Raw genomic sequence first — 72,089 nt, 5'->3', positions numbered from 1 at the left:
CATACCACTTCTGTGATCTAGATCATTTGATGGGGGAAACAATCTGGAATGTTGGGTTGACAGTGGTTCAGGGAGGTTTGAGGGGACCCATGTTTCGAGTCTTACTACCTGGTGGCACAGCTTGATTGGGTGGCTCGATGGCTGGTGGGCAAAAACACATTCAAGATCACCACTGATGATGCCCTGCTCCTTTCCTGGATGGTTGCCGTGGAAATGTCTAACCAGAAACTTTCGCCTAACAAACAAACCAGATTGCTCCATATGCCCCTAACATTGCAATACAGGGCCTCACCAGCGTGTAGGGCTCATTGACAAGAGAGCAGCTACCAGACTGGCAGGCACACTCATTTGACACAGTGGAAGACCTCTTCCAGGACGGCCAGCTTTTGACCAGGACTATGCCATCTCCCAGGACAATTCACATACTGATGCCTGCTGCCTCAATGGACTCCCTATGGTAAATCCTTACAGAAAAAACTAGACACAAAGTTGTTTGTACAATATATCAAATGGTACATGGGTGACATCTTATCATTTGGCTTTGTAAAGCCATTGGAACACTTCGACATACCCCTGATGCAACTTAGGCAGTTCTGTACGGAGAACCACAGGAGGCATTTTCATGATCATCAATGTGCCAGGGCCCTGGAATCACATAAGATGGTAAGACATAAAGCATGCTACAAGAATAACCAATAAGTGCTTCTACATAAGGGCTACCTCAACCCCTCCCCCCCTTAACAGAATATTCCTAGTGGCACACCTCACCTGCCTGAGATGCTCTTTCCCAGTGGTGCACCTTCAACACATGCTCTAGTCCTGCTCCACATTGGCACACTTTTGGGACAAGCTGCATAGCACTTTGGCCACAGTCCCATAACTTAATGCACTGAAAAAATGGGACGCCACCGCACTAGGATTATTCCCATTGATGGAACCAACACAAAGTACAAGCCAAATTTGCTAAGCTGGCCCTCTTATTGGCCAAATGCCTCCTCTCTTTGTATTGAAAGGCCCCGCAACCGCGTCGCAGGCCCATGGCAATTGGCAGTGTCCTGCTAGGATGAGGCAGATAGGCTTGCACTACACTGTTTGTAGGCCGGCTGTATCAGACAGTGCCCCATCGCAGCAGCATGGGATGTGATGTTGCTACAATATAAGGCCCTTACAGCAGGTGCTTCCCCTTGAAAAACCCATAACTCACTAAACCACAGCCTTACCCAATGACAAAGTGGAACCTTACCCATGCCAACTGGAGGCCCCATATTGATGAAGGCATCACGATTTCATCAGTTTACCCACACAACACCTCTCAATTCCCCAGTCAGATGAGAACTTCTCTTGCAATCCCCCTATGCAGGTGTACACATCACAAAGGAGAACCGCCACCTTTCTCCTCAATCCACCCATCCCCTCCTGTTAAAGCAACCTCTCATGTAACTACCCTTTATGTGCTCACTGTCACCAGGTACTTCATACAATTAAGAAGCAACCGACACATGGCCAAAGTTTGCCTTTCTGCTCCCAATTAGAGAGTTCAGCTCTTTTCCAAATAATTATTTCTGTTTTATTTCCCAACACAGCACTTATTACATACAGCGTAACTCTGAGTGCTCCTGAATTCCTTGACCAGCAGACTTCCACCATAGTTAGCCGCCCTCAAATTGCAAATCGTACCAGGCAATTTCCACTGCCCCAACCAGACAGCCCTCACAATGCAGTGCACATGATACCCCAAGCTGGAGTACAGCCACCCTCGAGTGACGTTCCCATGCACACGAGATTGCAAGGTACCTACATAGCTGATAGCTATGTATTGCATGATGTAATTCACTGCCAAATTTCCTTTTCCACTGTATAAACTATGTGTAATGTGTTGTTTGTCGCTGTACTGGCATATTGTCTGTGATGGCCCAGAGTATTTCCACGGTGGCCCAGCAAGCGCCCGTATGCCAAGAAATGACCTGCTGGAAGGGCATGTTCCTCCTGTAAGCATTTATAAGAAAATAATGTACCCCCCTGAAACTAAGAAACTAGTGTACTTATGCCTGCCTCTACCCAGGCCCTCGTGCCCACGCTACCAAACATTTTGCTGAATGAGGTTATGTAGCTCAGTGGTATCTCAAGCAAAGAATCTGCGTGATGTATCGCAAGCTCTGATTAAAACTCTCATGTGATCAGCAATAATCCATTAGCATCATGTGAAAGCCTGTCCTGGGGGAGGAAGATCCGCTAGACCACAAAGTGTGCTCGGGCTGCTGTGGGAGATTCAAGTTCTGTGTGATGGCCTGACAAACAACTTGCCGACCAATGCACCTGGGCCGCCAACTAGTAATGTTCAAAATCTGGAGCACCAAATACCCCTTAGTCTAGGGACAACTGTAGTTTACGGAGTGCAATGTGGCAACTCCCCTTGTTTTGAATGAAACTCCTTATGGCCAAGTGTAATGGATGGGATGTGCCTCTGGGTGACACAGACCAGGAGGTTATAGGAAAAGTGAAGTAGCAGAGGGAGCATTACCATCTTAGATAGGGACACTCTACCTTGCAATGTGCTCCAAAAAGCCATGTGGGGATGCGGGTTGCTATGCTTCTTATAAGGTTGTCATCTATTAGATACTTTGTCTCGTGATAGATGTTTATGCCAAGGTATCAAAACGTGCGGGGCTCCTAACACAAAGGATTGGAATCCACTATGAAATGCTGCTGGGGACAGTTCGGGTGCAGCATGAACAGGCATGATTTGGCACAGGTCACTCCCAGGCCAGAAGCAACATGAAACTCCAGGGGTATGTCTTGGATATCAGCTATGCCCTACTGTATGTTTCAGATGTAGAATAATGCATCATCTGCATATAACAAGACTACATGGATCTCCCCAGACAATGGGATACTCCAGGAACGCCCCTGCTGTTGGAGCCTCAGGGATAAGGGCTCCGTTGCGAGTCCAAAGAGCAGAGGGGACAGCGGACAGACTTGCCACATTCCTCTGCTCACTCATAAACAGGGGAAGATACACTGGCCAATATTCACCCGCACTGTGCGTTCAATGTATATGAGTAAAATTAACGCATCTAGTCATCCCTTGATGCCAAAAGTAGTCACGGTCAAAAACGGGCAATTTCAATCCACTATATCAAATGCTTCATGCAAGTCCAGCACCAAGCATGCAGCAAATGGCCACTGGACCAGAGGAAGCTTCATTACCCTGTGCAGAAGGTGTATATTTAAAGTGGTGGTGGACCTACCTGTGTGCACCAGATGTGGCATGTGTTCACACAGCCTGCCCGCTATAACCTTGTTCAGGATTTTATAATCAGACCTCAACATAGAATGCGGGTATTAAGAGGCAAGCTCCATGGGGTCTTTCACAGGCTTGGAAAAGGATACTAAGATTTGCGGAGGGTGGGCAGAAGTCAACCGTCCGTTTGGAACTCTTGTTAAGGTTTGAGGAGTTTCAGGGCTAAAAGGTGCTTGTAGGCTTTGTAGAATTAGATTTGGAATCCATACCCAGTGTTTTATGAGTTGCTGTGCCCCGCCTGACACCGTCTCTTTCTCTCATGAAAGGGGTGCGTTAAGATCTTCCCTATCTAGTGGACGACGGACTACTAAGTTGACAGACGCAAGAAAGTGACATATTGCAACCTGACTGTCCATAATAGAGGGTCATATGCGGTCTGATAATGCATAGTAAATGCCTTGTGAATCTGACTGATTTGTGACAATTGCTGGTGAATCCCTGATTATCGTGATCTGTGTGGGCAGGTTCATGCTGCGCAGGAGCCAGGACAATAAACATCTGCATACTGCTTTGCTTGGTACGCACGGATGTCGAGGTGTTGTAGTTGCTCACTCATTTGAGCATGTCTATGCAGTGCCTTAATCATTGCACCCAGCATTGTACAGTCAGCTTGGGCCGTAGTTTGCAGTGCACCCAGGGATGTCTAAATACAGGACATGTCACTGTGTGGACCTGCCTTCACCCCTACAACCGCATGGATGCAGTGACCTCTGAGGATAACTTTCATCGCTGCCCAGTCAATTACCTTGGACACAGATGTTCCCCAGTTGTCGAGTAGGCTATGGGAGAGTGTCTCTGCTGTTGTGTCACAGAATACCTTATCTCCAAGCATGGTGGGCTGTAAATGCCTAGTGGGAACCTGTGACTATGACACACCCCACTAAAACTGTACCTGGAGGGGATTAAGGTTGGAATAGGTCTTCCCCCAGATATTCAGCCCTTGATGCCAATAGCCTAGTAGCTGTGACACAGAGTATCCAATCGAATCGGATACGCAAAGCATGTGGGGGGGGGGAGCGGGAGAATTAAAGGAACATTCCCTAGAGTCTGAGTTCAGCAATCTCCTTCAGTCCAACAAAGTCCAGTGTTGAAGCCTACACCGGGGAGTATGGGAGTTGTAGGTGGGATCAATCACGCTGTGGGTCAACTACACACCTAAAGTCAATGATACAGGGGATGTGGGCCCATTTAGTGAATATGGAGAACAAACGTGAGAAGTAGGCCTGCTATGTTGAATGGAGGGCCCTAAATGCTTCCTAACAAGACCGTCCTCCCATCTAGTTGCCCCTCGACCAGCATGGGACCGCCCTTCAGGTCAATTTTGATTACTGTGAGCCTGAAGAGAACACCTGGTCTAAGCAAGATTATGGCTCTGCAAGCAAAGCCAGACTATGTGGTATAAAACATTTCCTTCGACAGCATTTTTTAAAACGGGAACCCTCCTCTCCCATGATATGAGTCTCTTATAGCAGTGCAATTTGAACACCCCATCACCTAAGATACTGCTGAACCGCATGTCTGTTACGTGTGGTGCCCATTCCATGGACATTCTACCTGATTATGCTAAGTTTAGACATGTCAGTATCCTAAGTGGGGAGAGTGTGGGCTCTGTAGCGGATCATAAGCCACATCATCACAGTTATGCAAAACTGTAAAAAAAAAAAAATCCCTACCGTGGACAGCCCTCAAACATTCTGATCACCTAAACAGTAAAAAAAAAAAAAAAAAAAGGCCCATGGATGAAAAGGTCCTGCATGTTACCAGCATGCATCATGTTTGCTAGGCAAGGGGGGTAGCCAGGCTGTCTTCAGTTTCCACAGTGTGTAAGCAGTCTGCAGTTCTACTCTCTCTGGGTCAGTTGGGACGACCTGTTACTACAATCTGATGAATACAGATTACTTCACCTGAGGTTCTTGTTGTGATATAAGCTCCTCTGCTGTTTCCCTTGTCAGCTCCTGCAGGGTTGCTGAGACCATGCTTTGACATCGGCTATGCCATCGTCTGAACAGTAAACAAGGGGTGAATGCAGTCTGCCCACAATGTAACCTCCTACCTAAAGTCTGGGTTTGTCCCTCCTTTGCCTGTTCTGGGGTAGATGCCCCTTTGAATCCAGCACCACCATGTTTGCGTGCCCAGTGCTTCTGGCGATGCGATGTTTGTGCCTCGTGTTGTCGGCATGGCAGTGAAGGGAAAGCGGATGTCTCAACCCAGTCCCAGGCATCCATGGGCTTGGTAAAGCAGTAACTTTTAATTCAAACCATGGCCTTCAGTTTAACTTGAAAAAGGAGGGAATAGTGAAGGTCAGCCTGCCTCAATCTGCACGTCACCCCCAAAAAGGGAGCCCTGCGGCACTGCACTGATATAATCCGGGAAGAGGAATACTGGCATTTTTGTAACGGAATGGCTTTGCTGTTCTAGCTGAGAGCCTGTGCACACCACTTGGCCAGCAGCAATGTCAGCCCCTGCTGCACTCTACACCCAGTAATATATGTTGTAAGACCCGAATTACCCCACGTAGCAGAGGGGGACAGGCAGTCCCAGTGCTGCACTGGCAAATACTCAAGTGTGGTCACTATAGGCCCTGGGGAAAAAATGGGTGGTAGCCCACACCCACTTTCAGTCTGCACTCCTTCGTGAAGCCCGCAGTGGGGTTGTTGGTCGAAGTTCAGGCCCACTGGGTCGCCGGGATTCTCAGTAACTGGTATCAACCAAAGTCTGTTCACTGATGTGTGGTGCAAGCTCCTATGCTACGGCAGTTCTATGTAAGATGCTATCTAAGGTCGCCTAAGCCCTGAACTCCCCCGGTATCAGGCCTTGCTGTGGCCAAAAGTTTTGTGGTGGCGGGTGGGACGCAAAAGGGAAGCGGCCTGCTTGGTCAGTTAGCATGACACCAGCACACTCTGATCCCCAAACATTCCATTTCCTGCTTGGGGGTCAACAGCGGATTTGTCAATAATCTCCCACAACTAGTCTGCTTTACCAGCAGAAAAAAAGATGTGGAGGGGTATATGGTGGAGAGGTAAGCCAGTGTATAATACCATTGAAAAATTATCATATAAGCTATTTTACAGTGGGATAAGCTTTCTTAAGTTTTAGGTATGTCTCGCCAAAGGGGTTCCAATTGCTTAGACAAAATGCCATCTGCAGTGGTAGTCTGCCTGAAAGTTTGAAATGTGTGGGTTTGAAGAGGTGTAGAGTGTTGAATGGTCCGGTATGTATTGGAGATTAGTCCTTTAGACCCGTCATATGCGCTCACTAATTTTTCAAGTCAGTATAGGATATGGTAGCCCCAGAATAATTGGAGGGGTGCAATGCCCAATGATGCATCTGGCAGTACTGTAGCCTTGTTGTTTCAGGGAGAGAGTAATAAGCCTTACACTGTTCAAATGACTTAATGGAGGCTCCCGCAAGGAGGTCTGCTAATTTCCTACACTCCTCTGCCTCCAAGCTAGTAAATAATGGAGGCAGTAGCACAAGAGTGAAATCCGGGTTGCGTGCAATTGGAGTGTTGGAGGAGGGGAAGGTAGTAAGCCCTCACCTGATTCCCAACCTGTCTCATATGTCAAGTACCGTCCTAATGGGGGGTAGCTATGTAGGTGCTGAACAATGAAACATGCTTGGGTAGCCAGGCTAGAACCCAGAGGGGCTAGCAGTCCACTGACAGATCCATGTGAAACCAGTGTTGCGGCCAATTGGCCTGCGTCCAAGGTGGCAGTTTGGGAGTTAGGTTAATACCCCAATATCTTATTGTGTTAAGAGCCCATTGGATCTACTAGGGCTTGCATATCAGGGAGGTCCTTCTTGGGTATAGTTAAATTGAGCAGTATTCCATGTAGGGGCGTGTGCATGGATCCAGCCCCCCTCCATATACGCAAGACTCCATGTTCTCATAATTTACTCAATGATGGGTTGGCCACTAATTAAACCGGGCCCTTAGTTGAGTGAAACAAGTCCAGTGCAGAGCTTCTTAGCAACATAAAAAACTCCAGTTGTCTGCACATAGGATTCATTCTGCAATCTCATTTTGCACTTATCAGATACAATCTGTGACAGATGATTAGCCCTTTAATAAAAACACATTTTAGGAGACGCAGGCCTTCAGCCTCTGTGTGAGCCTACAGTTTAGTCTTCCGGGTCCTAGGTTTAGTTGACCCCCAATACGAATTGTTTTATCATTCTTTCAACACTCTGCAATAAAGATTTAGCAATTGTAAGCCACAGCATACCATGGACATAACTAAACCTTGATGAAAAGGCAATTTTTATAATCCTTCCATGAGTTATTCTTTCCGGGGGGAGGTAGGTGGTCTTGATTTCTCTTTGCCATGTTCTAGCAACAGGGCATCAAAAACTCTACCTAGACCTTTTCTGCCAGAGCATCCATGTAATGTTAGGTAATAGGACGTTTGAGTATTGCAGATTTAGAATTTCAGAGGGCTCACACAATAAGGCTCTGTAATGTACCCTGGCAGTCAGACTCACCTAAGAACAAAATAGCCATCTGACATGACATCATCATGTCGGAAATATTTTACAGATTGCCCAAAAAAGTGAGGCCTATTAATATAGGATGGACATAATATGTATATCTCCACGGACTTTCAAATTGGTTAGCTTCTACTGTAATCTGGAAATATCTGTACCCCAATCAGGCGGTTGACCATAGACATGATATATTTCATCTTTACTTTTATTAGTATTATCTACATGTTGATGAATAAAAATCAGTTATAATATGAAATATTTTACATTGGGTGCCATGTCTAGTAGAGTAGTGTTAAAGGTTGAGATCTTCATATATAATTAACTTCCTAAAGAATCGTGGCAAGTGTGTCTGTTTCTGCCCTTGAAAACACTAGACCACCTTCAGCCATATTTCGAACACCTGTATTGACGTATGAAAGTTTACGGTTAGCCTCTAATCTGACATGTATATTTTGCTCCACAACAAGTTAAACTCTGATTTAACTTAAAAAGAGAACAAATAAAAACATTTAAAATGATATGACGCAAACACATGTTCACCAATAAATGAAAATTAACACACAGTCTCAGCATCAGTTGCTGCGAATACAGTTATCAATGATATTGGAGGATTACCCACAGTCCAACCGTCATGATCTCTGGAGGTGGGGGCGTGAGGGGTGGTTACAAACCCATTGCACTCAAAGATGTATCTAAAAATATGAAAGTAAAATATGTTTGGATACCGCCCGCCTCAGACCAGAATTCCAGCCCCTTGGACTCTAATGGTCCTTCTCACTCACCCGTGGGAAAGACTGGAAGATCTGCCCTCATTATACCTCCAGAGAACACAAAGGTTATGGGACGCCAAAGGTGTTGCAAAACAAGCATTGGCAAAATCAATAGATCTCACATATGCAGGGGTGGAACCTCCGTTAGGTCAGAGGAGCATCGCCCCCGCCAGCAGCAGCAGCTGCCAAACCTCTACAATACAGCAATAATGAACTATGTTTATTATTGTTGTATTGTAGAAGGGGTGGGGCCACAGACCCTGACGAGCACAGAGGGGGAATACTCAGTACTCCCCCTCAGTACGCATGTATGTTTAGCCGGCCGTCTCAGGCTGGGCAAACATACATGCGCACTAAGCTCTGTCCAATCCAGCAATGCAGTGCTGGGTTGGAGAGAACAGGCAGACTCTCGCAGTCTGCCTAGGAGCACCCTGGCTTGGCACTCCCCCAAATCTGAACACTTGTGTCATGATGGTAACATTTAGATTGGCCGCAGGGCAGGCTGGGAGCCTGTGCCTGTTGCCAAGGAAAGAGGTGATGCTTGGTGGTGGTGATGGCGGCAGCGCATTCAGGTAAGTTTTTTTTCTTCAATTATTAATTTTTCTTCACCCCCGCACCAGCCGCCCCCGCCACGCACTGCTCCTGCACATATGTAAACTATATTGATTTAGAAGGAGTGGAGTGGCATTGCGTTGCATGGCACTGTCTGGAGTGGAGTGTAGAGGAGTGACCTTTTATTAAGTGGACTTATGTTATGTTGCAAGAAGTATAGTGCACTGACTGAAGTGGAGTGCCTTGGCTTGGGGGAAGTGTCATTTTGTGGCCTGGAGTGTAGTGTATTGTCATTTAGTGGACTGGCATGGTTAGAAGTAGCATTGTGCAACATGTAAAAGAGTAGCATTGTGTGGATTAGAGTAGTGTGGTACATTGTGGGATGGAGTGGAACTGTGTGGCTTGGAGTGTACTGGAGTGGCATTAAGTGGTGTGGAGTTGCACTTAGAGGAGTGGAGTACGGTGCCATTGTGTAGAACAGGGGGCCTTTAAACTGGGAGGTGGGTTCCCCTGGGGGGGCCTCAAATGATCCCAGGGAGGTGAGGCACCAGGCTATGGCCAAGAGAAGCATTATGCTGAGAACCGTGCTGTGTCTTAAGCTGAAGAAAATGAGCAGTACATGCCTGACCAGAATAGTATGGTTGGCATCATGTATTTGATTGCATTTTTTATAACAGTAACACAAGTTATCTGCAATATTTAAAAAAGTTTAAACATTGCACATTTAATAGAATAATTGTGAAAGATTTGGTGTGGGTGTGTGTGTCTGTGTGGGTGTATGTGTCTGTGTGGGCCTGGGGTTAAAAAGTTTGAAGCTCAGTGGTGTAGGGTGGAGTGGCTTAGTGCTGGTGGAGTGGAGTTGGTATTGTGTGGTGTGGTATTAAGAGCGGTGTAATTGTGTGGTGTAGGGTGGCATTGTGTGGCTTGGAGTATAGTGGCATGGAGTGTAGTCATTATGTGGTGTGAGGTGTGAAGTGGTGAGGCACTGAGTATAGTGAAGTGGCACTGTGTGGCTTGCAGTTGCATTGAGTGGAGTGGAGCCATACTGGAACCCACAGATATACATGGACTTATGAGAAGAAGAGGAATAGCAATATTCCGGCCATAGACACAGAGGAGTACACCAAGTACAAAAGAGGACTACATGTTGGAATTTGAATAAGACACTATTAAGTCAATGCAGTAGCAGTAGGACAACAATAAAAGGGCAAAATAAAATGCAAAGAGTGCAAAAGAAACACACAGACCCACCAGCCAAGACATAACCGACAACAAGCATCGAGTGACAGTGCCTAGGGGCCGAGCTGAGCAATGAAAAGGGCAACTGCAGACCAAAAACGGTGCTAGGAGATGGTGGGGCAGAGAAGGAGCCCTGCTAAACAACAAATAACAAGGCATCCACTGGACTAGCAAGAACAGCTAAGGTCACACAACCAAGGGCAAAAAGAGGCCTACCGCTCTATGTGAAGAAAGTTACATAAACACAAACCAGGCTTGGCTACTATTGAGTCTCCAACAAGGTAAGTGCAAGAAATGCATCCCTGCAAGAGTGAGCTACACACTAATGAAATATACTATCATGAGGTGTGAATAAACTGTCATACAGCATGAGCATTGATACATTAAGACAACAGCTCAGCTATATAAGTAAAGATAGATGCAAATGAAGCACCTTGCAGCTGATGCACGTCTCAAAGGAGTAAGTCTGTGTTGATGTTGCGGTAGATAGGATTGAGGTATATCCGGGTAGGCTGCAGTAGAGTGGACTGAGATACACTGGAATGGGGTAAATTGGGGAATAGTGGATTGGGGTATACTGGAGTAGATTGGAGTGGAGTAGTTTGAAGTGGGTTAGATTATAGTGGAATAGTGTAGGTTGGAGTGGAGAAGAATGGGGTATAGTGGAGTAGATTGAGGTGAAGTAGATTGTAGTGGAGTATACTGCACTAGACTGTAATGCCGTAGATTGGGGTGGAGTGGGTTAGATTGCAGTGGTGTGTGGTACATTTTTAGTGGGATTGATTGGAGTGAAGTGGGGTAGATTGGGGTTAAATACAGAGTGGTAAAGGGGATTAGAGTGGAGTGGGCTAAACTGTAGTGGAGTACAGTGGGTTGGATTGGACTGAAGTAGAGTGGGGATAGGTTAACATGGAGTGTGATACACTGGAGCAGAGTAGATTGGGTAATTTAGAGTATGGTAGATTGAAATGGAAGGTTTGAGTGGAGTGGCATAGATTGTAGTGCAGTGGAGTGGGGTTGATTGGGTTGTATTGAATTGGAGTGGAGTGGGGTAGAATGGAGTGTAGCGGTATGGAGTGGAGTGGCGAGCCGTGTCATAGAAAGTCTTACAGTGGAGTGTCTTGGAGTGGAGTAGCACGGTATGAAGTGAGGCTTGCATGGAGTAGAAGGGCATAGAGTGGAGCAGAGTGTTGCAGAGTGAAGTGATGTAGAGTGTTGTAGGGAGGAGTAGTGTAAAGTGGAGTGGTGTGGTGTTGCCCTACGTAGGAAGCTTATGCCCAGATGTTTATCCTGTGGTCACTGTGCCACTGAATTCAAGCTAGCCTGGCCCATAGGTGGTGATACCCTAAAAACGGTCCCAGAATGCTTGTTTATGGTCCAGGGAGGATCTGGCCTGGCATTTCAGGCTGGACTGTTCCTTGAGCAGTAGGGTAAAAACTGCTTTGCATATGGCAGGTTCCAAACTGGGGTGATATGGTGGCATGGTGGGCAAAAGAAATGTTGTAATGGGATGCTGCCCGAGCAATTTCCATGGGCCGGGATTAATTCAAGCATTCCATCCATCACCTTGTCGTTTTTGCGTCCGGTCCAACAGCAAGCAATGAATAGGCTACAAACCCCAAAAGGTAAGCTGTATATATTGCAGAGGCAGTAAATGCACTGTGGGTAGTGCAGACCTAAGAATGGAGAGGAGGTGACCCCTAAGACATCAGACGTACGTACACTCCTAAATCCCATACATTCTTCCAGGCACCTGTGGAATTCAGCTTCCCAGAGGCCCAATAAAAACATAAAAAGAAAATGTAACAGGATATGTATAGTCTAACACATTAGCTTTGGTCCAGGGGTCCCCCTGGGACCCCACCAGGGCTTAAAGGTATTTTGTTTTTAAATATCTGCAAAATCTGCGGCTGGATCTGTAGATTTTGCAGATGTTTAAAAAAATGGTCTCCCAAGTTTCACAGTTATTTTGCCCCATGGTTAGCCAGGTCCTCAGGGCATTATGGCTTAAAAATAGGATGGGGGCACACAGGATCCCCCCTACTAGTGCTTTTAGAAGCCCCAGAGACCACCACCTCCCCAGGGCTAAGCTTAGTAACTATGCAAGGGCTGCGCCTAGCCCCCACACCCTGGAGACCACCACTTCCGCAGGGCTAAAAGTAAAATAATATGATAGAGGTTAAATATAACTTGTGCACTCGCCGTGCGCTGATAATTAACCCATATATTACAGCACTCATTACATCTGTTATAACAAAATTGATGTGTGGTCATAACATTTGTAGGAAAATGTTCGATGACATAACTGCATGGCGGGGCGGAGGTTCTAGTTACTGTAGCACGGCTGGGTGCGTTGCGCTGACTGTGGACTGTACGGCCTAATGAGGGAACAAAACCTTGTTGCAGCAAGCTATACAGTTAACTAGTGCGCCAATACCACGCAGGCCGGGCACCGCCCCGGACAACGTATGGTGTCACAGAGCAGGCAACAATGTAGGGGAGAGCCCAGGTGTTTGTCTACTTCCCCCACATGTTTTAGTGAACTACTACAAAAACATTCACCCTCGAACAAGGCATATGAATAACAATAACAACCAGAGATACAAAAGAAAAGAGAGAGAAAGGAAAAGAAGATAACAGCAGGAGTTATTGGCTGTACATGCACACCAGTCACTTTTCTTTTAAACACATGAAGTCTCTTAAGACTTTGGCTGGGTTCAGGGTTGGGCAGCAGGTCGTACCTTTCACTTCTCCCCCTCTGCTTCAACCCTCGTGCGGGTCCCCGATATGGGGAACAGGACCCTTCGAGATCTTTGCTGGGACCTCCGTCACTTCCTGGTCAGCATTCATCTGGAGAACTTTGCTGTGAAACGTAGCCTCCTTCAAGCTCTTCGCCACTCTCCTCCAGCGGGTCAGCTCCTGAATTGCCATCCCGAGGCTCCACCCTCAAGAACCAAGACACATTCCGGGTCACCTGACGCCCCACTTTTGTGGCAGCCGCGATGGTCCCAGCGCTCTTCTCGACTATCTAGATGTCAGGTTCAAGTGTCAGGGGTACGGAACTTCCAACCTGGGTGGCGATCCTTCAGAATGACGGATTCCCCCACTTTTAGATCACAATGTTTCGCCCTTCTCCTCTTGCTGGCCTAGACATTGGTCTGTTTTCGCTTCTCCTGCGTCTTGAGTATATCCAATTCAGTAGGTTGCCACTGCTCATCAGCGTATCTGCAGTCCTGTGGTGGCAAACGAAACATCAACGCTGCCGGGGCACACCCCGTCGTGCTATGGGGTGTCTGCCGGTATGCCCTCAGGAACGCATGCAGGCATATCTTGGCGTTCTCTTGTTGACTTACTCCAGTTCGTAAAGCGGGGTTCAAGGTCCACATGAAGTGCTCAACATCCCCGTTTGCCTGGGGATATTGAGGGGTAATTCACCAGTGTGATATGGCGAACAAAACCTGAAACTCCTGGCCGTGAAATGGAGGACCATTGTCCATTGTTATGTCCTCCAGCAGACCCAGGAGAGCGAAAACCTTCTCCAAGACAGGATGAACATGCTCAAATGCCGTGGACATCACCAGTTCCACCATCGGGAACCGGCCGCACAAGTCAGTGATGACAGCCGTCAGCCATCCATCAGGAAAACTACCAAAATCCAGGCTTACCCGGGGCCATGGTCGAGTGCTGGGAGGTTTGGTCATCACTGGAGCAAGGACGGGATCTCGAGCGGTGATCGCACAGGGATCACCTGTTGGTATCAGATCATCTACCATGGCGTTCATCCTGGGGAACCACACCTTCTCACGCAATCTTCGCTGTCCCCTGATGACCCTGGTAAGCTAATTCTACAACTCTAAGGTGTAGTCTGCGGGGTATTACTAAGCGCTGGCCCTGGAGAGGAAGACCTTCTGGACTCACAGAGAGCTCCAGCCCTCACATTCCAAATCCACTGCATCGTCTTGCGCTCCTCAGAGTCAAAATCGTACTTCTTGTCAAGGAAACATTTCCATGACCGATTGGCTCAGCCGATGACTGCATCTCGGATTGAGGCATCAGTGATCTCCGTCACCATCAGCGCTGTGGGACATGCTAGGTTCACAATCATGTTTACGAAACTCTCTGTCCGTCCATCCTCCTCCTCTTCTTCTACCTGCGAGCGTGGCCGCAACGGATGGCGTGATAAGTAATCTGCAGGATTGTTGACTACAGGCCAGTAGACAATGTAAATTGCGTGCCCGCAAAGAGGGATACCAGTGATTTGTGGTTGGTAACCATCATAAATTTGTGCCCTCAAAAATACAAGTTGAAATGCTGACAGGCCCGTCGTATGGCCAGCGCTTCCAGCTCAATTTGCGCATACCGGGCATCCGTTGCCGAGAGGGCCATGTTGGCATAGGCCACTGGCGTCCACTGCTGGTGGCTCTGTCCTGCAGCAATACGGCTCCGAGCCCAATGGGGCTGTAGTCCACCATGACTTCCGTTTTCTTGTGCGGGTGGAAGTATGCAATGACCACAGAGTCCAACAGGGAACTTTTGACTGCTAGGAACGCCTTGTCCACTTCTATGCCCCACTCCCACGGGGTGTTGGCCTTCGTGAGCTGTTGAAGAGGTTCGGAAAGTGTGGCCATATTGGGGATGAACCTCCCATAGTACGTTGCCATACCGAGGAAGCTCCTGACTTCAGTGGCGTTGCGAGGTAAGGCTGCTCCTTGGATGGCCTCTACTTTCTTGGGGTCAACCTTCAGAAGTTCCCTTGAAAAGATGTAACCAAAAAAAGTCAATGGAGTTGTGGTACAAGGCGCATTTCTTCCGGTGCAACGTTAGTCCTGCTTCTGCTAACCTCTGGAGAGTGGCTCTCAGCTGTTTTTGATGTTCCTCTAACGTGTTGGAGAAAATTAAGATATCGATTAATGACGCCGGTCAAACCGGACAGTGTCTCCCGTATGGCATTGTGGAAGATATGCACAGCCGAAGAGCCCCCAAAGCTAAGGCACTTGTAACGTTGCAGCACCACTTGGTTTGAGAATGTGGTGACGTTACGGCTTTCTGGGGTTAGCTCCCGCTGATGGTATCCCGAGTATAGGTCCAACTTAGAGAACCACTGGGCCCTGTTAAGATCCACAACAATATCATCCATGGTGGGTGTGATGTGGCGTTCTCAATTTATGGCAATGTTGGGAAGGTGCATGTCCACACACAGGCGAATGGTGTCAGGCTGCTTAGGCTTTGGGGCGATGACGAGTGGCGACACCCAGGGCGTCGGGCCGGTCACCTTCTCTATGACCCCCACTGCTCAATTGTCTGTAGTTCACTCTCCACCTGGGGTCGTAAGTGGAAAGTCACCCGCCGGTGCCTTAGGGCAATGGGTCGTACTGCAGGATCAACATGTAACTGGAACTACTTTCCTTTCAGTTTTCCTAGCCCCTGAAACAACTCCGGGAAATGGGCCAGCACCGCCTCAGCCAGGGAGTCGTGGACTTGCCGGGCGAAAAACACTAGCTCCAGGTCTTCCACCGTGTGGCATCGGAGAAGGGTTCCTTTCTTGCCTTCCAACACATGGCATTTGGCATGTGTCGAACGGCGCTCACTACCAACAGTAACCTCTATCGCCCCTCGCCGGAGTAACGGGGCTACGCCCCTATGGGCATATATCTTGGTCCAGCATGGTGTGAGCTCTGGTGGGGGAGATATCTTGCTGTATTGTTCCACATCCATAACGTTTACTGACGCCCCAGTGTCTATGAGCACTGTCGGGCCATTTAACGTTATGGTACACATGGGTGGTGGTCTCCACCTCTGGTCCAACCTGTCAGCAAACGAAACAACAAATATCTTCTTATCTTCATCATCCTCGTAGGGTTTGTTGCCTGGGTATGCGTCAACCGCCACCATCCCAGTGCCATTGTCTGGCGTAACTTGCTTTATTGCCGCCTTCGGGGCCAACATGGTCACGGATCTGGGCCACCTCCCTCGGAAAACGTTGGCAAAATCGTTGGGCTTATCACATTTGGAGAAGTTCTTTCCCTTGGCAGGGCATAGTCCTGGTATCCTGTGCTATAGACCACAGCTACCGTACCTCTTTTCCTCCAGTCTCGGTGGTCGAGCCACATGCGGCTGATTGTAGCATCCTTGGACGGCGTCAACCCGTTCTTCCTTTACTGTGCCCAATTTGGCCTGGCCTGGTGCCGGAGCAGATCGCGCTAGGGCAGCATCCATGTCCTCTGCGACTATTGGACAGATTGTGTGACCTTGCAAGGATAAGTATTTCATCCAGCGATATGCCTGTATAACATCACGTTTGGGGAGGCACCGACAGACGTACAAGCTCAAACATACAGGCAGCAGCGGTATTCCTGAGCACCCTCTGACATCAGGGGGAGCGAAGACAGACGGGGATGCGCAGACAGACGGGAATGCGCAGACAGCTAGAACACCGGAAGAGAAATGCTTTTGCATTTCTCTTCCGACCGGGAGGTGGGGCGGGAGGAACAAGAAAGGAAAGGAAAGACCTTACCTTTCTTGTCTCTCACAGCATTTCGGCTGTTCGATCGCAATGCGATTGGGCAGCCGAAATGACCACTAGACACCAGGGAATTTTGTTTTAGGTACTGTCAATAAGGGGAGCAGCCCCTTGGGCAAGGATCGCTCCCTAGGGGTCCATATTATTTTTAGGCCATTTCTGCCGCCCCTGGTGGCAGACAGATCTAATATAATTAGGCCGATCTGCCCCCGGGGGGCAGAAAGCCCCTAGACACCAGGGATACATTTTTTTTTTTTTTTTTTTTTTTTATGTGTGGGGAGCAACCCCTTAGGCAAGGGTCACTCCCCGGGAGCCAAATTATTTTTAGGCCAATTCTGCCCCACCTGGGGGCAGAAACCACTAGACACCAGGGAATTTTATTTTTTTAGCATGCTGACACATAAGGGGAGCGGCCCCTTGGGCAAGGGTCGCTCCCTAGGGGCCCATAATATTTTTAGGCCATTTCTGCCCAGTCCCACCAACCCCATGGGGGCAGATCGGCCTAATATAAGCCCCAAGACACCAGGGATATATATTTTGTTTTATTTTTCTTTATTTTTGATATGTGGGGAGTGACTCCTTAGGCAAGGGTCACCCCCTGGGGGGGGGGGAATTATTTTTAGGCCATTACTGCCCACAGGGAGGCAGAAACCACTAGACACCAGGGAATTTTTATTGTTTTTATAGTTACTCAGAAGGGGAGTGGCCCCTTGGGCAAGAGCCGCTCCCAAGGAGGGGCAAAACATTTGTAGGCCATTTCTGCCCCCAAGGTGGCAGATGGGCCTAATATAATTAGGACGATCTGCCCCCAGGGTGGGCAGAAAACCCCTAGAGACCAGGGATAACTTATTTTTTTGTTTATTTTTTATTTTTTATATGTGGGGAGCCACCCCTTAGTCAAGGGTCACTCCCGGTGGGGCCTAATTACTTTTAGGCCATTCCTGCCCCCCTCCCCCCCCCCCAATTATTTTGGGTCTTGGTTTTACGTTTGGGCCATGAGAGCTTGGTAACTCTCAAAAGTGTGCCACTTGGAATGTTGAGGGCTGCGCTTTTTGGACTTTGGGACGCTTCCATTTAGAAACATCCACAACACCTAGACACATCTGAAAACTAAACATCTAGTTGATTCCAGGATAGTGTGCTTCACATACACCCCACACCATTTTCTTTCCCACAATGCCTTGCAAACCTCCAACTTTGCTGGGAATCACACATTTCTACTACATTTTTGTGATGGAACCTTCCGGAATCTGCAGGAATACACAAACCTCCTACCTCTCAACATTGTCTCATCTATACCGATAAAAATTATGCTGCATTTGTCAGACAACATTTTTTTTAATTTGAAACTGCCTTTTTGGACCCGCTTTGGTTCCCCCTCGATTTCCACATGTTTTTGGCTCTTCCCTATCACAGGCACTTGGCCCACCTACACAAGTGAGGTATCATTTTTAACGAGAGACTGAGGGGAACATTGGGTGGTAGGAAATTTGTCCCGGTGGGGTGATCCCAAACAGAAATGTTGGAAAATTTAGATTTTTTAGCTAAATGTGAGGTTTGCTGAGGATTCAGGATAAGAAAACATTGGAGGATCCACGCAAGTCAAACCTCCCTGCACTCCCTCTAGTGTCTATTTTTCAGAAATGTCTGGGTTTGGTAGGTTTTCCTAGATGGCTGCTGAATCCAGGAACAAAAACGCAGGTGCCCCCTGTAGGAGGCTGGACTGGCTTGTAGTGAGTACAAAGGGGTACTTGCACCTTGCACCAGGCCCAGTTATCCCTTATTAGTGTATAGGGTGTCTAGCAGCTTAGGCTGATAGATAATGGTAGCTTAGCAGAGCAGCTTAGGCTGAACTAGGAGACGTGTGAAGCTACTACAGTACCACAAGTGTCACTTGCACAATATCATAAGAAAACACAATACACAGTTATACTAAAAATAAAGGTACTTTATTTTTATGACAATATCCCAAAGTATCTTAGAGTGTACCCTCAGTGAGAGGATAGGAAATATACACAAGATATATATACACAATACCAAAAATATGCAGTATAGTCTTAGAAAACAGTGCAAACAATGTATAGTTACAATAGGATGCAATGGGGAAACATAGGGATAGGGGCAACGCAAACCATATACTCCAAAAATGGAATGCGAACCACGAATGGACCCCAAACCTATGTGACCTTGTAGAGGGTCGCTGGGACTATTAGAAAATAGTGAGAGTTAGAAAAATAACCCTCCCCAAGACCCTGAAAAGTGAGTGCAAAGTGCACTAAAGTTCCCCTAAGGACAAAGAAGTCGTGTTAGAGGAATAATGCAGGAAAGACACAAACCAACAATGCAACAACTGTGGATTTCCAATCTAGGGTACCTGTGGAACAAGGGGACCAAGTCCAAAAGTCACAAGCAAGTCGGAGATGGGCAGATGCCCAGGAAATGCCAGCTGCGGGTGCAAAGAAGCACTGGACAGAAGAAGCAGCGTTACAGAGTTGCAGTAGTCGTCTTTGCTACTTTGTTGCAGTGTTGCAGGCTTCCAGCGCGGTCAGCAGTCGATTCCTTGGCAGAAGGTGAAGAGAGAGATGCAGAGGAACTCGGATGAGCTCTTGCATTCGTTATCTAAAGTTTCCCCAGAGACAGAGACCCTAAATAGCCAGAAAAGAGGGTTTGGCTACCTAGGAGAGAGGATAGGCTAGCAACACCTGAAGGAGCCTATCAGGAGGAGTCTCTGACATCACCTGGTGGCACTGGCCACTCAGAACAGTCCAGTGTGCCAGCAGCACCTCTGTTTCCAAGATGGCAGAGGTCTGGAGCACACTGGAGGAGCTCTGGGCACCTCCCAGGGGAGGTGCAGGTCAGGGGAGTGGTCACTCCCCTTTCCTTTGTCCAGTTTCGCGCCAGAGCAGGGCTAAGGGGTCCCCTGAACCGGTGTAGACTGGCTTGTGCAGAATTGGGCACATCTGTGCCCAAGAAAGCATTTCCAGAGGCTGGGGGAGGCTACTCCTCCCCTGCCTTCACACCATTTTCCAAAGGGAGAGGGTGTCACACCCTCTCTCAGAGGAAGTTCTTTGTTCTGCCATCCTGGGCCAGGCCTGGCTGGACCCCAGGAGGGCAGATGCCTGTCTGAGGGGTTGGCAGCAGCAGCAGCTGCAGTGAAACCCCAGGAAGGGCAGTTTGGCAGTACCAGGGTCTGTGCTACAGACCACTGGGATCATGGGATTGTGCCAACTATGCCAGGATGGCATAGAGGGGGCAATTCCATGATCATAGACATGTTACATGGCCATATTCGGAGTTACCATTGTGAAGCTACATATAGGTAGTGACCTATATGTAGTGCACGCGTGTAATGGTGTCCCCGCACTCACAAAGTCAGGGAAATTGGCCCTGAACAATGTGGGGGCACCTTGGCTAGTGCCAGGGTGCCCTCACACTAAGTAACTTTGCACCTAACCTTTACCAGGTAAAGGTTAGACATATAGGTGACTTATAAGTTACTTAAGTGCAGTGTAAAATGGCTGTGAAATAACGTGGACGTTATTTCACTCAGGCTGCAGTGGCAGGCCTGTGTAAGAATTGTCAGAGCTCCCTATGGGTGGCAAAAGAAATGCTGCAGCCCATAGGGATCTCCTGGAACCCCAATACCCTGGGTACCTCAGTACCACATACTAGGGAATTATAAGGGTGTTCCAGTAAGCCAATGTAAATTGGTAAAATTGGTCACTAGCCTGTTAGTGACAATTTAGAAAGAAATGAGAGAGCATAACCACTGAGGTTCTGATTAGCAGAACCTCAGTGAGACAGTTAGGCATCACACAGGGAACACATACCTATAGGTCACAAACTTATGAGCACTGGGGTCCTGACTAGCAGGGTCCCAGTGACACATAACAAACATACTGAATACATAGGATTTTCACTATGAGCACTGGGCCCTGGCTGGCAGGATCCCAGTGAGACAGTGAAAACACCCTGACATACACTCACAAACAGGCCTAAAGTGGGGGTAACAAGGCTAGAAAGAGGCTACTTTCTCACACACCCCTCCCCACCAAAACAGGTAGTTTTGTATTTAATAATTTTGATGTGTCCAGATAGTGTTTTGGGGCATTTTCTGTCGCAAGACCTAGGAGTACCCACACAAGTGAGGTACCATTTTTATCGGGAGACTTGGGGGAAATGCACAGGTTTGGTAGGTTTCCCTAGGTGCCGGCTGAGCTTGAAGACAAAATCCACAGCTAGGCACTTTGCTAAAAACAGCTCTGTTTGCTTTAGGAAAATGTGAAGTGTCCACGTTGTGTTTTGGGGCATTTCCTGTTGCAGGTGCTAGGCCTACTCACACAAGTGAAGTACCATTTTTATCAGGACACTTGGGGGAACGCTGGGTGGAAGGAAATTTGTGTCTCCTCTCAGATTACAGAACTTTCTGTCACTGAAATGAGAGGAAAAACTTTTGGGGGGGACAAATTGTGAGGTTTGCAAAGGATTCTGGGTAAAGGAACTTGGTGAGTGCCCCACAAGCCAACCCATTCTGTATACCCATAGGTGTCTAGTTTTCAGAAATGTCCTGGTTTGCTAGGTTTTCTTAGGTGCTGAATGAGCTAGGGGCCCAAATCCACAAGTAGGCACTTTGCAAAAAACACGTCAAATTTCAATGTAAAAATGTGATGTGTCCATGTTATGTTTCCTGTCACAGGCACTTGGCCTACCCACGCAAGTGAGGTACCATTTTTATCAGGAGACTTGTGGGAAAACAGAATAGAAGAACAAGTGTTATTGGCCTTTGTCTTATTCAACATTTTTTCTTTCCAAATGTAAGACAGTGTGTAAAAAAGACATCTATTTGAGAAATGACCTGTAATTCACATGCTAGTATGGGACCCCGGAATTCAGAGATGTGCAAATAACCACTGCTTCTCAACACCTTATCTTTTGGCCATTTTGGAAATACAAAGGTTTTCTTGAATCCTATCTTTCAATCTTTATATTTCAGCAAATTAATTGATGTACGCCCGGAATAGAATGAAACCCCATTGCAAGGTGCAGCTCATTTATTGGCTCTGTGTACCTAGGGTTATTGATGAACCGACAAGCCCAATATATCCCCGCAACCAGAAGAGTCCAGTAGACGTAACAGTATATTGCTTTCAAAAATCTAACTTCGCAGAAAAAAGCTACAGAGTAAAACGTGGAGAAAAACAGTTGTTTTTTTTTTACGTCAATTTTATAATTTTTTATTTATGTTGTTATTTCAGTAGGACAACACTGTAGGATCTACAGAAATGACCCCTTGGTGAATAATACATTTTGTCTACATTAAAATGGGGTATGTCCCAGTAAAATGCCAAAATTGGGTTGAAAAACTGCGTTTTCTGATTCAAGTCTGCCCGTTCCTGAAAGCTGGGAAGATGGTTATTTTAGCACCGCGAACCCTTTGTTGGTGCCATTTTCAAGGAAAAACACGAGCCCTCTTCTGCAGCCCTTTTTTCCCTTGTTTGAAAAAACAAAATTTTTGCTGCATTTTGGCAAATTTCTTTGTCTCCTTCAGGGGAACCCAAAAAGTCTGGGTACCTGTCGATTCCCTGGGATGTGGGGAAAAAAGGACTAAAATTTGGCTTGCGTAGCTTATGTAGACAAAAAGTTATGAGGGCCTAAAAGCGAAGATCCCCAAATAGACCAAAAAATCCCTGGCACCTGAGAAGGAAAAGGCCTGGCAGCGAAGGGGGTTAAACATTGGCAGCGACGGGGTTAAACACCTCGTTTGAATCTGTGTTGCTGTGAGCGCTCGCGGCAACATCGCGCTGGGGGAGCGGAGACGGGCACCCGAGCTGAAACATTCAGGAAGGAGCTGACTGAAAAAGCACCCTCTGACGTAGGGGGTGCAGATTCGGACGGGGGAGCGTCAAGCGCCAGTACACCGGCACTTCATTGTGAGCCCTCGTGTTTCTGGAGTTCTTTGACTTCAGATGCCCGTGCTGTCCACTGTCTAATCGATCATCAGGCTCGCATTCTTTTATGAGCCCTCTTCATCCTTGTGCTCTCCGACCTCCTTATGATGGGTGAATTTTGCCAATATCTGGGAAGTACATCAATTTAGAAGCAGGCGATGAGGACAACTAGAAAAGGCATTGTTTCTAAATGCCAATAATATGGGCCAGTATCCAGGATGTAAGGATTAAACAGGATTTATATCATCATATTGTATGGTGCTTTAGCAAAGAGAATTACGTTAGGATTTCTTAGGGAATATTTAGTCTGATTAAAGTGTTCTGCTGTTTTGGTTTCCTTTAGTCGACACAAGGACTTCCGTTTTTTATGAGACACACAAAAGGGATTCTCTATCGTATGGATAGGATTGGAGCTCTATGAGCCCTCCTGTTATTAGTAAGTGCTCTATGAAAACGAATTCACTCTGAGTGAGTCAACTAACAGCACTACAGTGTGTGCTTTGTTGGTGTGGATATATTGAGTGGGCTGATTTATAAGCACATTATCACTAACCCTCTTCTGGGTATTGGACAAAGGGAGTCACTATATAGTTATCTACACACAACTTTGGGTATAACTTGTATAGCTGAGCAACACGTTATTCTGGTGCATGCTCCTTCTCTGCAAGAATTCCAACACTATCTTGGGCAGAGGAAATTAATTAATATAACCTTTGACTGTTCTTTTTCTCCCTTTTTTTTTTCTGTTCATCGGATGTGGTAACGCGTCCCAATCTAGTTAATTTATCCACACTGGGACTCGTTTTAGGCCAATGAATCTTTTGGCCCTGATTGAAGACACCTTAGGATGAGATAACTAATCAACATGTCAATCAACAAGTCATTGGGGGTCATTACAATCCTGGCGGTACAAGACCGCCAGGGCTGTAATGACGGAAGCACCGCTTCCCAGGGCAGGATCCCAGTGAGACAGTGAAAACACCCTGACATACACTCACAAACAGGCCTAAAGTGGGGGTAACAAGGCTAGAAAGAGGCTACTTTCTCACCCCCCCCCCCCAAACGAAGGACAATAAGGCTAACCTTGGCCAGTTGAGACTTTATTGTCTAAGTGGTGATAAGTAGAGAGTAGCTCTGCAATAGACTGGTTACTCCCTTTATCATCCACTATATGGTTACTTCCCTGTGGGGATGTAAACCACCCTGTTTGAAGTTTTTTAGCTAAGCAACAATGTGAAGATGTCTTTTCAGAGTTTCTATCAGTAAGTTTTAGTTTAGAGCAGTGGGAATTGTCCACTGAACCTATTTGTAGTGATGGAAATGCCAGACAGGGATGCTGTCTCAGAAAAGCCATAGCTGGGCAAAAACTTTGTCCATATGGCTGGAAGAGAGAACAGGCATGCTGTTTCTCTTGAGTTGGAGCAGGGCAGGGATGCTGTCCTATGAGCTCCACACTAGGGCAGGGATGCTGTCCTAAGTGTTGTGAGGCAGTGCAGGGTTTCTGCACTAAAGTTTCTCTGGGAGGGTTGGAGGGATGCTCCATGTTAACTAAAATGGTGCTCTTTTTCTCACCAATGTTAGTTATCCCACAGAGAGGTACTTCTACCTCAGGGAGTACAGTTTTGCCAACTGATGATTCCCTTGGAACAGGTGCCACCCCAGGAGAGGTTTCTCCCACCACAGGAATGGTATCCTGAATGGTAGGGTGGTTAGGGGATACTGTGATACCCTTTTTACCTGTTGATGGAGAGGGATCCTGAGTTTTCAGGCCTTCTCTCCTTTGCTTTTTCATTTCAGTAGAAATGAGAGGGAACAATTCCTCAGGGATGCCCAGCATGGCTGCATGGGCATAAAACTCTACATCAGCCCAACCTGAGGCCTCTAGGTCATTACCTAAGAGACAGTCTACAGGTAAGCTAGGTGATACCACCACCTGCTTAGGGCCAGTAACTCCACCCCAACTAAACTGAATTATAGCTAAGGGAAGGAACTTAGTGGAGTTATGGACATCAATAACTGTATACTGTTGTCCAATGATGTGTTGTTCAGGAGCCACAAGGTTTTCAGTCACCAAAGTGATACTGGCACCTGTGTCCCTGTAGGCCAAGGCCTCAACACCATTTATTGAAACTGTCTGCCTGTACTTATCCATTGTAAGGGGACAAGCAGCCAGTGTGGCAAGGCCAATGCCACTAGGTGTGACAGAAACTGTCTTGGGACTGACTACCCCAGTTTCTATGATGGACCCATAAGTGAACCCAACTACACCCTTTGCTTGACTATTGCCAGCAGTCCCACCACTAGTACCACTACTGCTAGGGGCACTAGAGCTTGATGTATTAGTGGTGGTAGGCTCAGGGGGTTTACCTGGACAGGACTTATCCCCTGGCCTATGGCCTCTATTTTTACACACAAAGCACCAAGGCTTTTTAAATTGTGTAGGTTGAGAAGAAGAGGAAGAATTAGTTTTATCCCCACCCCCTGAAGAGTGTTTAAGATTTGAAGTGGGATCTTTGGTTTTACCCTTATCCCCATGCTTATCTTGAGATTTTTCACCATCTTTCTTCTTAGTGTTCTCTTTGTCACCCCCTGTATGAACTTTTCTGTTCACCCTTGTTCTGACCCATTTGTCTGCCTTCTTTCCCAATTCTTGGGGAGAGGTCAGATCAGAGTCCACCAAGTACTGGTGCAACAAATCAGACACACAATTATTAAGAATATGCTCTCTCAGGATCAAGTTATACAGGCTGTCATAATCAGTAACTTTACTGTCATGTAACCACCCCTCCAAGGCCTTCACTGAATGGTCAATGAAATCAACCCAGTCTTGTGAAGACTCCTTTTTGGTCTCTCTGAACTTTATCCTGTATTGTTCAGTGGTTAAGCCATAACCATCCAGGAGTGCATTCTTAAGTACTGTAAAATTATTGGCATCACTTTCTTTCACAGTAAGGAGCCTATCCCTACCTTTTCCACTAAATGATAGCCATAGGATAGCAGCCCACTGCCTTTGAGGGACATCCTGTACAACACAGGCCCTCTCAAGTGCAGCAAACCACTTGTTAATGTCATCCCCCTCCTTATAAGTGGGAACTATCTTGTGCAGATTCCTGGAATCATGCTCTTTTGCAGGATGACTATGGGGAATACTGCTGCTGCCACCATGGGTTTCTAAACCCAACTTCTGTCTTTCCTTCTCTAATTCTAAAGACTGTCTATCCAAATCCAGCTGTTGCTTTTTAAGCTTCAGTCTGGTTTGTTCCACCCTCAACTTATTGAGTTCCCTTTCTAACAATCTGTCATCAGGGTTGGTGGGAGGGACATTTCTAGATACAGAGGTATGATGGGAATGAACAGAAGGAGACCTGTCCCTTACAGCGGGCACCCTACCAGCTTGGCTAACAGAAACATCAGTACCACTGTGGTGTGAATAAATGCTTTTGCTATGATGTGAGACAACACTATTTGTATGGTGTGGCTCTTCATCATTACCAACTATGCTAGACTGTCTTGTAATGGGAAGGCTAAGAAGTTTCTTTCCTGAACCTTTACCTGGGGGAGTCCCTGGATCAGATTGAGAACCATTAGCTACTTTTTCAACAGATGGGGCACTTTTAGCCTTATCTTGTTCTCTAAGCATGTTAAGTAACAGTTCCAAGGAAGGATTCTTCCGTACACTCAAACCTCTCTCTATGCAGAGACTCCTTGCTCCTTTCCAGCTAAGGTGATCATATGCAAGTTTGGACAGATCAACATTTTGGCCTGTGCCAGACATTTTTAGAGAGAGTTAAAGTGATAGAAAAAGAGAAAAAGTTTGTCAGAGCTTTTAGAAAGACAGAGAAAAAAACTTTTTAAACTTTTTAGAACTTTTTAGAAAGTTTAGAAGTACTTTTCAGCACTTAGAAAAGAGTGAAAAGAGGAAATGCAAAACTTTTTGGCTATGTGTATATACACTGAACTTGTTTTGTATATTTTTCTCTTATGAAAAGTACAATGACAAGAGTGGTAAGTAGTCTCAAAGCACTTATCCCACCACTGCACAACCAATGTAGGAGGCTGGACTGGCTTGTAGTGAGTACCAAGGGGTACTTGCACCTTGCACCAGGCCCAGTTATCCCTTATTAGTGTATAGGGTGTCTAGCAGCTTAGGCTGATAGATAATGGTAGCTTAGCAGAGCAGCTTAGGCTGAACTAGGAGACGTGTGAAGCTACTACGGTACCACAAGTGTCACTTGCACAATATCATAAGAAAACACAATACACAGTTATACTAAAAATAAAGGTACTTTATTTTTATGACAATATGCCAAAGTATCTTAGAGTGTACCCTCAGTGAGAGGATAGGAAATATACACAAGATATATATACACAATACCAAAAATATGCAGTATAGTCTTAGAAAACAGTGCAAACAATGTATAGTTACAATAGGATGCAATGGGGAAACATAGGGATAGGGGCAACACAAACCATATACTCCAAAAGTGGAATGCGAACCACGAATGGACCCCAAACCTATGTGACCTTGTAGAGGGTCGCTGAGACTATTAGAAAATAGTGAGAGTTAGAAAAATAACCCTCCCCAAGACCCTGAAAAGTGAGTGCAAAGTGCACTAAAGTTCCCCTAAGGAAAAAGAAGTCGTGTTAGAGGAATAATGCAGGAAAGACACAAACCAGCAATGCAACAACTGTGGATTTCCAATCTAGGGTACCTGTGGAACAAGGGGACCAAGTCCAAAAGTCACAAGCAAGTCGGAGATGGGCAGATGCCCAGGAAATGCCAGCTGTGGGTGCAAAGAAGCTTCTACTGGACAGAAGAAGCTGAGGTTTCTGCAGGAACGAAAAGGGCTAGAGACTTCCCCTTTGGTGGACGGATCCCCCTCGCCGTGGAGAGTCGTGCAGAAGTGTTTTCCCGCCGAATGAATGCCAACAAGCCTTGCTAGCTGCAAATCGTGCGGTTAGCGTTTTTGGACGCTGCTGTGGCCCTGGAGGGACCAGGAGTTCGCAAATTGGACCAGGAGAGAGAGGGGACGTCGAGCAAGACAAGGAGCCCTCTCAGCAGCAGGTAGCGCCCGGAGAAGTGCCAGAAACAGGCACTACAAGGATGCGTGAAACGGTGCTCACCCAAAGTTACACAAAGGAGTCCCACGTCGCCGGAGACCAACTTAGAAAGTCGTGCAATGCAGGTTAGAGTGCCGTGGACCCAGGCTTGGCTGTGCACAAAGGATTTCTGCCAGAAGTGCACAGGGGCCGGAATAGCTGCAAAAGTCGCAGTTCCCAGCAATGCAGCCCAGCGAGGTGAGGCAAGGACTTACCTCCACCAAACTTGGACTGAAGAGTCACTGGACTGTGGGAGTCACTTGGACAGAGTTGCTGGATTCGAGGGACCTCGCTCGTCATGCTGAGAGGAGACCCAAGGGACCGGTAATGCAGCTTTTTGGTGCCTGCGGTTGCAGGGGGAAGATTCCGTCGACCCACGGGAGATTTCTTCGGAGCTTCTAGTGCAGAGAGGAGGCAGACTACCCCCACAGCATGCACCACCAGGAAAACAGTCGAGAAGGCGGCAGGATCAGCGTTACAGAGTTGCAGTAGTCGTCTTTGCTACTTTGTTGCAGTGTTGCAGGCTTCCAGCGCGGTCAGCAGTCGATTCCTTGGCAGAAGGTGAAGAGAGAGATGCAGAGGAACTCGGATGAGCTCTTGCATTCGTTATCTAAAGTTTCCCCAGAGACAGAGACCCTAAATAGCCAGAAAAGAGGGTTTGGCTACCTAGGAGAGAGGATAGGCTAGCAACACCTGAAGGAGCCTATCAGGAGGAGTCTCTGACATCACCTGGTGGCACTGGCCACTCAGAGCAGTCCAGTGTGCCAGCAGCACCTCTGTTTCCAAGATGGCAGAGGTCTGGAGCACACTGGAGGAGCTCTGGACACCTCCCAGGGGAGGTGCAGGTCAGGGGAGTGGTCACTCCCCTTTCCTTTGTCCAGTTTCGCGCCAGAGCAGGGCTAAGGGGTCCCCTGAACCGGTGTAGACTGGCTTATGCAGAATTGGGCACATCTGTGCCCAAGAAAGCATTTCCAGAGGCTGGGGGAGGCTACTCCTCCCCTGCCTTCACACCATTTTCCAAAGGGAGAGGGTGTCACACCCTCTCTCAGAGGAAGTTCTTTGTTCTGCCATCCTGGGCCAGGCCTGGCTGGACCCCAGGAGGGCAGATGCCTGTCTGAGGGGTTGGCAGCAGCAGCAGCTGCAGTGAAACCCCAGGAAGGGCAGTTTGGCAGTACCAGGGTCTGTGCTACAGACCACTGGGATCATGGGATTGTGCCAACTATGCCAGGATGGCATAGAGGGGGCAATTCCATGATCATAGACATGTTACATGGCCATATTCGGAGTTACCATTGTGAAGCTACATATAGGTAGTGACCTATATGTAGTGCACGCGTGTAATGGTGTCCCCGCACTCACAAAGTCAGGGAAATTGGCCCTGAACAATGTGGGGGCACCTTGGCTAGTGCCAGGGTGCCCTCACACTAAGTAACTTTGCACCTAACCTTTACCAGGTAAAGGTTAGACATATAGGTGACTTATAAGTTACTTAAGTGCAGTGTAAAATGGCTGTGAAATAACGTGGACGTTATTTCACTCAGGCTGCAGTGGCAGGCCTGTGTAAGAATTGTCAGAGCTCCCTATGGGTGGCAAAAGAAATGCTGCAGCCCATAGGGATCTCCTGGAACCCCAATACCCTGGGTACCTCAGTACCACATACTAGGGAATTATAAGGGTGTTCCAGTAAGCCAATGTAAATTGGTAAAATTGGTCACTAGCCTGTTAGTGACAATTTAGAAAGAAATGAGAGAGCATAACCACTGAGGTTCTGATTAGCAGAGCCTCAGTGAGACAGTTAGGCATCACACAGGGAACACATACCTATAGGTCACAAACTTATGAGCACTGGGGTCCTGACTAGCAGGGTCCCAGTGACACATAACAAACATACTGAATACATAGGGTTTTCACTATGAGCACTGGGCCCTGGCTGGCAGGATCCCAGTGAGACAGTGAAAACACCCTGACATACACTCACAAACAGGCCTAAAGTGGGGGTAACAAGGCTAGAAAGAGGCTACTTTCTCACACCCCCCTCCCCACCAAAACAGGTAGTTTTGTATTTAATAATTTTGATGTGTCCAGATAGTGTTTTGGGGCATTTTCTGTCGCAAGACCTAGGAGTACCCACACAAGTGAGGTACTATTTTTATCGGGAGACTTGGGGGAAATGCACAGGTTTGGTAGGTTTCCCTAGGTGCCAGCTGAGCTTGAAGACAAAATCCACAGCTAGGCACTTTGCTAAAAACAGCTCTGTTTGCTTTAGGAAAATGTGAAGTGTCCACGTTGTGTTTTGGGGCATTTCCTGTTGCAGGTGCTAGGCCTACTCACACAAGTGAAGTACCATTTTTATCAGGACACTTGGGGGAACGCTGGGTGGAAGGAAATTTGTGTCTCCTCTCAGATTACAGAACTTTCTGTCACTGAAATGAGAGGAAAATTTTTTTGGGGGGACAAATTGTGAGGTTTGCAAAGGATTCTGGGTAAAGGAACTTGGTGAGTGCCCCACAAGCCAACCCATTCTGTAATCCCATAGGTGTCTAGTTTTCAGAAATGTCCTGGTTTGCTAGGTTTTCTTAGGTGCTGAATGAGCTAGGGGCCCAAATCCACAAGTAGGCACTTTGCAAAAAACACGTCAAATTTCAATGTAAAAATGTGATGTGTCCATGTTACGTTTCCTGTCGCAGGCACTTGGCCTACCCACGCAAGTGAGGTACCATTTTTATCAGGAGACTTGTGGGAAAACAGAATAGAAGAACAAGTGTTATTGGCCTTTGTCTTATTCAACATTTTTTCTTTCCAAATGTAAGACAGTGTGTAAAAAAGACATCTATTTGAGAAATGACCTGTAATTCACATGCTAGTATGGGACCCCGGAATTCAGAGATGTGCAAATAACCACTGCTTCTCAACACCTTATCTTTTGGCCATTTTGGAAATACAAAGGTTTTCTTGAATCCTATCTTTCAATCTTTATATTTCAGCAAATTAATTGATGTACGCCCGGAATAGAATGAAACCCCATTGCAAGGTGCAGCTCATTTATTGGCTCTGTGTACCTAGGGTTATTGATGAACCGACAAGCCCAATATATCCCCACAACCAGAAGAGTCCAGTAGACGTAACAGTATATTGCTTTCAAAAATCTAACTTCGCAGAAAAAAGCTACAGAGTAAAACGTGGAGAAAAACAGTTGGTTTTTTTTACGTCAATTTTATTATTTTTTATTTATGTTGTTATTTCAGTAGGACAACACTGTAGGATCTACAGAAATGACCCCTTGGTGAATAAACATTTTGTCTACATTAAAATGGGGTATGTCCCAGTAAAATGCCAAAATTGGGTTGAAAAACTGCGTTTTCTGATTCAAGTCTGCCCGTTCCTGAAAGCTGGGAAGATGGTTATTTTAGCACCGCGAACCCTTTGTTGGTGCCATTTTCAAGGAAAAAACACGAGCCCTCTTCTGCAGCCCTTTTTTCCCTTGTTTGAAAAAACAAAATTTTTGCTGCATTTTGGCAAATTTCTTTGTCTCCTTCAGGGGAACCCAAAAAGTCTGGGTACCTGTCGATTCCCTGGGATGTGGGGAAAAAAGGACTAAAATTTGGCTTGCGTAGCTTATGTAGACAAAAAGTTATGAGGGCCTAAAAGCGAAGATCCCCAAATAGACCAAAAAATCCCTGGCACCTGAGAAGGAAAAGGCCTGGCAGCGAAGGGGTTAAACATTGGCAGCGACGGGGTTAAACACCTCGTTTGAATCTGTGTTGCTGTGAGCGCTCGAGGCAACATCGCGCTGGGGGAGCGGAGACTGGCACCCGAGCTGAAACATTCAGGAAGGAGCTGACTGAAAAAGCACCCTCTGACGTAGGGGGTGCAGATTCGGACGGGGGAGCGTCAAGCGTCAGTACACCGGAACTTCATTGTGAGCCCTCGTGTTTCTGGAGTTCTTTGACTTCAGATGCCGGTGCTGTCCACTGTCTAATCGATCATCGGGCTCGCATTCTTTTACGAGCCCTCTTCATCCTTGTGCTCTCCGACATCCTTATGATGGGTGAATTTTGCCAATATCTGGGAAGTACATCAATTTAGAAGCAGGCGATGAGGACAACTAGAAAAGGCATTGTTTCTAAATGCCAATAATATGGACCAGTATCCAGGATGTAAGGATTAAACAGGATTTATATCATCATATTGTATGGTGCTTTAGCAAAGAGAATTACGTTAGGATTTCTTAGGGAATATTTAGTCTGATTAAAGTGTTCTGCTGTTTTGGTTTCCTTTAGTCGACACAAGGACTTCCGTTTTTTATGAGACACACAAAAGGGATTCTCTATCGTATGGATAGGATTGGAGCTCTATGAGCCCTCCTGTTATTAGTAAGTGCTCTATGAAAACGAATTCACTCTGAGTGAGTCAACTAACAGCACTACAGTGTGTGCTTTGTTGGTGTGGATATATTGAGTGGGCTGATTTATAAGCACATTATCACTAACCCTCTTCTGGGTATTGGACAAAGGGAGTCACTATATAGTTATCTACACACAACTTTGGGTATAACTTGTATAGCTGAGCAACACGTTATTCTGGTGCATGCTCCTTCTCTGCAAGAATTCCAACACTATCTTGGGCAGAGGAAATTAATTAATATAACCTTTGACTGTTCTTTTTCTCCCTTTTTTTTCTGTTCATCGGATGTGGTAACGCGTCCCAATCTAGTTAATTTATCCACACTGGGACTCGTTTTAGGCCAATGAATCTTTTGGCCCTGATTGAAGACACCTTAGGATGAGATAACTAATCAACATGTCAATCAACAAGTCATTGGGGGTCATTACAATCCTGGCGGTACAAGACCGCCAGGGCTGTAATGACGGAAGCACCGCTTCCCAGGGCATTACGACCGCGGCGGAAGCGCTGCGGTCGCACCGCCGGTGCCAGCGGTTTCCTGCCACAATGGCCCCAGCGGTAGTAATTCGCCAGCGCAGCTCTGCCCAAGGGATTACGAGTCCCCCTACCGCCAGCCTTTTCCTGGCAGTTTGAACCGCCAGGAAAAGGCTGGCGTTACGGGGAGTCGTGGGGCCCCTGGGGGCCCCTGCACTGCCCATGCCATCGGCATGGGCAGTGCAGGGGCCCACCTGACAGGGCCCTGTGCAGGTTTTCACTGTCTGCATAGCAGACAGTGAAAAGCACAACTGGTGCAACTGCACCTGTCGCATGGCCGCAACACCGCCGGCTCCATTTGGAGCCGGCTCCTGTGTTGCGGCCGAGATCCCAGCTGGGCCGGTGGGCGGAAACTAGGTTTCCACCTGCCGGCCCAGCAGGGATCTCCAAATGGCCGCGACGGGGGTGCGGCCGCATTGGCGGCGGTCCGATCTTGGCAGGCGGCTTTAGCCGCCCGCCAAGGTCATAGTGAGGGCCAATAATGTTATCAATAAGACTCGGAAACCACCATGACCTTTCAGTCATGAATAACCACACCAGTTTAGTACGATTTTGTGGTGTTTATTCCCTATTGATTACAATTCTACTAGTAAGTTTATTAGTCTAAAAACCATGAAACACATCAGCATTGTCATAACATGGCAACTCGAATACGATTTCATCAAAGCAAAGATCACGAACATTAGAACATAGCATGACGTCAGCATGGATTTACCTTAGCAGAGTATCATTAGTGCATCATTCAACAAAGCATTGATTCAGTCATTTGTCTATTTGCGTCTGTTTATTGAACCCCTTAACTAACCTCGAATTAGCATTGACATGTTGGGCTTCATGCAAAACAACTTAGTAACGCCAATTTGGAAAACATCTATCTATGGTCTCTGTCAAAAGAAGCAGTTGGTACCTAGAAAGGAAAGGCAAACAGACAATTACAAGTTCATCATCATATAGTTACCCTCCGTAATGGGTCAGCATACAGAGTCGGTCTTCGTCCTCAGGACATCAGTTGATTCACCATCAGCCAGGGAATTCAGCAAGACGGGGTAAGTAGGGACACTTCCCTCATAAGGAGGAGAAGTATAGAACGGGCAAGATAAGGGCGAGGATGGTTTGAAGAACCAAACAGCAAAGTCTCTAGTCAGAGTGACAAAGTGTCTGGTTCAGAGCAAAAGGTTGCAATGGCATCTCCGCGTGTCAAAGATTTTTATCCCTTTTCTGTTGTACAGTCCCCTAATTTCTAATTGGGTAGGGTTGGCACCCCACTATCTCCATCCAATGGGTTTCCAGTGGTACTATCAAATTTGTCACCCCATAACAGTTCTCACGTAGTTTATTGGTTCTTGTGATTGACGTCTCCAGCGGGTAGAATGTCCAGTATGATTTCATACTCTTGTGCTCCTCTCGCATCCTCAGTCAGTAGGTCCATTGTCTGTATCGGTTTAGGCGACCTTGTACCTGTAACAAGTCTACACTGTTGCATTCAGCAAAAATGTTTCCTTGAGCAAGTCGAATTTCATGAGAATGGATCTACTACGGTTGCACTCATCTTTTAGCTTTGGAAAAGTACGAGTACCTGTCCTTCAGCAAGTCAGCACACTGCACGTTAGAAAAACACATTTAATATGAAACCGGGCAGCTAGGCCTCGACTCATGCTAACTAAGGCCTAATGATTTATTAGCAAAACTTTAACATATAGGGCCTGATTCCAACTTTGGAGGAGGTGTTAATCCGTCCCAAAAGTGACGGTAAAGTGACAGATATACCACCAGCCGTATTACGAGTTCCATAGGATATAATGGACTCGTAATACGGCTGGTGGTATATCCGTCACTTTACTGTCACTTTTGGGACGGATTAACACCTCCTCCAAAGTTGGAATCAGGCCCATAATTCTTAATATTAGTGCAAAATCATACATTAACGTATCATTATTTCATTATTAGTCAGCTTCATTAATCATTGTACACATTGGTGGCCACTCCAAGTGGGCACATTTCAAGCGCATGTTTAGCAATAACACATTAATACATTTTCTATGCAGCATTATTATGCATTAGTTCATAAACATTTCATGTTAATTTTCAGTATAAGAGCTACGCTCCCTCAGTTCCTCCTCTGATGACACTTGTCATCAGACAAAACCTTTCCCTTCACAACCTTTCACTTCTTAGTTCGCGCATTTCATATTCTTCTCCCCTTCTTGATTTTTCCCAAATTTCTTTGAACATTTTCTCCTTTTTCTTTTCCTCTTTCCTTTTATTGCGTTTTGCCAATTTTCTTTTAATTCTTTTACTAATTTTGCATGTTAACCATAGTCCGAATAAACAAGCTAGAACAATCAATATACCCCATATTATTTTTGCAAGTATCCCATTCCAAATACTACTAAACCAATTCCCCACTTTAGCAATTCCCTTTCCAACCCTTTCCCAAACTCCAGGTTCCATCAGCTCCTTCAAATCTGTACTGTCTCTTGTTAGGTTAGTAAGCATACCCCTAATCTTATTACTATTGTCTGGAATGAATGCACAACAGTGGCACTCATTAAGCATCTTACAGACTCCACCACTTTTCACTAAAAGAATGTCTAAAGGAAGCCAGTTTTGAAGAGTCATAGCCCTCTCCGTAGCAAGTTCAGTATCCATCAGGAGTATAGCCCCTGTGAAGTTTGTCAGCATGTTATCCACAATAGTAGACAACTTTCGAATCTTTATGGAGTTTAAGGTAACCCCCACTGAAGGAATTATGGCTCCAAATACGTCACCTACGACAGCAGCCGCTGTCTCTCTCTTTTGTCTAGTATGATGTAATTCAGACATTTTAGGAAGTTGCTTTAAGTCATCAATTTGGTAGATCTTTGGGAAAACTATTCCCAAATAACATGTCCCATACCATCCATTTGGAAGACGGTAGTAAGCATTAAGTCCATATATATAATAGATCCCAGGGATCGCTGGATCCAGTCCATTTAACATGAATGTCCATTTACTCTGAAACAAGAACACATGCCTGCATTCACTCGTTCCCACAAATAAAGTGTCATGACAAGATTTTGGCCTATATATACAAAGCTTTCCTACGTGTAATGCATCTATAACTAATTTGCCCTGTGTCTTTATTGCACTATAAGCATAATCATTTGCAAACATTCGTTTTTCTATTCCCTTTTCCAGCTTTTCCTTTAATGCTTTTTTTCTATCATCAGTGTGATCTAAGAAGCTTTTCTCTACAGGCGTTAGTAAGCAAGTTAGATTATTGCGGTGCGCATAAGCTGTCCCAAATGTCAGTGTCTGCTCAAAGAAACCCCTAACTATTTTTATGTTATGTTCCTTAGCTAATTTATTTACAAACTCAATGACAGGCACAAAGGAAAACACTACATATAGATTAGAATAGAAGCATTGGGCATGTTCTTGATCATAGAATCTTGTTAATAGCAAACTACAGCTTATTCTGTAGGTAAGCGGCAAACTATGGTAAGTAACCCCTTCTTGTACTGACGAAAGAATCTTTGTGCACACATAGCAATTTTTCGCATCCATTGTGTCAACATACTCATTCAACAAGCGATAGAAGACATTAGTAGATAGTTCCCTTTTTTAATTAGTTCCCTCATGCAAGTACTTCGTATCCTGCTCAAACCTCTCCCATGGTGTTAGTGTAGCAGTCTCAGGAGTTGGAGCATTGTTAGTGGCATTCTTATCCACCAATGGCATTCCCACAATCACACCTATAATTATTATTGCACATACAGTACCCAAAATAACACTCAACCAACTGCATATCCTACCCCTATCATCATTATTTCTAATGTTACTCATGATATCTAAAGAATCAGAGAGCAGGATAATATAAAGCAAACAATCAACTTGAGGAAGGTTTAAAAGCTTATTTTTTTCTCTTCTTTGTGCAAAGTCTCTCTCTCTTAGCTAGTATTTACTGCGTTTCACTCACTCCCAGGACCCTTTGTCAAATCAGGTTAGCAGCTTGTCATAATCGTTTTTTCAGAGTCAATTCAGGTTAACAGTGTCACATCCGGTAATTTATCAGTCTCTTTTCTCATGTTTCTCTCTTTATTTAATTTCAGCTTAACACGGTTTCTTTCTATGGTCGATTTCAGGTGCCGTGGTATTGACCTGGGATTTCTCAATCAAAACAGAAAGCCAAGAATTCTGGTTGCCATTCAGCTGATGTTGCATACGCCCATTCAGGACCTGCGTACCTCCTGTTTGCAACTCTCTTTCTTTTCAGTTTGCGATCACCCTGTAACTCTCCTTCACTGAGATCTTCTTTCCTTGTTGTTTCGACTTCTTCTTCTATTGTTTCGTTAGGGATCACTTTCTCCCTTGCAGCTTGTGGCTCCGGCCAATTATCTCCTTTAAGTGTTTTCTTTACCGCTCGGCCTTTCAGGATGTTGAACAGTGCCCTCCTCTTGTGCTATGGTGTTTTCTTTTGATGGACCTGCAAGCGGCTCAGGAGGAGTCAGAACACTTTGACCTTCTTCCACCTCACCTCCTTCGCCTTCAGGGTCTGTCAAGGGCTCAACTTCGAACCCGTATCCGTCTGCTTCTGGGAGAACCTCTCCTTGCGTCGGTTCCCTTGACGCCTCAGCTGAGATAGGCTCACTGTCACCCCTCTGGATCTCATTTGCTGTTTGAGTGACTAAGCCTTCCTCATCGGGCTCTCCTTCAGTCTCAGTTCTTCTGTGATTACTCTCTGGCCCTGAGACTTCCTTCTCTGCCGCTGTTGTTTTTGACAATTCAAGTTCCTCATCAGTTGGGCATGTCACCTTCTTTGTGTGACTGGCATGGATCCAGTTTGGAAGTCCAACACATTTCACAGCAATAGTAGTTGTCAGTATTACTTGATACAGCCCCTTCCAACGTGGCTCCAAACACGACTTCTTCACGTGTTTCTTGACAACAACCCAGTCACCGACTTTCAGGGTGTGACCTGGATCACTTATCGGTGGCAATGTGGTAGCTTCCACCTGGTGAGAGAAAGAGCGGACCACGTCAGCCAGACTCTTGCAGTAGTCCAACACCGTATCATCCGTGATATTCACAAGAACATTCGCAGGCACTGCGGGCAATCTCACAGCTCGGCCCATAAGAATCTCATGAGAAGACAGTCCTGTTTTCTTGTCAGGTGTGTTTCTCATTGACATCAGCACTAAGGGCAATGCATCTGGCCATTTCAAATTGGTAGCTGTGCACATTTTTGCCATTCTCAACTTCAAGGTACCATTCATCTGCTCCACTAGTCCTCATGCTTCAGGGCGATAGCGACAGTGCAACTTCTGTTCAATGTTCAATGCAGCACACAAGAGCTTAATCACCTCATTGTTGAAGTGTCTTCCCCTATCTGATTCTAAAGAGATCGGAAACCCGAAACATGGTATCAATTCCCTAAGCAGCAGCTTTGCTACTGTGAGACTGTCATTCCTACGTGTAGGGTAAGCTTCAGTCCAGTGACTGAAAATGCAGATAATCACCAACATGTACCTCAGACCTCCACACACAGGCATCTCAATGAAATCCATCTGCATTCTGCTAAATGGACCTCCTGCTCTCCCAGTGTGGCTCAAATTCACCACGGTCCCTTTTTCCGCATTCATCTGCTGACAGATGATGCACCTATGACAGATAACTTCTGCAGCTTGTCTGAATTTTGGATTGAACCAGTCGACTTTGAACAAACTGATCATTGCGTCTCTCCCAATATGTGCTTGACCATGGTAAAACCTCGCAAACTGTGACAAAAGACTGTTTGGCAAAACCATTTTCCCCTCCTCTGAAACCCATAAATCATCAGATCTCTGTATGCTATGCATTTTCAGCCAAGAGTGTTTCTTCTCTTTTCTGGCACATCCCTGCAACGATTTTAACTCATCTAGTGTGTCAACCACCCTTAATGCATACCCTGAGCATGTTTCATTTTCAGTTTCAGGTAACAATTCCCATTGGTCTTGAAACGATATACAGTTCAATGCACAAAACCTGGCGACTTGATCTGCATATCCATTTCCCATTTACACAAAGTCTTGTGATTTAACATGAGCATTACATTTCACCACGGCAATTTCAAGAGGTAACTGAATTGCGTGTACCAAACCCTTAATTTTCTCGCCATTTTTCACTGGTGAACCAGAAGAGGTCAGGAAACCCCTCTGTGACCACAACTGGCCAAAATCATGTACAATTCCAAATCCGTATCTGCTGTCAGTATAGATAGTGACTTTCAGGCTCTCAGCTGCATGGCATGCCCTAGTAAGAGCAATTAATTCAGCCACTTGAGCAGAGTATGCTCTTTCGAGCCAGGATGCTTCTAGGACACTAGTGATTGCACATACGGCATATCCAGCTCTCAGTACTCCTACCGAGTCTCTCCGGCATGAACCATCGACAAAGATAATGTAATCATTTTCTTCCAATTGGGTATCTTTAATGTCGGGTCTCGGTTGGTGCACAGGTCTGTTACCTCAAGACAATCATGTTCTACTTCCTCAGCATCATCAATGTTTGCATTTTCAATAGGAAGCAAAGTTGCCGGGTTTAACACAGTACATTTTTTTCAGGATACATTCGGTGACCCCAGTATAATTGTTTCATACTTAGTTAGATGTGCATTTGTCATATGCTGCGTCTTTGTTCGGGTCAACAGGATTTCAACTGAATATGGGACCATTACTGTTAAAGGATGTCCCATCACTATACCTTCACACTGAGTGAGGCTTTGACCAACTGCTGCAACTGCACGCAAACAACCCGGTAAGGCTGCTGCGACTGTGTCCAAAGTAGCTGAAAAATATGCTACTGGGCGGTTTTGCACCTCTATGGACCTGTGTCAGGACAGACAAAGAACAAGCATCACGTTCATGACAAAACAGTACAAAAGTCTTTGTGTAATCAGGCATACCTAAAGCTGGTGCCCTGCACATGCTTTCCCTCAGTTCCATAAATGGTTTCATCTCTTTCTCGGACATGGTTATAGCACACGGGCTATCCTGAATCTCCTTGACAGTCAATCTCACCAAAGGTTTAGAGATAATCGAGAAGTTGGGAATCCACTGACGACAGTAGCCCGCCATTCTCAAAATCATCCTAACGTCTCTCTTGGTTGTCGGGGGATTCATCTGCAATATGGCTGTCACCTTTTCTTTGGATATTTTCCTCGACCCTTTTTCAATCAGGTGACCTAAGTACTTCACCTCTTTCTGACAGTACTGCAGCTTCTTTGGGGACACTTTGGGGGTCATACAACATTGGCGGTATAAGGCACTTACCGCCGTGCAGAAGACCGCCAATACACCGCCGCCGCCGCGGTAGACCGCCACAGCTATTATGACACACATCACGGAATCCGCCGGTATTCAGACACCCACACAATACCGCCACACCAAAGGTCAGCGATAAACATGCGGAAACAATTCCTCCACCTCCACGCCAACAGAAACACGCCCATGCCATTACGACCCACGAATCCACGCGGCGGTCTTTCAACCGTGGTATTCCATTGGTGGTACACACCGCCGCGCTCAAAATACACACACATCTACAAAACACCGCCACATTGGACAATTACAAATACACACACCTGATACACATACACACACCACTCCCACACACCCAATACAATATAAAACACACACCCACATCACCCACAAACCCCTACAACCAAAAATTCAGAGAGAAGGCGAGAGAGAGAGCACAGAATCGAGAACCCCATCACACAGAGGCACACAACACCATCACCCACACAACATCCACGCACAAAACACCACATACCACTACACTCACCACACTCATCAACACATACACCACCCCACACATCACACACACCACCCCATGTCACGCCAAAGACACCCCCGCTTCTCCGAGGAGGAGCTCAGGGTCATGGTGGAGGAAATCCTACGGGTAGAGCCACCGCTATTTGGCTCACAGGTACAGCACACATCCATAGCCAGGAAGATGGAGCTATGGCAAAGAATAGTGGACAGGGTCAACACAGTGGGACAGCACCCAAGAAATAGGGAGGACATCAGGAAGAGGTGGAACGACCTACGGGGGAAGGTGCATTCCACGGTATCCAGGCACCACATCGCGGTACAGCGGACTGGCGGCGGACCCCCACCTCCTCCCCCTCAACTAACAACATGGGAGGATCAAGTCTTGTCCATCTTGCATCCTGAGGGCCTCGGAGGAGTCGTTGGAGGAACGGACACTGGTAAGTCAAATCTTAACTATCATATCCCCCACCCTACCTGCTTGCTATCACAGACCCCCACCCTCTGACCCTCCCCTATCACCCAAACTCCTCACTAATCTACCCATAACACCAACTACACATCCCAACCCCAAGACCTGCATGACACAACTAAGCATGGACACCCATCACTAAAGCATGCCCACTGCACATACCCAGAACACCCCCCAACCATCAGCACACAAGCCCCCACACAGGAATGCCTGCACTGGGGTTCATGCACACCCACCCATTGCACACCATGAAACACACACATGCAATAATCATGTACTTATACCCCCGCAGGAACCTGAAGGAACGTCACCACACCAGAGGGTCCAGACAACACCACTCCACCCCCAGAAGAGGCCCACAGTGACGAGAGCAGCTCTGCCCTTCTGGATCTTGATGACCAGCCCGGACCATCGTGGGACTCAGGACAGTCGGTTCCCCTTGCCCAGCCACAGCCCAACACCGAACTTCCACCCTCTGGTAACACCAGCACAGCACCCACCCAGCGGGCCCAAACCTCCCTACCCAGGACAGGTCAATCAGCGGTGTGTCCACCACTACAGGGCACCCAGGCTAACCCAACACCCCAACAACAACAGGGACCTGGGGGCAGTGGTAGTGGGCACACGGTCCAGGGTTCGGAGGCACACGAACATAGGGGAACTGGGAGGGCTGCTGTGCGACAGAGGGAGGACAGGCCAAGGGAACCAACTCTCCACGAGGCCCTCTCCTCTATCATGGGAGCATACCACCACTCCCAGGAGACGATGGCGACGGTCCTGGACAAGTTGCAGGAGACCCTGCGTCTGCAGGAGGAGCAGTATTTGGGGTTCAGGGAGGAACTCAGGACCATCGGCTCCGCCCTGGGCACCATCGTAGGGGTGCTGACGGACATTCAAAAGACCTTGAGGGACACCGTGGCACTCCAAGGGTCCCCTGACACTAGGCAGGATGACGAACCGCCCACTACCTAACCACTATTGTGAATGCCATCCAGGGTGTAGAACGAGAGTTGCAACACGGTAATGCATTCCTGGAGGGCATTCATTCTGGTCAGGCTGCCCTTAAGCAAACCCTGCAATCTCTGGCCTCAGCACTGATGGCAGCCATTGTCCCTGTGTCCAGACTCCCCCCTCCAACTTCCTCCACCCAGACCCAATCCCCTGTACCCCAGTCCATCCCAAGCACACCTACAGACCAGCATGCACACAAGTCAACACACACAAGTAGCTCAAGCAAACATAGGCACCACAAACACCACAGGCACTCACGCAAGCCTCACCCACATACAGACACAGCAACATCCACTGTCTCCACTGTGTCCCCCTCCTCCTCTTCTCCCTCCTCCCTCCCAGTCTCGTCTGCACACACACCTGCATTCACCACATCTACAGGCACTAGGACTCGCACCAGGACACCCAGCACCACAAGCCGCTCACCTGCACTCACCACCTCCACTGCCATTTACACGTCCCCTGTGTCCTCTCCCAGTGTGTCTGTGAAACCCCCTCCCAAAGTACCCAAACGCCAGCAATCACTCACCCAACATCTATCCACCTCACGACAGCCTCCAGTACCTACACTTGCACCCAAAACACCTAAAGTGACACCTCCTACAACCACCTCCTCTTCCTCCACTCCCAGACCCCCTCCAGCTACCCATCCCAGTGTCCGTCAGAAACTGTCCTTATGTCAAATTGACCTTTTTGCACCCACCCCCCCTCCAATTCATCAGTCCCGTCGTAGCGCCTCAGCCAAAAAGCCTCCAGTACCAGTGGTGCGTGTTCCAGGGTTTTGGAGTGCACTGTCCACCAGGGCAGGCAGTAGGACCCGGAGCCAAGGCACTGGCAGCCCACCCCCTGTAAAGGCTCTGAAATTGGGGAGTGGACGACGGGACTGTGTCAAGACTCCTAGTGGGACAACAAGTGAAATGTGATCCAATGCGATTGGTGAGTCAGCTGTAACTCCAAAGAAGGTGGGGAAGGTCCAGAGGAAGTCTCCCCAGCCTGTTGTGAGTGTCACGGCGGAGAAGTGCGCCATCATTTCCGGCGGTCCAGACACAACTGCCAGCACCGTCGTCACTGTTCCAGAGACCACCGCCAGAGTCACAGCCCAGGAGGGTACAAGTATCGTCACTGGTCCAGAAACCACCGCCAGAGTCACAGCCCAGGAGGGCACAAGTATCATCACTGGTCCAGAAACCACCGCCAGAGTCACAGCCCAGGAGGGCACAAGTATCATCACTGGTCCAGAAACCACCACCGGAGTCACAGCCCAGGAGGGCACAAGTATAGTTACTGGTAAGGAGACCACCGCCGGAGTCACAGCCCAGGAGTGCCCAAGTATCGTTACTGGTCAGGAGACCACCGCCGGAGTCACAGCCCAGGAGGAGACAGGATGCCACAGCCCCGCTGGCCAATGATGTAACGTCATGCCACACACCAATGTCCAGTATGGAGATCGTCATGCCACACACCAATGTGCCACACACCAATGTCCAGTATGGAGATCGTCATGCCACACACCAATGTCCAGTATGGAGATCGTCATGCCACACACCAATGTCCAGTGTGGAGATTGTCATGCCACACACCAATGTCCAGTATGGAGATCGTCATGCCACACACCAATGTCAGTATCAGAACCGCCATGGCAAAGCACCGCTGAACAGGGCAAAGACCGCCATGGCAAAGCACCGCTGAACAGGGCAAAGACAGCCATGGCAAAGCACCGCCAAACAGTCCTGAACCGCCATGGCAAAGCACCGCTGAACACGGCAAAGACCGGCATGGCAAAGCACCGCTGAACAGGGCAGAGACTGGCATGGCAAAGCACCGCTGAACAGGGCAAAGACTGCCATGGCAAAGCACCGCTGAACAGGGCAAAGACCGCCATGGCAAAGCACCGCTGAACAGTCCTGAACCGCCATGGCAAAGCACCGCTGAACAGGGCAAAGACCGCCATGGCAAAGCACCGCTGAACAGGGCATGCACCGTGTAGGAATGAATGTACCGCCACATTAGGCATCCTTATCCCATGTGCAGCTGGGACAGTGACAGGACAGGAACTTTCACGGGGAGACTCATCCAGTCTGGGCACCAGTCCCCCTCCAGAACCAGTGGAGACCTGCATCTACTTGAGAGACTGTGGCTTTAAACTCCCCAGGATGGCACAGTGGGCAAGCCACGCACTGTAGAGACTTGAGAGACTGTGGCTTTGCACTACCCAGGATGGCACAGTGGGCAAGCCACCCACTGTAGAGACTTGAGAGACTGTGGCTTTGCACTCCCCAGGATGGCACAGTGGGAAAGTCACCCACTGTAGAGACTTGAGAGACTGTGGCTTTGCACTCCCCCGGATGGCACAGTGGGCAACCCACCCACTGTAGAGACTTGAGAGACTGTGGCTTTGCACTCCCCAGGATACATCAATGGGCATGGATCCCTGTCGTGGATCTGGCTTTGCAGTCATCTGGCTGAGGTGCCCCACCTTCCATTCCCCCTGAGGTGCCTGTAGTGTTTCTATCTGATGCCCCTGCAGTGTTCTCTCCGATTTTGGCCAGGTATCTATTGTGGGCCTCGCCCATGCATTTTTTGACTGTTGGTGCACGGACATTGTTGTGTACATATCTGCACTACTTCTTGTATTGTATATATAATTATGAGTGATTTAGAGATATATATCTGTATATTTTTGTATGACATGTATATTGGCACATTACAATGTTTGACCGAAATTCGCTTTGTCTTTGCATTCTACCGGGGGGATTGTGGGTTGTTAATGTGATATTTTTGACTGCAGTGGTGTGTATGTTGTAATATGCGAGGGTGGGGGTGGGGGTGTTTGGTGGGTGTCCCCCTGACTTTTGCCTCCCCCCTCCCCCGTGTCGTAGATGCAGTACTCACCGGTATCTTCTGCACCTACGTCACTGTTGGTCGTAAACGAGCAGAAAGACAAGGGCAGGTAGTATTTGGAGTTCCGGGTCCATGGAGTCGTCGTTCCTCGTGGGATGTGTTGAGGTGAGCGTTTTCCCATAGCAAAAGCTGTTTCCGCCGTGTTTTTATCCACGGTGAATCCGCCCCGGAAATGGTGGTGGATTGGCGGCTTGTAATGGTGTGGGCTGTACATTGTCTTCCGCCTGTCTGTTGGCGGTGACCGCCGCGATGCTTGTCTGTACCGCTGTGGAGGACGGTGTGTTAAAGTGGCTGTCTTTGTTGGCGGTTTCCGCCAGGGTCATAATTCCCTTTTTTTGTCCGCCGGCCTGTTTGCGGTATTACCGCACCTGTTCCACCGTCTGCCAGGGTTGTAATGACCACCTTTATGTCCGTTCTTTCCCAAATGATTCAGTAAGGCAATGGTATTGTACCTCCAGTCATCTTTTGTTTTGGAGCCAATCAACAAATCATCAATGTACTGTACTAGAGTCGAACTAAAAGGCAATTCTAATGATTCCAAGTCCTTCTTCAATATCTGATTGAAGATGGAAAGTGATTCAGAAAACCCTTGAGGAATTCGACACCAACTGTAAACTTTGTCCAAGAATTTGAAGCTGAAAAGAAATTGGCTATCTTCGTGAAGAGGCATCAAAAAGAATGCTTGAGACAGGTCCACAACTGTTAACCACTCTGCATCACACAGAACCTGAAACATAATCATGGCTGGATTTGGCACTATGGGGCAACATTTTACCACAATCTCATTAATTTTCATCAGGTCTTGAACAATTCGAACTTTCCCACAAGGCTTTTTCAGACCCTTTATTGGTGAATTACACGGGCAGCTCATTACTTCTTTTAGAACCCCTAGCTTTATAAAGTCTGCAATTATCTGCGTCATCTGTATAAGGACATCTTGTGCCATGTGGTACTGCAGCACCTGGGGAAACACTGCATTCGGCTTTACCTCTACTTTGACCGGTTCTACTCCTTTTATTAGTCCCACCTTTCCTGTCAGGTCCCACACTTTTTCTGTCACTGTTGCCTGTAATTCGGCTGGTAAGTCAGTCACTGTGAACATCTGGAATAAGGTTATCAAAGGGTACTCCTCATTTGCGGTCTCCGTCTCTGGCTCTGAGATCTGACCATCATCCCCTTCATCATCACTGTTAGTCTGTACCTCAATCCCTTCATTGGAACAGGTAATCGAACACCTTGTCTTACACAGCAAGTCTCTTCCCAGTAGGGATACTGGACTCGAGTCACAGACTGCAAATCTATGTAATCCCTGGAAGGTACCAATCTCAACTTGGACCGGATCTGTAATTGGATTTGTCAGGAACTGATTTGATACTCCTACCACCCTTATGGTACGTCCCGAAAGTGGCAATTTTGGAACCTCTGCACTTCTGACTGTAGAGTGTGTAGCTCCTGTATCAACTAGGAACAAAACCTTATGACCCATCACCTTTCCCTCTGCATAAGGACCCCTCTGATCTACTTCTAGGGATGCTGCAAGCCTGCACTCCTCACTATCTGAACAATCATCCGACCATTCATCGTTTATTCCATCCTCACCACGCAATGGGAACTGCTGTACTGTATTATTTTGACTCATTGTTTGACCTGTGACCTGTTGAGGAAGCATTACCTGTTGCTGTCCCATTGGAGCTATTGGTAACTGCATTTGCTGTCTAGGTACCATGGGAATCTGCTTTTGTACCTGCTGCATCTGTGCTGGTTGAACATGTGGCATTTGCATTTGTTTTGCATGGGTTGGAGACCCCGCATCTGCACCATGTTATTCTGGAAGTTCAGATTTTGACCCCTCACATTTTGAAATGTACCGACATCATTGCTTTGTTGAACAGCACCATCCTGCACCATCATTGGGCACTCCCGCTTCCAGTGCCCCACGCCCCCCCACCCCCCCCACGCGTGACATGGTAACACCTTTTTCATCCCCTGCACATCATTTTGAACCACAGTATTCATATCTGGACCACGGTTCACAAAACCTCCTCGACCTCATCCTCTCGGTTTTGCCTGAAACATTTCATTTCCCTGCGGTTGCTGCTGTACCATCTGCTGTATTCTATTTCCCTGCATCCCTGCCTGAGCTGCCTTAATTTGCATCACCATCACTTTCTCCTTCAACTTTCTCTGTTTCAGTTCAATCTCGTCACTACAGTATTTTGCATACTGTAACACCTCATCAATCGGCTTCGCTTGCCAACAGATCAAATGATTCTTAATCATCTGGCTAATCCCTGGTCTCAGCCCCTCAGCAAACCTGAACACAAGGTGATTCATGTCTTTCGGTTCTATGACCTCAGTGCCACTATAGTGTTTGAATGCCTTCAGCAACCTTTCATAGTAAGCATGTATCAACTCTTTGCCTTCCTGTGACGTTCAATCGATTTTCTGCCAATCAGTCACCTTCAGCGACACTTTCTGCTTCAAAAACTCAATCCCTTTATGATAATACCTCATCACTTCAGAAGACGGTGCTCCAGTAATCTTGTCCCTTGCCGGTTCCTCTGTCGGCCAATCCACACCCCTCTTGCACTCAAGCCATAAGTCAGCTGGGACTATGATCTCAAACAGGGTGTTCAAGTCTTCCCAAAGACATTTCGCAAGCTTCACAAACCTGTCCGTCTGCTGGTACCACTCTATCGGCTTCTCCCTCAACCTGGGATAATCATTTGTGAATGACAGGATGTCACCCCTAGACCACGGTACATGGACTAAAACCCCTCCAGCTGTCTCTCTCATTGGTAACATCTTTATTGTCCCCGTGTCTGGTGCAGCTTTCGCCTGTCTTGGTTCCGGGCCGTCACCTTTCTCTTTATCTCTCTTCTTTGCCCATCTGCCTTCCCACTTCTCTAATGCTCCCCAAATTTGAGCACTCTGCAGTATCTCTTTAAGATGTGCCTTCATTCCGGTAGATCTCATATGATCGAAATCTTTAGGCTCAAAGTCTAACCTATAGCTCCTCTTCAAATGCTTAGTATTGTCTATGTCTATGCCGTATTTGTCCGCTAGGTTTGCCAACCTCTGATGCACCCTGCTCACTTCTTTGGTTATTTTGGGGCAGAGATACCTCAGTTCTGCTTCCGTGTATGACTCTAATCTGTTCACCCCCATCGTTCCCTCTACTAATTCTGTGGCTTCTACACCCAATCTCACAAAATTCAGATATTCTTCTCTTTCTGACCTCTCTGCGGTCACTGTAATAGTCTTCGGAGTGTTGAGCTTGTCTAGCCACTCGTTCAATTGTTGCGCTGTTAAGCCTTGCAACAAGACATTTCCAGACTGCATTATTGGTGTCTGTGTCGTATTTGTACTCATTACCTGTGGGGTTAGTGTTCCCAACCCTGCTTGACTCATTGTCTCCAAAGGAACCCCAATCGGACTAGAGTCCAACAAGGATCTAGACCTTTCGGCTGTCTGTCCTCTCTGTGTCATTCCCTGTAAGTTTCCGGTAGACCCTCCTCTTATTGCCTCTTGGGTCATTACTCCCTGGTCACATACGCCAGGCTTAGCTTGCGCATAGAGCGGTACTGGCGGACCAACAGTAATTGGCAATGATATAGCAGCTGGTGACTGTCCAATTCCCATACCCTGTGAAGCATTAACTCCCACGGCTTGATTCATCATGGGTGCGGTGGCTACCGACTGCGGTCCTGTGACAGAAGTATAATTCAGAACCACCTGTTGTTGCAGCTGGGGCAGCAATTGTGGAGTTGGCTCAATCTGCATTAACTTTGATCTCGTGTATACTGGATCAGGCGGCACCATTAAACTTGTAGTTGTCTCTAATACTGGGACATCAGGATAGAGCCTCTGAATCGGTGGTGGCTGTCGCTGTATTTGCATGTCTGGCGCAGTCGGTACACTGACACCATTCTGTATCGAAACTGTATCACTTGTCTACACTGTATTCGTGATTCTCTTATTCTGTGTCGGATCTTCAGGACCCGCATTAGTACTCTGTCCATTATCATTTATGGCATATGGTGGCGGGTGATCATGTAACAACTGATTAAGAAACTCTTCATCGTCTGAATCATCTGCATCTGCCCAAGACCTCTGAGTCTCCTTTGGCTTTCTAGAGCCCTTGTCTGTCTTACAAGTGGCGTTCTGTCCCTGTGCCTCATCTTCTTGAGTTATTGCCGGAAACACCTTAATTCCCCTTCTTCACATCTTGGTCTCATTATTCCATTTAGCCTCCGCTAGAGTCTTTTCTGCTCTTTTCATTCTCCTCACAAATTTCTGCTGCCTATGTTGTATGGCCATTAAATTCCAGACCGATAATGCCTCATACTGAGCTGGTCTCAGGGGCGGTTTTTGCTCACTTAACACCCTCCTCAAATTTTCCAAAATTCTTATATTAAACATTCCATACTCCGGAAATGCCAAACATCCCTCCTTCCCTGTTAGTTTGCACCACTGCTTTAGCCAAAGACATGGGGCGACTCCCTTCTCCATTACGATATAAGCTGGAGTATCCTCTGGCGGTGTAGGCTCCCCCACACTCGCTGTAATGTATGTATCTCCCCTCAAAGCACTCTTTAGAGCCTTGAAAAACTTCATTTTTGCGTCTTTTATTTTGTTTAGAATCTAATCAGGAAGTGACTTTAATTCCCAGAACACTCTTCGCCTACCTTCTCAACCAATTGCCTCTCACGGACGGCTGCCAATCCGTGCGCAACCTCTCTTGGCAACTGACCTATCCCAGCGTGGCTCCAATGACGTCACACACACACTCACTGCAGCTGACAAAGTCTTGCGGCTTGTCCTCCTCACACAAAAACGAATGCAATGTATTACAAGCACCTTTAACAACAAAAACCCAAATTTGCCGGTTAACTACAGGAAGGGTAACACAATCGCTTCAGAACTTTACAGAGATTTCACCTGAAGCCTCGGCCGCTACTCTCTCCTTCTCAACTCTCGCAAGCAGAATTCGACCCGCAAATCCTACTCTCGACTTGTCAATGGATCGTGCTAGTACACTTTAGAACTTGCCAAATCTCCATCGAAGGTTTCACTCACACAATTTGACTCAAACTCGACTTGTCAACCACGCCCAATTGACCTATTAAACCGCACAAATTACAACATAAACCAAGTGTCTCATACACTTTTCAATATACTCCGGAGTCTTAGACCACGATGGGTCCGTACATCACCAACAACCACGTGGACAATTTTTTAGCACAAAGCGCCACATTCACATGAAGTTTGCCGACTTCCCTACTCTCATACTACAGAAAACGCCCACTCCTACTAAAACAACATTACCTGGCCTAAATTCATACAAACTTCACAAATCACCTGCAATATGCATAAGCTGAGCAAGCGCAAATTCTATTTCACACATACTAGAACGCCGAAAACATACCCAACTCACTTAGGCAAGCTCAGAAATTCTGGGAAAGTCATGGGGAATTTAGAGACACCTCCAATTTGCATTATTTTGAAAACACTTTTAAACAATGGTCCCTCGTCTTAGCCCCCAAAGGGCCTAAACCATCGCTCTGCTACCAGAACTGGTAGCGCATCCCAATCTAGTTAATTTATTCACTCTGGGACTCGTTTTAGGCCAATTAATCTTTTGACCCTGATTGAAGACACCTTAGGACGAGATAACTAATCAACATGTCAATCAACAAGTCAATAATGTTATCAATAAGACTCGGAAACCACCATGACCTTTCAGTCATGAATAACCACACCAGTTTAGTATGATTTTGTGGTGTTTATTCACTATTGATTACAATTCTACTAGTAAGTTTATTAGTCTCAAAACCATGAAACACATCAGCATTGTCATAATATGGCAACTTGAATAAGATTTCATCAAAGCAAAGATCACGAACATTAGAACATAGCACGACATCAGCATGGATTAACCTTAGCAGAGTATCATTAGTGCATCATTCAACAAAGCATTGATTCAGTCATTTGTCTATTTGCGTCTGTTTAGTGAACTCCATAACTAACCTCGAATTAGCATTGACATGTTGGGCTTCATGCAAAACAATTTAGTAAAACGAATTTGGAAAACATCTATATATGGTCTCTGTCAAAAGAAGCAGTTGGTACCTAGAAAGGAAAGGCAAACAGACAATTACAAGTTCATCATCATATAGTTACCCTCCGTTATGGGTCAGCATACAGAGTCAGTCTTCGTCCTCAGGACATCAGTTGATTCACCATCAGCCAGGGAATTCAGCAAGACGGGGTAAGTAGGGACACTTCCCTCATAAGGAGGAGAAGTATAGAACAGGCAAGATAAGGGCGAGGATGGTTTGAAGAACCAAACAGCAAAGTCTCTAGTCAGATGACAAAGTGTCTGGGTCATAGCAAAAGTTTGCAGTGGCATCTCCTAATGGCTCCGCGTGTCAAAGGATTTTATTCCTTTTCTGTTGTACAGTCCCCTAATTTCTAATTGGGTAGGGTTGTCACCCCACTATCTTCATCCAATGGGTTTCCAGTGGTACTATCAAATTTGTCACCCATAACAGTTCTCACGTAGTTTATTGGTTCTTGTGATTGACGTCTCCAGCGGGTAGAATGTCCGGTATAATTTCATACTCTTGTGCTCCTCTCGCATCCTCAGTCAGTAGGTCCATTGTCTGTACCGGTTTATGCGACCTTGTACCTGTAACGAGTCTACACTGTTGCATTCAGCAAAAATGTTTCCTTGAGCAAGTCGAATTTCATGAGAACGGATCTACTACGGTTGCACTCATCTTTTAGCTTTGGAAAAGTACGAGTACATGTCCTTCAGCAAGTCAGCACACTGCACGTTAGAAAAACACATTTAATATGAAACCGGACAGCTAGGCCTCGACTCATGCTAACTAAGGCCTAATGATTTATTAGCAAAACTTTAACATATAATTCTTAATATTAGTGCAAAATCATACATTAACGTATCATTATTTCATTATTAGTCAGCTTCATTAATCATTGTACACATTGATGGGCACTCCCCGTGGGCACATTTCAAGCGCATGTTTAGCAATAACACATTAATACATTTTCTATGCAGCATTATTATACATTAGTTCATAAACATTTCATGTTAATTTTGAGTATAAGAGCTACGCTCCCTCAGATGCTTTCTCCCTTTTATTCCTCTTCCTTAGGAGTTATGATCAAACAATAATATATTTTTACCATTTAATAAGAACATTTTCTGAGATTTAAATATTACTTCCAAAATAGAGGACACAACTATCATGTGCAATAATTTTTGCCTTTCTGGACATTTAATTGTAAAGTTTTGAAACATTGTAATCTGGATCAGTTTTTTTTTTGGGGACTACCTTGTCCAGAGGGGAAAGCATTACATGTGTTATGTATATATGTTATGGATTATTTGTCCGGTCTGTCTTTTTTATGTTTGTATGATTGAGATTGTGTGAATGCATATTTTTTATCTTACTACATTGTGTCCCAGGGGATATAGAATAGAATTGTTTTGGTATTATTCATTTTGATTTAACAATTATATGTATGAATAAATCAAGTGTTAAATATTAAAAGATGTTATAGAATCACTGTCTTGGTTGTTACGGGTTTGTGTCTGTTGGCTATTATTATTATTTTCTGGCTTGACATCTATTATTTGGTTGAACTTGGGATTCTGTATCCTAGGAATCCCTTTCTGAAGGTGGGTTTGATATAGTCTGGTGCTGGCTGCTGAAGCAGTGCATGCAGGTGTGCACGCGGATGTCACTGTGAGGGAGGAGGAGGGGGGGAGACAGTGGAGGCAGTGGATGTTGTTGTGTGTCCAACTGTCTGTTGTTTGTGTGAGTGCTTGTGGCCTGAAGTGTGCTGCTTGTGTTTGACTGTGCTACTCTTGTCTGATGTTTTGTTTGCTTGCTTGTCGGTATGTGTGCATGGGATGGGTTGGGGTTGAGGAGACTGGGAAGTGGTAGTTGGAGAGGGGACGGTAGGAACAGGGACAATGGCTGCCATCAGAGAGGAGGTCAGAGCCTGGAACGATCTCTGTTGGGCCGCCAATCCACAGTGGATGTCCTCCAGGAATGCTTTGCATTGCTGCATCTGGGATGCTAGCCCCTGGATGACATTCGTTATGGTTGACTGCCCTACGGTGATGGTTCTCAGGAGGTCAGTAGCCTTCTCACTCACGGCAGCAGGGCTCACTGGGGCAGGGTCTGAGGTGCCTGGAGTGAAGGAGATGCCTACCCTCCTGGTGAGCGGGCACGGTGAACTCGGTGAGGGGCAACTGGGAGGGCAGTGCTGTTACGGGGGTAGCGGCTGTACCTGGAGCTGGGGTGGTCCTAGAGGTGTCCACCGCCAACAGGGAGCTCCCATCAGAGGAGGAAAATGAGTCAGTGTTGTCACCTCCTGTCTCCGCTATGGTGCTCCCCGTGCCCTCCATCCCACTGGTTCCCTCAGCATCGGTGGACTCTGCCTCCTGGGTCCTGTGGGATGCAGCTCCCTAAGTCGCTGGTGCCCCTGCTCCTCCGCCAGATAATGCTAATGCACACATGGACAGGATGACAGAAGAAAAAGGGGGGGGGCGGAGAGAAAGGGAACATTGGGTCAATTACAGCACCAACACCACAGTTGACATACACATTAACATCACACACAGGGTTCAGGATTGAGCACTATGCACCTCACTGGCAATCAATTGGCTAGAGCCACAGCAAGATGAGGGCCAAACACCGCCATCTGCAGCCCTCCTGGGACCCGCTATGGAATACAACCTAGGTAGGTTACCTGAATTTGCTTTACACCCATTACTGTTGAGCTGGGTCACGCTGCAAAGTCTGACCTGGCATTAAGGGACACCCACTGACTTACACCCACCACCTGGATCCCATAGAACCTACCAGTGATTGTAGTTATGCCCACTGTACTCACCCCCTTGTAGCTGGTGTGATGCCCTCAAGCGCCATCCATCTCAGGGTAGGCCACCGCCAGTATGTGGGCCATCAGGGTGGTCAGGTTCCCATGTGCACCCCTTCCTTGTTGGGAGGCCATCCCCAGCTGGTCCTCCGCAGTCTTCCGTGCCCAGCGTCTCAGGTCCTCCCACCTTTTCCCACAGTGGCTGCTCCGCCTGCTGTAGACCCCCAGGGTCCGCCCATCCTTGACGATGGCACACCACAATCCCTTCTTTTGATGGGCGCTGACATGCAGAGGTAATACAGATGGAAGGACACCATTACGCATACAATCCAGCCTGTCACACATAAGGCCCACAAATCCCATTTCCATCTCCATTGGCATGCACATCACCCGGCGCCCACCATGTACACTGCCACATCTCCATGCAACCTTGTCACATGCATCGTGCCCAAGGTGCACTCACCTGTTCGTCTGGAGGCCCATACAGCAGTTCACACTCTGAAGTGAAGGCAGGGGCCCTTTTCCCAGCCACACGGGCCATGGTAGGTTCCAGACACAGGTCACAGCAACACACGCAGTGTAGGTGTTGTCCTGTGGAAAGTCAGGAATCAAGTGAGGATCTAGATAGAAAATGGCGGTCATGTCCGCAGCGGTGTACACCGTCACTGCTGCCGTTGATCCCCATTGGCCACTGTACTCCATAGAGCCCCATGTTAGCCAATGAGGAATTGCACAGCGGTGCGAGGCTGCCTTCCGTCATGATGCCCAACGTCGGCGGAGTTACCTCACTTCCACCAAGCCCTAGATACAGGACAGGCGGTCGCCATTTAACAGTGATGGACAACATTTAGGTAATCCAACACTGCGTCATTGCTGATGATTGTACGTACATTGCCATTCGCACTGTCCCATCACATTAATGCTCTATGTACACTGAGGTGGGGGCTCCATTGTTCAAATTGTGACAGCCTACTCACTCTTGTGCCCCTTAGATACCTACCGCTGCGGATGAATAGGAGGAGGAGACAAGCCCCCGTCTACAGACCCATTGTGGACTTAGCTACACTGGAGGACTGGCACATGATACTCACCTATAGACTGTATCGGGCCACAATCACAGAGCTGTGTGCCCATTTGGAGCCTGATCTGATATCAGCTATCCGTCATCCCACTGGGATCTCCCCTCTTGTGCAAGTGCTATCAGTGCTCCATTTCCTGGCAGCTGGTTCTTTCCAAGTGACAGTGGGCTTGGCAGCAGGAATGTCACAGCCAATGTTCTCAATCGTGCTGGCAAGGTTTCTCTTTGCCTTGGTCAAACACATGAGCAGCTACATTGCTTTCCCCCAGGTGGATGATTTGGCCACTGTGAAGGTGGGATTCTATGAAATGGGACATATACCCAATATTATTGGAGCGATTGACAGAACACATTTTGCAGTTGTCCCCCCCACCCCCGCCAGAATGAACAGGTGTTCAGGAATCTGAAGAGTTTCCACTCACTCAATATGCAAATGGTGTGCCTGGAGGACCAGTACATCTCCCACGTCACTGCCAAGTATCCTGGGTCGGTGCATGATGCCTTTGTTTTGAGGAATAGCAGCATCCCAAATGTGATGGCACAACTACAGAGGCACAGGGTGTGACTAATAAGTGAGCCTGAGTGCCCACCCAATGTATGTCAGTGTATGCCTTCTGGTGTTAGCCCCATACCATTTGTGTGAGACTAATGTTTGTCCCTCAATACTTGCAGGTGACTCAGGCTACCCAAACCTATAATGGCTCTTGACCCCTGTGAGGTATGCCAGGACAGGGGCTGAGAATAGTTACAATGATGCACATGTGCAAACCAGGAGAATTATAAAAAGGACCTTCGGCCTCCAGAAGGCCAGATTCAGATGCCTGCATCTGACAGGTGGATCCCTGTGCTACTCACCCGAGAAGGTCTGCCAGATAGTAGTGGCATGCTGCATGTTGCACAACCTGGCCCTCAGACGACATGTACCTTATATGCAGGAGGAGGAGACTGAAAATGCCCCTGTGGCAGCAATGGACCCTGAGGACAGTGAGGTTGAGGAGGCAGAGGATGAGGATGTAAACAACAGAACATCAGTTATACATCAATACTTCCAATGACACACAGGTGAGACAGTGTAACTGACCATTCCTCTGACTATTGTTCTATCTGTGTGGCTGTAGCAGGACAGCATTCACTTCCTTGGATCTCAACTTACTGTCACCTATGGCTTCTCATTTTGTGGATGTTGGTGATAGTACAACAGTGTACTGATGTGATGAATACAGACAGCTACAGGTCATTAATTGTATGTTATCACAGTTTTCAGATCATTTGCACATGATGTGACTGTTTCCTTAAATGCACATTTTCATCACATAAAACACTATCAGTCAAGTTGTGTTCAAGGGTGTTTATTGTAGTGCAAATAATTGACGGGGAAGTGCAATGGAATGGGGTGATAGTAGAGGAAAGTCCAGGGTATGGTTCCATTCTGTTTGTAGCACAGATCCAGTGTCCAAGGGGCCAAAAGAAGGGGAGAAAAGACAGCTCAAAGTTGATAAGGTGACAGGGTGGGAAACAAGGGGGACATTCAGGAGGGTCTTATTTTCTGGCAGTGGTCTTGGTCTTGGCAAGTGTCTCTGGCTTCTGTCTGGGTCACAGCGAACGTTTGCGGGGTGGTTCACCTTCTGCGGGGGGAGAGGAGCTGGTGGCCTGTGGGTCCTGTGGCAGGGCCTCCTGCCCACTAGCTGCAGAGGAAGTGGGGGGCTGGTCAGTAGGCTTCTTAGTGGTAGTGGCCTGCTGGTGTGCTGTCCATTCCCTCATGATGTTGGCCATGTCTGTCAGCACCCCTGCTATGGAGATCAAGGTGGTGTTGAGGGCTTGCAAATCCTCCCTGATTTCCTGATGGTGTTCCTCCTGCAGACGCTTGTTCTTCTGCATGTTGGTAAGGATCTGGCCCATTTTGTCCTGGGATTGCTGGTAAGCCCCCAGGACATTAGTAAGTGCCTCCTGGAGAGTCGGTTCCCAGGGTCTGTCCTCCCCCTGGTGCACAGCGGTCCTCCTAGTATCCCTCTTCCCCTGTGCCTCTGTCCCCTGAACGGTGTGCCCACTGGCACTGCCCCCAGGACCCTGATTGTCTTGGGTGTGAGGTGTGGACTGGAGTCCCTGTACAGGTGGGCACACTGCTGATTGACGTGTGCTGGGGACAGAGGTGTGGGGACACTGGGTGGGTGTTGTAGTGTTGGATACTGATGGGGAGGCTCTGTGCTGGACTGTGAGCGGGCTGGGGTGGCCGAATGACCAGTGGTCCCTGATGGGCTAGGTAGTTCATCCAGATGTCGAGAGTTACTGTTGTCACTGGGGGCATCTTCTGTTGGGGGACTGGTTAGACTTGGCACCTCCTCTCCGCTGAGATAGGCTGGAGCACCTGTGGGGATGTCAGTGATGTATTATGCCTCATGTCAAAGACAAATTGTACATCTCTGGCTTCCCCTCCATTGTTGCTGTTTCCCTGCCACCTTTGTTTGTGTATGGTGATGTATTGTGGGATTGTTAGTTCTCCATGTTGTGCATGCTTTTGTGATGGGTGTCCATGCAGGGCTGGGAAGGCTGTCCATGCATTGGTATAGAATGCAGGGCTAGGCATTGGGGTTAGTCACATGTGTAGGTGCAGTGTGTGGGATGGAGTGGAGTGATGGTAGTGTGGGTGAGGGGGTGAGATGGCATGCAGGTATGGGGGATGATAGGTAGTAAATATTGACTCTCCAGTGTCCAGTCCTCTGGCTACTCCAGTGAGTCCCTCAGGATGCAGGATTGACAAGGCTTGCTCCTCCCATGCTGTCAGCTGTAGGAGAGGAGGTGGGGGTTCACCGCCAGTCCTCTGTATGGGGAGCTAGTGCCTTGCTGCCACGGAACGTACCTTCCCCCGTAGGCCATTCCACCTCTTCCTGATGTCGTCCCTTGTTCTTGGATGCTGTCCCACGGCGTTCACCCTGTCCACGATTCTCTGCCACAGCTCCACTTCCTGGCAATGGATATTTGCTGTACCTGTGCTCCAAACAGCTGTGGCTGTACCCTGACTATTTCCTCCACCATGACCCGCAACTCCTCATCAGTGAAATGGGGATGCCTTAGTGGGGTCATGGGTGTTGTGTGGTGTGTGTTGGTGAGAGGGTTTCGAGTAATGTGGTGGGGTGTGGGTTATGGGGTGCATGACGGCTGTGTGGGTGTTTGTGTGTCTAGTTGTCTCAGTGGCCTTGGTTTCAGTCTGGTGGCAATAATTGGTGTTCGTAAAGGGTTGTGGTCAATGTGGGTGTGTGTTTTATAGTGCTGTGGGTGGGTGGGAGTGGTGTGTGTATCAGTGTCAGATGTGTGATTTCGGTTTTGGCCAATGTAGTGTTGTTTTGTATTTAGTTGTCCATTCTGAGCGCGCCGTGTGTACCGCCAATGGTTTAGCGCCACTGAATGTCCGCCGTGGTGAATCGCGGGTCATAATGTGGTGGGCATTGTATTGTTGGCGTAACTGTATGGGTGTTGGTACTGACACTTTACCACTGACCTTTGGGCTGGCAGATTTGTGTATGTGGCAGTATTCTGTCAGATTGGTGAGTGTGTGTTTCATAATATGGTGAACAGATATCTGCAACAGCAGCGGTATGTTGGCAGCTGTCCCCTCAGTGGTAAGCGGGATTTACTGCCAATGTCATAATGAGGGCCAATGTATAAGATGCAGATAATTTTTTTATGTAGACAGCTCAATGAGTTAGTGTTTTTGACACAGGGACCCTTTTTCTAATTGCACTTATAAAATACAATCCTAATATAGCACACTGAGATCTGAACCAAAATCAAATAGCTGCATGGAAACTGCAAGGCACAGTTTTGCAGCCTTATTGTATTTTCTAATCTTTCATTATTCTAAGGTTGATAAATAGGGTGCCTTTGCATAATAATTAATTATTAGTAAAGACAACCCCAACCACTATGTTATGTTTTAAATCCCAAGTTTGTACTTCTCGAGACTAAGCAGTTGTAACAAATAATGCCCACCAGTATGTATGATATGGACCACTTGAGTTATGGGGCATATTTGCAAGCCCCTTGCACTGCCATAGCATCATTTTTCGCACTAACCAGTACCCCACCCTTCTCCCTATTTACAAATTGGTGCAATACTAGCATTGTACCACTTTGTAACCCTTTGCGCCACGTTATACCCGCAGGGAAGCCCAAACAAATGGTACAGTGAAATCTACAAGATTTCACTGCACTATTCTAGCATAATTTGTTAACGCTTGCCCAGGGCAGGCATTAAAGTGATGCTCGTGCTTAACCCTATGCCCTCCGTGAGCTTTTCTGGACTAGAACCACAATTTTTGGCGCTAATCCAGCAAATCACTACAATAGCGTCACAAAGTTTGATGCTATTGTGCTAACGTGCGTCATGGCGCACTGTATAGTAAATACAGCACTACCATGGTGACATTACGGGTCACTGGGTGATGCAAGGAAACTGACTCATCAAAGCCAATGCACCAGTTCCTTGTAAATATGCCCCTATGTATCCATGGAGGACCAAATTATGAGGCCAGGTTGAGTAATTTACGCATCAAGAAAAGGCAAATTATGCGGCATAATGCAGCAAATTTTGTAATAGTATTACTTAATTAGTTTGCCATTTTTTACACTTGTTAACACTGTCTGGGCATAGGTTTCACCTCATTAGTGGCAGTTTAATACCCAAATATAGTATTAAGCACCAGAAAGGTGGCCAGTCCAGTTTTGCAAAGGGCCTTCCACAGCATGGCAACATGTGTTGCTGTGCTTTTAGTTACTTTTGAATCATTTGAGCTAGAATATGCTGCAGATGATGGTTTATGTGGCAAATGCAGCAAATCTATAACTATGCGAAAAGCGCAGCAGCCAGACAATTGAATAATGGCCCTGATCTCAAGTAGCATTTCCTATACATTAACTTGCACACTCATACAAGCCATTGTGTCTGTATAATATGTGGACCATCACTGCTCTCTTCCTCTCCTATTTCCCACTACCGAGGACCCTTCTTCCCTTCAAGCTATGCCTCGATCCTACTTACAAGTTTAGTTGATTTTTACATGCACTGCAATGGTATGTTCATGTCAGCATAGCAAACAAACAACTGAGAATATTAAACTGAAGGCAAGAGCTTTAGTTGAGCTGTTAGCTCTGTCGGCCTTAAAAGATGTGTGACTTGATCCTTGTTTTGCTGTTGCAGTCTCAGTTTCTTTAACTATGACTGCTGGCTTGGTGAGGAACCAGGGATTGGATTACTTTTGTCTGTGGGGCTGAACTGCACGATAATGAGCTCTCCCTTTTCATGTCCACTGTGTGTTCATGTCGCTTTTCATGGCTCCCCTCGCCACCAGCTTTATTTTGCCTAGTGTTTACTGATGATCATTTGACCAATAGCACTGCTAGTCTACTCACATATGGTTGGTTGAGTGACCAGGGTGATGTCCAGAGGTTTACTGTGTCTAGCATGCTGTCTCATGGTTGACTGTGTGTCGATGCTGCTGTGAAATGGTGCACTGTGTTCAAGCTGGTGAATGATGATTTATGGTCTGATCAGGGTGTTATATGATGATTCGCTGTATGTCCAAGCAACTTTATGATTTTTCCTGGTGTAACTCGGCTTTTGTCTGAAGGCTTACTTTGTCTTAGTGAGCTGTCAGATAGTGAGCTGTGTCAAGACTATTGTTTGATGGTTGACAGCGTGATGGGGATGCTATCACATGCCAACGCTGCTGTCACTCTGACCCGTTTTATGGGTAGGCTTCTGCTTGATGTTCCATATCTACCAAGTCTTAGTTGAGGTATGCCACAATATGATTTTAGGTAGCCCAGCACATAGTATCTTTAAGGTGTACTTTAGTAAAGCTTTGAGAGTGCTTGGGGCTAATAAGGGGGCTGTTTGGTGCAAATTTGCACTAAGATGGAGTACACTTGCAGGAGCAGTAGTTAAATTGGCCTAGATTGCCTTGGAGATTCCTAGTGAAGCTAAAATGAATTGTATTAGGATAGCCTCTATGTAGCTTTGTGTACAAAAACAGGGTTAATACAAAAAATAGATACTGAAGGGGGGATTTTAAACACTTCAGTGTTTGGGAGAGTCTCATGAAGGAGCATGTGAATTAACAGTTCATAGGTAAGTAGACTCTGTCTGGATTGATAAATAAAGGACAATCTGGATACTGCAATACATAGTGGATTGTTTGAGGTGGGACATAATTGAATGGGAGAATACTCATAGATGTGTCATTAATTTTAAAATATTTACCGTTGTGTAAGGAGTTAACTGTTTCCCATATTTGAGGATGTCCAACCTTCAGTGGTGTATGGGTATGCATCAAGTGTCATTGACGAAAGCCCTCTTAAACTCATTATGATCTGAAGACATAGCCTAGTACACAGATGCCTTAACCATATTTCATATCAAAATAACTTGCAGTGTTTGAGCTAATCTCCCCTGGTTTGAACCACTCTACCTTCCCACTCAAACATGATTGTATAATAGGAGGAACTTTATACAATTTGGAAATGGTGTGTCTGAATGTTTAAATTGGAAATATGAGGCACATCAGAAATTCACCCGTCACTTTCTAGCTGGTGGTGGGTAATGCACTTAACAAAGGCTGCCAAAGCTGTGATTAACCTATAGGACCACTCGAGACAAGCCAAGATAATTTAATTGATATACAGAGGCGTATAGTCCACCTCTGCCAACATTTACTTAATTCACTGAGTCACAAAGTAGGACATGTGTATCAATCTCGGTAATGCCACCTTTGGCTTTCACCCTTTCTACGTCAAAAAATTGGGGTACTGACGATGACAAGATGTTCCTCTTTAACAGAATTAATAAGATTATGAGCAGCAGAACACCATGTATTTCTTCTGCGATATCACCCACAAGATCATCCTAAATGTACGAACAGCATACCCTTGCACAGGCAGCCTAGGACCAAATGCACAAAGCCTGGCAAACTATCACACAAACTAGCCAGCCTGATGAGTTTGAGTTGAGAAGGTGAATAGGAAATAAAGATGCCTTTAAATTGTCTTTTCAGCTTGTCACAAGTGCTATGTGTGCAAAAATAGAGCGCAAATATTGGGTTGTATCATCTGACAAATTTCTGCTTATTCCTTTAACATGTGGATTGGAGTTTACAAAATTCTGTAAATTTGCAGTCAAAGACAGAATAGTATAGTGGACTAGACAGTCTTATTGTGGTGGTAAAGGGCATGTGAAAACAAAGGCTGTAAGCTGTGAGTTTATTTTGTAACACACAACAACTTTTAAATACCTGTAAATTAACTGTGCAAATGTTCCAAAACATATCAGCAGTTAGGAAACCATAAATGGACCACTTGCATTTTAATTCAGAAGTGTGCTGGAAACAGAGTTTTAGTAGTATAAAATCAATCAAGCCACTTCACTTGGTGATGTTCAAATGACACATATTTGCTAAAATCACATTTCCACACATTATTATTTGTGCACTATATAGTATAATCAGTAAAATTGCATGTTGACATGTTGCTTCCATTTTAATGTAAAATGTTCTGTATATTAAAGACGGTGCCTCCTTCTAACCTACAATAATGCCTCAACAACGTATACAGTTTTTAGTCTGTAGCAATTTTCTGTGCATCAAGGAGAGTCTGCAGTTTACAGCTCACAGAAATGAAATGTCCCAATCAGTATACTATTTCCTGTATAGAGGTGATATAAGGTGGCTGATATACAGCTAGCCAGGGCATTATATAGTAATGTCAACTCCTATCTAACCGTTCTGGGCTACAATAATACCATAACACTCAGTAGTGTGAAGCCAATTATAGCTCACGCAGGCTGGCTAATGACTCCCTTTTCCTGCTTAATGCTGTTACCCTCACACAAGACAGACCTGCCTGCTATGGGTCTTATCCATCACTCAATACTGTACCAGCCCCTAAACCAGTCATCACCAGCAGAACAGACATGGAATATCTGAAGTGATCTGACACATCAGGGACTGCACTCTAGTTCAGCACTACAGAACACATTAGCTGCATTGTATGTGGGCTGCTTTACATCTCACAATGGCACTCAGATATGAGATGCTAGTAACAAAGTACATCCAAGCATATCTTTTTACCCCCTCCTCTCACCAAATCTGCCAACCGTGAACTGCAAATAAAATATCAGACTGGACAACCCAGTGCAGTAATCATGTAAATAGATTATGATCATATGAAATACCACAAAAAGACCTACACAGTTGTTCAAAGCTTTGTGCATACCAAAAAACTGTGAAGTGCACAACTGTCTCAATCTAATAAATGCTTATTTTGACTTGTACTTATGTTAGTTGTCTATTTTCTTATATACTTTTGCACAACCTCTTCTGATGTGTCTGTAAACTTACCTTTTGTCCAGAATTTTTATCCTGATTTTTAACCTTCTGTCCTGAATTTCTGTTGTGAATTTTGAGCCTTTGTCCTGAATTTGCACCGGGCCAGTTGGTCACCCTACTGAGCACAAGATACAATACTCAGGCATGCGGGTCCTTTATGAACCGCTAATAGAATGTTTATCTGCTTCTGTCTTTTAACGCTAAATAAACAGCAGAACTCAATTCATACAGAGGGCCATTAGCCACATAATTACAATCACACTGAAAAGACATGCTCTGCATTTACAAAAATGGGACAGGCTTTCATTTGGGAGCTGGGGGTCAACCGTCCCCAACCCATGTCGGTGATGGAGCACGGTTCCATGGCAGTGCCCCATTACTGCAGCGGGGCATGCCAAGCAGGCACGTGCGCTAATGCTGCAAGCTGGAAAAACAGGGTTGTGCCTGGAGCCTCCATAGCCATTAAACCAGCCTCTGGAGAAAGTGAGTGAGGGAAGCACAGCGCCTACCATGCACCATCCTCCCTCGTATTCACGATTCCTTGGCGGATCTCTATGCACTAAGGAGCAACAGCAACAATCTGAGTCCCAAACACGCCCCCCCACCATTCCCCAGGGTTCGACGGGATATATATTCATCGTGGCCGGTCTAATGATATCAGAGTACTGAGATCCAGGAGTCGCATGGATCGACGCCAAAGGAAACACGATCCAGTGCCATTGCCCAGGGAAAGAAATATCTCCAAAGCAATTCATCTGCAAGACAAGCCCTGCCTGGACAATGCACGTGGAGGGCGCAGGCTTACTGTAAAGGGAGTGTGCAAATATATATATATATATATATATATATATATATATATATATATATATATAAATTGTATATATTGTAAATCCTGTATATATGCACAAAATACCCATTCATACACTACATTTGAGGGCAGAATCTGTGAAATAACTGATCGCATTACCTGTGATACCGAGTATGTTGTATATGTGATTGAATGTGGCTGCCACAAAAAATATGTTGGAAGCACCATTCATAAACTGAAAGTAAGGTTTCTACAACATCTCAGAGCAATTAAAAATAATGATCCATCTTATTCCCTAGCTAAACACTTTTGGGACGTTCATGAAGGCAATTGCAGCTCTTTGACATTTTTATGGAATAAAAACCATTGCTGTCCACCCACGGGGGGGTAACAGAACTACTCAGTTTAGACAAACTAAATCTAGAATGATTCTATTATTAGGTTCTGTAAACCCGTGGGGTCATAATTTGGATGCGGAACTCTATGTACATTTGTGAGAATTTAAACTTCTGCAGTCTCTATTTTGAAGTAATGAAATTCCTGTATATATTTAGTAGTAATTGGTATCATAATGAGATCTTCTATTCAATTTTGTGATTGTAAATATTGGTTCCGGACTATGAAATAGGTAATGTTTAGTTAATATATATATTTATATATATATCTATTCCTTTTTATACCTAGACTATCACTTTTGCACAATATTGAAATTATTTTCAAGTAGCACTTTTGGGTGATTGTCAGGCGGTTATATATGTGTCCATGTCTTTATATTGAATAGGTCTTTCCCTTTTCTTCTCTTTATTTATAGAGATCCTGTGTTTGAGTCATATGACCCACATTAGAATATTACTCTTCCTATTGATGTATGACTAACATTGAATAAGGTTTTAGTCCTTTTTGTGGATTATTTAAATGTAAGTTTATATATGAATTTGGTATTTTTGTTATGATCAATTGAGATATTTAATTGTTGGCATTAGTTACAATAATATTTGTATTTATTAATGTATATTAATTAATTATTTTTTTATTTTTTTAAACATCTCTTTTATCATCCTTTTTATATACATGTTGGAATTATTTATTCTATTTATAGAATATATATACTGATTGTATTGATAAATTGATTGATGTTAATATTACATTGCATATATTTATTCATATATAAATTATTTGTAATAGTAATGCTACAAACTATGTACTATCCACAAAAGAAAACACACATATATAGTTTGTATTTTTTTCTACAAATTTTTGTTAGTAATTGGAAGAACATATATCTATAAGTGATTATATTCATAACAGGATGATACAAGGGATCATATGAGACATATTAAGTGTGATATTTACAAACCTGACCTTAGTACTTGGACAGAAATTGATATTTTGAATTGAAGACTATTACGTTAAAAAATGGACGCCTTTTTGTACATTTCTCTAGTTATGCTGTTGAAATCAAAGAAGGACTAGAAGATTTAAATAGATAGGGGTAAAAATGTCTGCCAATGTCCAGTTGAAGGCTGTTGCCGAAACGCGTCGACATTTGGCCAGGACAGCGTGTGTTTGTTGTTCATCTGGGGCACTTAATGGATTTTCATTTCATGTATTTTTTGGAAGTGCCACTTGTTCAATTTTGTTTATTGTATGAACTTTTCCAATAAATGGAGCCGACGATTCTTCATATGAATGATTTTTGGTAATTGTGCTCATTCTCTACTTTCCACAAGCTTTTGGATATTGTGCAGCCTTTTGGCACTTAATCGAGTTGCACCGGTTTTTGAAAATTATATATATATATACTAACTAACTAAAAAAAGACCTAGGTCCAAGTTTTGCCCAGCATTACCAGCAGGAAATAAAATTGATTTATTTGCTGAAATTGTTGTTGATGACTTGTATAAAACAGAATGGATTCGTGGCAAAAACAACTTGACAAAAACTGAAGTACAAATTTTGCGTGATTTACAAAAAGATGAAACTTTAATAATTAAACCCGCAGATAAAGGCGGGAATATTGTAATTCAAGATAAAAACAGATATGTACAGGAGGCAATGCAACAACTATCAGATGAAACTTATTATCAACCCATAAATAGCAATCCTACGAAACATGTGGCAGTTCAGATTCAAACATATTTACAAAATTGGATAGAACATGGCCTCATTAATCAAGAAGAGGCTAAATACCTGACAGTTGAACATCCGGTCACTCCCACAATTTATTTTCTTCCCAAAATTCACAAAGATCCCAAAAATCCACCTGGGAGGCCAATAGTTTCAGCAAATCAATCTTTATTGGAACCTATATCAAATTATATTGATTTCTTTTTAGCACCAGTGGCATGTAACTTAAATTCATATTTGAAAGACACAGGGGATTTATTGAGACATTTGGATGGCATTCCGTGGCAGGACTCATATAAGTTGATAACAATGGATGTCATTTCACTATACACCAATATTGAACATCAGATTGGCATCCAGGCATGTAGGCACTTTCTGAGCCAAATAAATATTCAATTTGCCCAACATAATGAAATGCTTTTAGAAATGATCCATCTCTGCCTTATCAATAATTTCTTTCAGTTTGACCAGCAGTTATTTTTACAGATAAAAGGAACAGCCATGGGCTTTTATTTTTCTCCAAATTTTGCAAACTTAACAATGGGCTGGTTTGAACAGAGAATAGCATGGGCAGAAGAAAATGAAAGATTCCAGCAGAAAGTCATTAGCTGGTTAAGATTCATTGATGATTTATTTCTAATTTGGGATGGCACAGAAATTGAATTTAAGGAATATTTTAACGTTTTGAACAATACTGTTGCCAAACTGCAATTCACTTATGAAATCAGTGACACACGAGTGACGTTCCTGGATACAGAAATCTATATAAGAGAAGGAGAGATACATACCACATTACACAGAAAATCTACTGCCACAAATTCAGTGTTACATGCCAATAGTTTTCACCCACCCAATACTAAATGGAACATACCATATGGCGAATTCTTACGGATAAAAATAATTTGTTCAGAATCTGGAGAATTTGCTAAACATATGAAGGCCTCAGAAGAAAGATTTATCTCCAGACAATATCCCAGGAAATGTATTAATAAGGCAAAACAGCGAGTGGAAAAGATTTCGAGAACAGAATTAGTTCATAAAAAAACTTCTGTGTTTGAAGGTCAATCGGAGGATCCTATACGTTTCATCACAACATACTCCAATAATGTCTCCCAGTTACGGAAGATTCTAACCAAACACTGGTCTATTCTCCAATTGGATCCTATAGTAAAGGAGATTATGGGAGACTTTCCTCGAATGGCTTTTAGAAGAGCACCAAATTTGCGGGACAGAATCATGAAAAGTCACTTTAGCTCTCAGAAAAGGGGCAACTGGTTAAAAAAACCAGGTTTTTGGAAATGTGGCAATTGCAAGGCTTGCAAAATTGCGAAAAACTCTAAGGAATACACCATTGGTAATGGTGTCACAAAAAGCATTAAACAACATATCACTTGTAAGAGCCGGTTCACAGTATATGTTATTGACTGCCCCTGCGGTTTAAAGTATGTTGGGAGCACCATATGTGAAACAAAGAAAAGGATCCTTGAACATATTCGTGCCATCGTCAACACAGACAGAAGGTATGCCACGGCTAAGCATATGGAGTTGGCACATGATAGCCAATGGGAAACAATGACTTTTTATGCGATTGACCATGTCCCCATAAGTGAACGAGGAGGGGACAGAGAAAAGAGACTACGACAATTGGAGTCTAAACACATCTTGGAGATTCGAACCTTGACCCCTCTGGGGATGAATCAGGATGAGGAGTTATTTGTACATTTGTAATTTCACATGGCAGCCATTGCAAATAATCATAAAACACAGTTTTTTCTATTTTCTATTTTCTATTCTGTAGCACTTGCAGCTAATATTCAGTTTGGTTAATATTTTAGTTTTTTTATTATGGGGGGAGACACAGACAGTATGTCACATACGTACATTTATGAGGTGTATCAACATATTGGTTAGATTGGTTTTGTTTTGCGGTAACTACAACTCCCAGAATGCAGCATTATAAGTTTATAGTGCACTACTTAATAATTGAATTTATTTGGAAATTATGGGTGAGTTTTAGTTGTGCAGACCGCAGTTATTAAACTTAACAAGCAGAGAGAAGTAGTTTCTAAGTGCATTTAGAAATATGTTCAGTCTTAATGAATTGTTATCTGTAGATATAAATGTGGAAACAGAAACCCCCTACTGGAAATGCCCGTGATCCTGGTCTCTCAGACCGAAACGCGTAGGGCAGCTGATTGTTGAGCTGTAAACGAAGTTAACGGAGCCTGAATAAATGAATTTTGTGAAATAAGAGATCCCGGAGTGCGGTCGTTCGTGAAGTATTTCATGAATGTTATTGATATATATATATATATATATATATATATATATATATATATATATATATATAACTACTGATGGTTGCCACTAGGTAGCTATAGTTAGGACATGTTTCCATAGAAAAAGCTTTTTTGGATTTGCCTACATTCTTGGCATTGTTTGATGAATCTTCATGAAATATTCGGAAAAAAAGAGCCCCAGTTATTCTTGTTGTGCACTGAAAGTTTCAGGGTGATCTGTCAAGTAGGGGCTGAGAAAAAGTGGGGAGGTCAAAAAAGTTCTGTTTCCCATGTTAATTCCCATAGGACCTTTAGACAGGACTGCAGCCCGAACCACTGGACGAAATTACACCACATTTGGCAGAAAGCTAGATTTCAGTACACAGATTGTGCTTTCACTTATTTGGTGTAAATCCATTCAGTAGTTTAGGAGATATTGAAGGGAAAATAAATTTGTATTACTGTGGTCACAAGTACTTCACAACAATCACAACGTATTCACGAATGCACATACAAAGAGGAATGTTGTGATTGGCTGGCTGCAACCTGAATAGAAAGTTGCTGCCTCATGTTAGGAAACAAGACACGATCCCTAGGGCTGAAAACTTACATGTAAAGTAAGGGGCCAGGGTGGGATTACCCTGACCCCAGGGCTGGGATATGTCTTTGTAGGTCAAGTTATGACTGAATGTTTTTTTTTTTCGTGCCATACTATATTCGTCAGTAGATCGTGATGCTCAGCCTGGGCCCTGTATAACATTGTGACAAATTCGTGAATATCGGCTACAACAAAAAAACTTTGAGAGAGCTACTCATACACTAATTCATTCACTCATAGTAGCACTTTTAATCTCATGCACCTGCTCACAGACCCACTTAGATACTGACGCACCCACTCACAGACCCACTCAGCCCAACACGCACCCACTCACAAACCCACTCAGACACTGATGCACCCACAGACAGACCCACTCAGACACTCATGCATCCATTCACAGACCCACACAGACATTAGAAAAAACATAGAAATTCATTGAAAAAAACAAAGGTTACAGGAACATTATAGATAGAAAACAGATTTTTTTTTTAATTCTCTAAAAAAGCAAGGGTTAGTGGGACGTCATAGTTAGATTTTGAATTTACTCATACAAAACCATAGAAATTCAGCATTTATAATTATCAGAGCTAACAATAACATGCGCCCCCGCAATTCCCTGCTTATGACCTCACATATTACATCACTCATGACATGGTCAGTGACATCACTGATGACATCACTGATGGCATCTCAAATGACATCACTGATGACATCATCCGGAAAGTGTTAGTAGTTGTATAGATGTGTGTGTGGGTATCTGAGAGACTGTTTGGGTGATTGTATGGTTGAGTCACTTCTTGTATGAGACAGTAAGTGGATTTGTAAGTAGGTATATTGATGAGTGAATGGTAGAAGTGATCAGCATCATCTGGGTGATATTATTTTGACATTTTGGCTGATCCCCGCCGCCAGCTCCTTCGAACTTTGAACCACATGACCCCCATACCACGTATTGAATGCGAGCGGAATTATCGTAGATGATTGATTTGTCTTCTTGTCGAGTATTACAGGTAAGCGCTCTTTTCAAATGGACATTGTTGGCAGAGGTTTTTGCCTGCATAAATAGCAGGCGACATGGACTGAGGTTTATAAAGAATTTGAAGGTTGCGCAACATAAGTGCAGAGATTGGTAGGCATTTTTCAAAAAGAAATGGAGCGGATACGAATAAAAAGGCTGGAGAAAGTACAGAGCCTCTTTAACCAAGATGGAAACATAGTTGGTGAAACCCTGTCCACATCAGCTGAGTGCAATTTAGGAACAACTAAAACTTTTAAACAGTACCTATAAGAGAAACTATTGAAAAGAGAGGTCAACAGATGGTGGGAGGTAACATCCCTGGACAACTATATTGAAGTAGGGACGGTCCCGAGTGGCCTTCTGATACTGATTATCCTTACTTACCAGAACCCTCAACCCAAATTCTTGGAGGAATGGTAATCCCTTATGGCTAGCACATGCAAACAAATGATGATCTTATTGTCCAAATATGCCAAATATGAATTAGATGAGATTTGTGAGGAAGTCAAGTTAAAAACTTTGTTGGATAATCACCCGGACCAAACTGAGATAACACGGTTTATTAAGGAGATGGAACCTAGGATAGGTAAATATGAGGAGGCGATGTAAATGTAAAAATTTAGAAAATTTATTTGGGCTAAACAGGATTATGTAAATGGTAGGATACTGACTTTTGGGAGAAAGTATGATGGAGCTTTTAAAAAATTCGAACAAGTGGGTGCGTGGAAACAACAGGAATTGGTCACCTCGGAGTTCAGGTCTGAAGTATATTCGGACGTGGAGGAGCACTCTGCTATTCAAGATAAGGACGCTACATCTTTAACCACTGCTGATTAATATCATTATTTACAACAGAGCAAAGGACCCTGCAGAAAACCACCAAAAGAAACAGGAGGCACCAATGCAAGAGGAGGAAAACACACCAAGGAGAGCGATACAAGCAAGTTGCCATATGGGAGAACGACTCGGCAGATGAAAGAGAAGTGATGGGAGAGAAATCATTGACAATTATAAACCTATCAGAACATATACTAACTGAGAATGAATGTTCCCTTTTGGAATTGGGACTTTTGTTTTGCCCTGTGAATGATATGGATTATTGTAGAACACGTGTCGATATTTTCCTGTTTGTACGCAAGCTTAAATTGATGAAAGTATTCAAACAATCAGAAAAAAAATACAAAGGCAATTCAATTAATGTTGGTATGGTGGATCATACCTTTGATGATTTGTGGCTAGGTGATATAGAGAGTCTGGCCACTTTGAGAGAACTTGAACTTGGTGGGGTGAGTGGGTGACCGAAAGGGATTTACTATGTATTTTGAACCTTGAGTTGGATAGAACATCTTCCAACCCCTTCAAACCAAGGTCAGTCTGTAATCCTGTGACACCTCACGATAATATTGATGCTTTTCATGAAGTTGCAGTAAGGGATCTTTTATGATTATGGAAAATAAATAAGCCTCACCGTATTGATAACGTTTCACAACAACAAAAGGATGTGATTTCATTGTTAACATGAGATACAAATATTATTATTAAACGAATCCTCTTATTAGGAAGGAAACATTGTTTTGTGGGATGTTAAGAAATACATATGAGAGGCTGAGAGACAGTTGATCTGACCAGGTGATTTTGAACTGACCACTTTTGAGACATATAAACAGTCGATAGTGAGGTACCATGAAATTCTTGGGGAAAGGAGAGACAGAGGCCTTTTATGCGAGGCAGAATACCAGTTCTTATATGTAAAGAAACCATTGGCCCCTTGTTTTTATTTGCTTCCTAAGATTCATAAAAACATGAACAACCCACCAGGCACACCAATAGTTTCCGCAAATAATAGCTTTTGTAAACCTACAT

The sequence above is a fragment of the Pleurodeles waltl genome, chromosome 5, assembly GCF_031143425.1.
Source record: "Pleurodeles waltl isolate 20211129_DDA chromosome 5, aPleWal1.hap1.20221129, whole genome shotgun sequence".
NCBI lineage: Eukaryota > Metazoa > Chordata > Amphibia > Caudata > Salamandridae > Pleurodeles > Pleurodeles waltl.
The sequence above is the reverse complement of the archived record's forward strand: the minus strand, read 5'-3'. Positions refer to the sequence as shown.